Below are 72,089 nucleotides of genomic sequence, written 5' to 3' on the forward strand. Positions count from 1 at the left end.
GCTATTGGCCCATAGGAACCTTAATTGGACCATAATCCAAAATTTTTTGAAAATCTAGACCCTTAGACTAAGGTCCTTTATACCCATTTCCAATTAATTCCAATTGCACATTGGAAAGTTCTTTTTGAATTTCTGTTTCAGGGGAATTCATTTTAATAATATGAGAAATTTTTCTATCTAAAAATATTCAAAATCTGAATATCCTCTCTCTAGAATATTTTATCTCTCTATGTTAAAACGGTTAGAAATAAGATCTTTTATATTTCTGAAGAGGAATTCAATTACACGTGAAGATGCTGGTCGTCTTGAGAGGCTAGGGAGGAATCTTACATGATTCAGGAAGTAGATCATGAGATAGAATTGACCCCCGGAGCTCAGCCAGTAGCCCTGCGCACGTACAAAAGTCCAAGCAGTCATAGATGGTATTCAAAGATGGAATTTCTCCAGATTTCGCAAAAGTCCAAGTAGTCATAGATTGGCCTGAAGCAAAGACAGTGAAAGAAGTCAGAGGATTCTTTGGATTGACTGGTTGGTATAAAATTTTTATACCAAAGTATGCTCTCATAGCTTCCCCCCTGACTAATCTTCTCAAGAAGAATACCTGCCAGGTGCCAGGGTGCTTTTCATAAGCTGAACACCGCCTTGGTAACCAATCCCGTTCTAAAATTGCCAGATTTCTCTCTACCCTTTAAGGTAGTAAATGATGCCAGTGGTTTTGCCCTAGGAGGTGCACTCATGCAGGAAGGTCATGCAATGGCCTATGAATCCCGAAAACTCAGAACGTATGAGAGGAATTATGCTGTCCACGACCTGGAGCTACTTTCAGTAGTATATGCCGTGAAATTATGGAGACATTACCTACTGGGTCAAAGATTCACTTTGATGATGACAGATCATCAGAGCTTAAAATGGATCTTCACTCAGAAGGATCTCAACATGCACCAAAGAAGGTGGATGCAGACCCTACAGGAATTTTATTTTTAAACCGTCCAAGCAAAGAAAATGTGGTAGCAGATGCCCTCAGCAAAAAAGCCTCCTTGCTTGCAATTACAGTGGTGTTAAATCCATTGATTAATGAGGCAAGAGAGAAGATCATGCAGGATAGATTCTTTGGCCCTATGTTGCAGGAAAGAAAAACTCCACAAGAGTTGAACCGAGTTCAAGGGTACAGCCTGGATGATGGAATTATGTATTATAATCGCAGGTTATGCATTCCCACAATGATGAGGGAAGTAAGGGTCAAAATCTAAGAATGAAGCACATGACAGTCTTATTGCAGGACATCGAGGTTTCATCAAAACCTACATGTCTGTGAAGAAAAGCTTCTTTTGGCCTGGACTAAAAAAGGATGTACTTGATCATGTACGTCAATGTCTGACCTGTGAGAAAGTCAAAGCCGAGAGAGTAAAAATGGCTGGGAAGTTACATCCATTAGACATCCCCCAGATGAAGTGGGAATGTATCAGTATGGATTTTATTACTGGATTACCTTTAGTGCAATCAGGTTACAACTCCATCTTCGTGGTAGTTGATAGACTAACCAAAGTTGCCCATCTGATTCCAGTAAAAGAAACCTACACTGCAATGGATGTGGCCAGAGTGTTTCTCAAGGAAATCTTAAGATTGCATAGCCTACCCAGAAGAATAGTAAGTGATCGAGACCCCAAATTCACGTCAAGATTCTGGACTACATTTTTCAAACCAGTAGGAACTTTCTTGGATCGCAGCACCAGCTTACCACCCTGAGACCTACGGTCAAACAGAAAGGGTAAACCAAGTAATCGAAGATATACTTCGGTCATGATGTTGTTGCAGGGAACCCAAGAAGTGGCTAAGTTATCTGCACCTAATCGAGTTCGCCTACAATGCTTCTTATCACCGAAGTATTGGGATGAGCCCTTTCAAAGCTCTGTATGGACAAGATTGCTTAACTCCATTATCTTGGTCCGACCCATTGATTAGGATCGAGATGTCCAGATAGATGCTTGACGACATGGAGCAGAAGATGCAATCAATTCGCAAAGATATAAAAGCTACCCAGGATAGATAGAAACAGTATGCAGATAAGAAGAGGACAGACAGAAGATTCGAAGAAGCAGATATGGTCTTCATTCGAGTACGCCCCAAAAGAAGTTCTCTATCTCTTGGGAAGTACAAAAGTTATCCCCCGGATATTTCCCCAGATATTGTGGGCCATATTTGATTACAAAGAATGTAGGTGACTTAGCCTACGAACTTCTTCTGCCTCCTCATCTCAAAGTACATAATGTATTTCATGTCAGCCTACTTAAAAAGTATGTACCAAGTGCTTGATGATGAAATCTTAACTTCTTCAACCCAAGGGAAGATGGGACCACTTGGGAGAAAGAAGCCGAACTATTGCGGGATTACCCCCAGTTTGCGAGATGAGGACATCTCGCGTTTTTCTAGTGGGAGAGAATGTAAGATTCCTCCCCAGCCTCTCAAAAAGGTCAGTATCTTCCCTTGTAATCAAATCCCTCTTCAGAAATATAAAAGATCTTGTTTCTACCTGTTTTCACCTAGAGAGAGAAAATCTTCTAGAGAGAGGTGATTCAATTTTTAAATATTTTTGGATGGAAAAATATCTCATCTTATTAAAATGAATTCTCCTGAAATAGAAGTTCAAAAAGAATTTCAGAGGGTGCATTAGAAATAAATTATAATCTATTCAAAAGGCCTTATCCTAAGGGTCTAGATTTTCTGAAAATTTTAGATTAAGGTTCTGAGGGGCCAATCAGATTAATCCAAATGTAGGGAGGAGATAAATTGAAAAAATAAAGAAAATCCTCCCAAAAATGAGTAAATACTCACATAAGATGAAGAGTGGACTAAGGACCCAAGAAAATACTTAAAAAATGAATTTTTGACACCTCAGAGTGGGGATTCCCCCTCATGAAGTAGGCGCCTTTTTCCCCTCATGAAGTAGGCACCTTTTTCCCATCATTGCTTTTTAATTTTAAATCAATAAAATTAGATATTTCATCTCTCCTCTCTCCTAATTCAAAACAGGATCCAAAAAGTGAACTAAACTGACCCAAAAATGGTCAAAAATTGACCAAACTGATCTAAAAATTTCTAGAATCAGTTTGCTTGGTTAGAAGCTCACTTTTTCCTATAAATAGAAGCCTCCCCCTTTGTCTCCTAATTCAAAACAGGATCCAAAAAGTGAACTAAACTGACCCAAAAATGGTCAAAAATTGACCAAACTGATCGAAAAATTTCTAGAATCAGTTTGCTTGGTTAGAAGCTCACTTTTTCCTATAAATAGAAGCCTCCCCCTTTGTAGAAGCTTAATAGTGTTTTATGCACTGTTACTCTACTCCTCCCAGAGCCAAAAACAGTGAATTTATTGATAATTCATTAGTTTTTGACCATTTCCTCTTCAAAAGAATTGGTGGCCACTCTTGTTGCAAACAAGAGTAGATCCCTCAAACCATCAAGCCAAAGGAAAGCTCACAAAAATTCATGTAAGCTAGAAATCCTACTTTTTCTTTATTCCATTTAATGGTTTTCTAGTTTTTGTTTTTTTTAATGAAAAATGATGTTATGCCTTGTTGGAAAGGCTTTCCCCCTCTCTTCATTCTTGAATTCAGCCTTTCTTTATCCTAGATATGTAATCAAATTCTTAGAATTAAACTTTTCATAGTGTTTCTCTTTAAAAAGTGGAATTTGATTAGTTTAGAATGCTTTAAACCATTTGGGATAATTTCTAAGTAACTTGAGAATGGAAAAAAATTGAAAAATGGTCAGCCATACAAAGGAGGTTATGGCAAAATTTTCTTAAAAATTGTGAAATAAGTTTTATCTTTTATTATTCAAAAAGAGTAATCCCCGCCGTTTGTGTATTCTAAAAGTGTTACTTTCATCAAAATTGATTTTTATGCATAAATAGATGCATAAAAAAAATTTATTATAAAAGTGTTACTTTCATCAAAATTGATTTTTATGCATAAATAGATGCATAAAAGAATTTTTTTATTATAAAAGTGTTACTTTCATCAAAATTGATTTTTATGCATAAATAGATGCATAAAAGATTTTTTTATTATAAAAGTGTTACTTTCATCAAAATTGATTTTTATGCATAAATAGATGCATAAAAGAATTTTCTTTATTATAAAAGTGTTACTTTAATCAAAATTAATTTTTATGCATAAATAGATGCATAAAAGATTTTTTTTTAGTGTTATTTCATCAAAATTGATTTTTATGCATAAATAGAAGCATAAAAGAGTTTTTTTTATTATAAAAGTTTTACTTTCATCAAAATTAATTTTTATGCATAAATAGATGCATAAAAGATTTTTTTTTTAATTCTAAAAGTGTTACTTTCATCAAAATTGATTTTTATGCATAAATAGATGCAGAAAAAAGAAATTTTGATGAATTTCATCAAAATTGATTTTTATGCATAAAAGATTTTTTTTAAATAAAAGTGTTACTTTCATCAAAATTGATTTTTATGCATAAATAGATGCATACATAATTTTTATTTCAAAATAAGAGTTCTCTTTAATCCTATTTTTAGATCCCATGAATATTGGTAAATGAATAAGTAAATACTCTGTGTGAGAGAAAATTCTACCGTTTCATATTCTCTAGGATGGTAATGAGAAAACTCAGAAAAAATATCGAAGTCAGAATTTTAGATAAATGATTAATTTATTCCTCATAGGAATTCGTGATTAGTTTAGAAATCAGTTAAGTGAATATTCAATGAATGAAATTCAGAAAAATTAGTAATTGAAATATCACCCCTTTCGAGAAAGGTAGTTCCGGAAGAACCTTACCAGACTCGAACCCGGAATCAGACTTGACCAAGACCAACTCCTTCGTCAGTTTCAAGGAAAGACAATGTCACCAGTTCAGAAAAATACACTCAAATCACCCACCGAATCTAAAACTAAGTTGAGACCCTTTGATTTTGATCTGAGGATCAAGGTTACAGAATTCATGCAATTCTGTTTGGAATTCAGACCTGCGATCAGAAAGTCTTGGGATACGAATTTAAGATATACTCATTGTATTCAAAAGAAAATCAAAACTGAAAACTTGCATAGAAACCCTGTTTTCTTAAAGGACTGTCTTACGCCAGAATGCTGGAGGGAGCATTTGGTATATGTGTTTTTCTAAGGGAAGTTCAGTTGCAACAACTGGCGCAGGGAGTGTTCAAAGGACAGCTCACGCAGCAAAAACCTGCCCAAGTCTTGACCAGCCTTGGTATGGTGAAAACTCGCGTGCTTCCGGTATACGACGGGCGAGGGCCGACGAAGTGGTCCTTGAGTGAAGTGCCAGGACACCTAAAGAGGATCCTGGAGGGTTCTTTTGACTAGGCGATGCACGGGCTCGCGGTGCTTAGGACACCCATGCGTATGTCGTGGAAGATATTATATGATGGACCAATGTTTATTGTAATCTGTTACTGGATCTCATTGTTGCTGACCAGAGCTGGTCTCAATGAAGAGTCCAGAGTGATACTGTTTTTTTTGTGAGAAACAAAGATTGAATGGAAATTTTGAGTTATGACATCTGTAACCAATAATTGTTTGTCAATGGATTGTTTTATAAGTTAAAGTTTAAAAAGGAGTGTGTACGTATCTGTATTCTAAAGCAAAAATTAAGAAAGGCATTCAATTATGGGTGGGTGAGTACTTGTCTGGTTCTAGCAATTCCAGTGGTTGGGCGGTGGCTAACCCATGGGCCTTAGGCTGGAATCAGTAGAGTTTTAATAATAAAATTGATTAATAGGAATACGTTTAGAACTCGAGTAGTTAAATAAAAACCTGAAGACTTCTCTAATGAATAGATCAATGGCTGTGCCTGATTCAATTAGGAAAAAAGCGTTGATCCCTTCAAGTTAAGTCTGTAATAGTTTCCATTCTATCTGGTTTATTCAGATGAAGGTTAGTTCAGTATTTTGACTTCATTAAAAAAATTCCTTAAGAAAATAAAAAATGGTGGCATCGTCCCCGTTTTTCGAGCATGGGAAATTTTCCCGGTTTCGGTTTTCGGAATGACCACCCCAGCTTAGTCTCGTGCCCAGACATTTGAGGGCGAGGCCCGAGTGGGAAACCCTGCCCTGCGCATGAGGGAGCTACTTCCGCTGCCAGCTACTATCGAGAATCCGAGGTGCGGAGGGGGCAGTGAGATCCCACAATTACGGTCTTCATTATGTGCATTTAAGGCTGTGAGAAGACCCTCCGAAGAAGAAGTTGGTTCTCAGCTTTAAATGGTTGAAAACCTCTGTAGAGAATTTAGAGGGTTTGCAAACCACCCTCTACCCTCTTATTTCTTTATGACCTGCCTATTACAGGTGTAGCCCCCTGTACAGCTCCAAATGAGGAGGGTTATAGGGGTGGCCTATGAAAAAGGAACGTTAAATAAATGCAAGCATGTAACAATAAACGTTTTCCCTGCAATATTTGGTATAAAGACTAATCATAATGCAGTATAAGTTGTTCTAGTATATTTGATTTGATGCACATCTTCATGATAGGTTCAATCCCTCATTTACCATAAGATTTTATTATATATTTTCCCAAGAAGTATTTTGTACTTTAATTGAGAGGTATTTTGTAATGAGTGAATACTATCTGCAAAGATATTCAAGTTGGTGATAGTAGTTGATGTTTTCTTTGTGTTTAAGCTTAGATAACTCATTGTTAAGGCTTGGATAACTTATTGTTTAGGCTTACAATGGCAATTGTTGAAGCAACTGTGTCATGGTCTATGGGCATCGAGAAATTGACTCACAATCTTCAGCTTAGGGATGGCAAGCTCCTTTTGAGCTCGTACTATCTTCAATCATTGTTGCCCCCAAGTTCTGTTTTTGTTTCTTTGCATGCTATTTTGCATTTTGGTACAAACTTAACTGAAGTGGAGACTCCATATCAATGGGATGTAGATGGTAATAAAATGTTCTTCTTGGATTCATCACTTAGTTGCCATTACAGGATTGTTCATAGCCAAGCTTCTTGCTACATCAGTGACACTGATGAGAGTCTGGAGTTTGACAAACCAAGTTTTGTTAATCCAATGTTATCGACAATAGATGTTGAAGACACTCCACCCAAAACAAGAGAGGATTGTGAACTGGATAAGGATTATAAACAAGACATAATTGAAGTAGATTTAGAGGGAGAGGAGGAAATCAAGCAGATAATTCCTTGGATTATGGGGAATGATAAGGCACAGCCCTTGGAGAAGCTATTGTAGAACTCAAATGGACATGTGGCTGTTAATGAGATTCCTTATGAATACAATGGAAATATTGCATTCGTACTACCTCCACATTCAGGAAAGGGTTCAACTATGAATGGAATGCAACAAAATTTTGATGGTCATTTATGGACGAGGCTCAAGGTCACCAACATGGCAATAGACTGCATAGTTCTTCATAAAAGCCAATGCCTTGGTTCTTTGAAGTGTCAGAGACTTAATTGTTTATACTATTTGAACAATAAAAGGTATAATGACACATACTTTCATGGTTATTTAGATAATCTTGTTTCAAAGGGACATACTTTCATGGTTATTTAGATAATCTTGTTTCAAAGGGACATACTTTCATGGTTATTTAGATGATCTTGTTTTAAAGGGAATTCTTGCAGTGGAAGACAGGACAAGTATTACTTGCCATTACTGTAAGAAAGAGGTTTCCTGTGTTGAGACTTGTTCTTGCATGGTCTATTATGTCTTTCCAAGAGGACATGACATGACAAGAATAATGCTACATGTTGGGGAGCATTTGCACAATGTGCAACCTGGAACATCACTAGCAGCCATTGAGAAGGTTAGGAAGCTGGTCGGAACTGTCCTTAAAATAGACAAAAGCAGTGGTCCAAGACGTATCCACATGATAGTAACAAGAAAATTGATTATTAACTCTCTAACTCTTGAGAACATTAAAAAAATAGGTGACAATATGAGGTGATGAACTCTTTGGAGGATTTCACGCCCATTGTGCAGAACCAAAGGTGAAACTTTAAACTTCTTCTCCTTATGGTATAAGTTTGTGCAATGCTAACATATTCTATTTGTTTGTATGATTAGATTCAAAAGTATAACAGAGAGAAAATGAGAAATAGCATTGGTAGAGTGATGGGTATCATAAAAGTTTTCAACTTTAAAAAAAAAGTGCATCTTTCCATTTTTCCATGGAAGCTAGTTTCTAGGCCAAGGAGGACCAAACGAGAAATGTTTCATCTTCAAAATGTCGACTATAGACCTTGGTTCAGGAGTTGACCTTGTGAACCGTATATGGCATATGGGAGAAGGTGACTTGCATAATTCATGGGTGCATTTTAACCACACTCATAGAGTGGATGGATGGGCAACAATGTCATCCTCGGTATACAACCACGGGTACGTGTCGAGAATGGCAACAAGGTTTTTTTATTTGTACATCATAGAGTAACATATCACTTTTTTGCCAGACTGCAAGGATTAATGCTGATAGCAGTATGTGAAACCAAAGAAGATGATGCAAAAAGTCAGATCATATTTTCAGAAAATCAATTAATAATGTACTGACTCGCAATGGCTTTCCTCCGCCAGATTTTGCTGGATTCATGCAGACGAAGCAGGAGCCAATTGGATTGTAATAAGAATGGTGTACAATCGAGGCCCAGATAATGTTTTGGAAAGGAGGGAACGCTCTTGTCTATTTCATTGGGAGCAAAGCTTGCATAAGCACACAACAAAACTAGTACCACAACAATGAATAGACGAAAACATCTGGAGATGTGTGAGGAATGGCGCTTGAGTCGGACTTCGACATCTGCGAGGACAGAGAAAGCTGCCTGTATAAAAAAATGGTGGAGTGGACTTGTACCAAAGGAGAATATAAAGGCATTGCAAAGGTGGTTCAAATGGTGGGAAGACATGATCTCTCATTGGGGAAATCAACTACATGTAAGAATTAAGAGTTGACCTTGTAAACCGTATGCGGCGTACGGGAGAAGGTGATTTGTGTAATTCATGGGTGCATTTTAACCACACTCATAGAGTGGATGGATGGGCAACAATGTCATCCTCGATATACAACCATGGGTATGTGTCGAGAATGGCAACAAGGTTTTTTTATTTGTACATTAGAGAGTAACATATCACTTGTTTTCCAGATTGCAAGGATTAATGCTGATAGCAGTATGTGAAACCAAAGAAGATGATGCAGAAAGTCAGATCATATTTTGGGAATCACTGAATACTGTGCTGACTCGGAATGGCTTTCCTCTGACAGATTTTGCTGGATTCATGGTAGACAAAGCGGGAGCCAATTGGATTGCAATAAGAACGGCGTACAATGGAGGTCCAAACAATGCTTTGGAAGGGAGGGAACGCTCCTATTTGTTTCATTGGGAGCAAAGCTTGCATAAGAACACAAAAAAACTAGTACCAGCAAAGAATAGACGAAAACATACGGAGATGTGTCAGGAATGGCACTTGTGTTGGACTTCGACATCTACTAGCAGAGATAGCTGCCTGTATTAAAACAATGGTGGAGTGGACTTGTATCAAAGGAGAATATAAAGGCATTTCAAAGATGGTTCAAATGGTGGGAAGACAGGATCTCTCATTGGAGAAATCAACTACATGTAAGAATTATTAAATGTTATCTCATTGGGAACATTAAGTAGGTTGTTCTTTTGGGCTCTTATACTTGGAAATATATTAACATGCATTGCTTTTTTGCAGGAGTTTCTCAGTCCTCCTTGGGAAAGAGCCCAAATACCAAGCATAAACATTTTTGAAAGTATTCATGCAAGTTGGCTAGCTGGAGAGGGAGGCAAAAGAAAGATCTCTTTGTATGATGCATGCACCACTAATGTAATAAATGCATATATCCAATGCACAAAACAGCTAGGGTTCATGATGACAGGATGTTATAGAGGCACATGCCCTAACATGGAGACATTGCAACACAGAGTTGCGAGTGGTTGCACGCTAGGACCCACTTTTATTGCTCGGGTGATGCAGGATGCAATGTATGGTACTCCCTTGTATGAGGAGCAAGTTATGTATGGTGATAAGGAGACCGTTCAAAGAAAAAAGAAGTCTATTATAGCAACAAGCTCCCATAAACCAAGATATGTAATTGATTCAAGACAACAGAAACATCGAGGTCATCCATGGAAAATTGGATTTGAAACTAGACTTCTAACTACAGTTGCTCATGATGATGAATTAGACAAGTCTTCAAACAAAGCATTTCCAGAGGAAACAAACCATTCCCTTTGACATAAGCAGCTCAGTGCTAATCTCTGAAGAAAGCATCCATAGATCTTTATGGAAAATCAGAAGAATGCCTGTTCACACAAAGAGAAAATGCTTTGGTATGGTAGGAAGAAATGCACAAATATGGTGGTGAGCAGATCTCCAGGCACAATCGCACCATGCTTTTAGTCAGAGAGAATGCACCAAGGTAAAGAAATACCACAATGGATGTGGTTTTGTGCTCATGATGTCGAGCACACATGGGTTGACAAGTTAGTAAAACATGTGCCGCAGTTGCCACCTATAATGTTAGTTGATATAGGAACTGAAATCATATTAGAGAAATATGCAAGCCTTAAAGCAGCTGGTTTTGTGTTGAAGGAGATTGGATCGCCAATAACACCTTGCAATAGGCAGCAAGGAGAGGGTAATCCTAGGATAGAAAAATCGTGGCCATCAAGTAAATGAAGCAAGAAATGGAGACATGGAATATCAAGAGATGCTGAGAAGAAGATATCACTTGCTGAAGCAATGGATGTTGTACTTTTGACAGAAGAGAGGGGGGTTTTACCTGGTGCACACATTGTTTTCAGCATTTTAACAGAGAAATGTTATGAGGTCCAATATAAAGGCAGAACCAGTGTGCTCATGTCCGGAATTTCAACAAAGGGAACAAACTCACAAGCCTTACTTGGGTTGTAAGCACCTTTACTTTGTGTATCGTAGGGTGCTAGGATTAAACAAACAACACCACATGATGATTCATCAACCAACATTGTTGGCAAGAGATGTTTCATTCATTTTTAGTCCGCCACCAAGACTGATTAAGCCAGTCCCTTAGATATGAGCCTAATAAAAAATTTATTTTGTAAGTTTTGTAATTTTTTAGGCATGGATATATGTAATTTTTTGGACATGCAAATATGTAAGTTCCATGTTGAAATGAAACATTTTGTAGCTATGTTATCCCTTTTCTACCAAGGATTGAATTTAGAGACACCTCGGTTATTAGCCAACAGTTTTGTAAAAGACCAGTGTTCAATTTGGAGACAACCTGATTATGAGACAACAGTTTTTGCAAGCTTTATGAATCTCTCTCTCTCTCTCTCTCTCTCTCTCTCTCTCTCTCTCTAGATCTCTAGAGCTGTTTGTGCATCACAAGTGAAGTATTTATGGAGTGCATCACAAGTTCATTGCACTTAAGTATTTATGGATTGCATTGTTTTTGGATTGGGATGTATTTTTGGATTGCATTATTTATAGTGAGTCATCATCAAATAATAAGTTTTTTACACAAAATCCAAAAACAATTCTAAAGTTTTTTCATCTAGTCTAAAAAGCTCGAAAATAAAGACTCACTAAATAATGACACTCGTGGAAAAATTACAAGATCTTAAGATCAAAGTGTTGAAACATCAAGTAAAGCATACCTTCATTGTTGTGATGTATTTTACCAAACAACAGGACTCCTATGAGATGATCTTAGGATGATCTTCAAGTTATGATTAAGCTAAGACGGTCCATGACTGTGCAAGGAACCATGTTTACTTGCAGTTTGATGGCTCAATCCTTAGAATAAGTCTTGTGACTAGCCACGTACATCCTATGGGTAGTGTTGGAATTTTTGGACATTGATCTGATACCACAATCCATTATGTTCCATTGCAATACTACTTCACTTACAAAAAGGATACTAACACAAGTCTAGAGAAGGATTCAACCTACAAGCCACATGCCATAGAAAAGGGAGATGATTTGAATTGGATTCAAATGATGGCCACATTAGACACATTGGGTAAGCAAGGAAGAACATGGGTGACTCCTGATGGCAAGTAACTTTCTAAGGTTGTACCATTGTGAATGATGAGTGCCATGCACCCAAACACTGAGGAAATTAGGGAGTGTAATGAGCTTGAGTCCACATGGGAGGAAGACTCTGATTCTCAACCACCTCTAATGAAGAGTCTGAAACTCAGACCAAAATGAGACCACAATAAACATTGAAGATTGAAACTACCACAAAAATGACAATTGAAACCAAAACTAAAAGTGAAACAGAACCAAAAGAGGAAGCTTCTCAACGAGGTAAGAGATCACTGAGAAAATAGAAGAAATGAAAATATTATAAGGCAAACAAACACTTGAGTCTAAATGAAAGAACAACCACGGTTCAATGGCTACAATATGTTGGGGTAGTAGATGTTCACAAAAAGTCTATAGATAGTTGGGGAGAAGAGTTACAAAAAGTCATGTACTGTAGACCACACCCAACGGATATAGCCCAATTGAAAGTCTCTAATGAACCAAAATTTAGTCATTTGGCTCAAAGAAGAAAAAGAAACTATGAGCTAGCACAAAAAGAGCAGGAGGCTAGGGATGCAACATCGTTTCAAGAAGTGCGGTAAAGTTATATTAAAAAAGGAAGGGGTTTAAATCAAGCTTCACATTTAACTTCATTTAACTTTTAAATGAAGTTAAATGTGAAGGGTAGGAGACTGTAGGAGAAACCCAGATATTTTCCTTCTTGATATTAAGTGTATTTGGTCTTTTCAGATTATATATAATACTTATTATTGATGTTTTTAAATAAAAAAACTTTTTATCCAACAAGCTCAACTTTGGAGCACACACAACTTGGGAAAAAAGACATGGAATAACATTTATATACTAGGTTGGAGCTCTATCAAGTCCAGAATATATTGGATCAGCTCACTATCCCTCATATTTTGTAATACCAAGTCCCTTTTTTTGAACTGAATAAGCTTTTCAACCTGCAGCAAGTAACTCGTTTGTAAGATTAGCCAGATCTATCTCCATGTTCTCTGTTTGGAAGGTTTCCTCAATCTATTTAGTTTGTCTCCTTGAGAGCTACTCTCAATTGCACAAATGTTGTTCAACAAGGGTTGAAGAGAGTATTTGTGGAGGGTTTTGAAGAAAGCATTTGTGGTTAGCTGATTGTTGTACACACGACACTGACCCTAGACGTAGAACCAGGTGATGGATTAATAAGGCAAACTGCTTGCATTGATAGCAGCTCGCAAGTAGGGTTTGTGCATCCTGAAAATCGCCTCCATGCACACACCACTGGGTTGTGCCATGCACACACCACTGGGTTGTGCAAGGCCAAAATTTTATTTTTTTTTAATGAGCAATTTTTGGTTACTTGTGCAGCCTGATACTATTGACTGGTTATATAGTTTTCATCCTTCTTACTTTAATTAACAAGTCTAATCAATGCTTTTTGGGTAACTCACAAACTTCTTATTGGCCTAGCATTTAAGCTGCATCTCAGTCAAGATATTCAAAAACACACATTCCACAAACCCATTATAACTTCTGCATTAATAGACCATCTTCGCACATGCTTAATTGAGAGGTGCGATTTGTCAAACAAGCTCAAAACAGAGACAAGAAGACATTGATGCCAATTTTACTGCCCTGCTTTTCTGAACCATTGAAAAATCTGCATGCTAATGAAGAGCTCACGCTGAAATTTTTCAACCCTTGTGGCCATTGTTCCATCCAGGAGCTAAGCTCGAGCAGTGTTTCTCAGGAATGTACATGAAAACCACAGAAATATGTAAGAGATCAAAGCAGTGACAAGCTCTATGCTCCAAGACCGTGGGTATACTACTGCCGGTAAAAATGGCGCAACTATGGAGCCAAAAATCCACCCAATCACAAAGCTACCAATCCTGTAAGACAAGAATATTTGTTTGTAAATGGTGATGTTTCATGTACTTTAACTAGAATCAATTTCAGCTAAGGCAAAGCTATAGCTTGCTTACCCAAATATTTGTTTGTAAATGGTGATGTTTTCATGTACTTTAACTAGAATCAATTTCAGCTAAGGCAAAGCTATAGCTTGCTTACCCAAATAGCAAGGCTTTCCATTTGCTCTTAAGCCTCTCATTGAGAAAATATATGCATCCGGCTAGAGAAACAGCCACCTGGGATAATTTTCAGCCCACTTAGAGCATGATAATAGAAAGCGAGAGAGAGAGAGAGAGAGAGAGAGAGAGAGAGAGAGAGAACTACCTACAAACTTGAAAAAGAATGTGACTTCAACTTTCAACGAGTTTTACCTGAAATGCCGGTCCACCTTGTGCTGGGTTTAGTATACTCCATACTCCCAAAAGAGCAAAGAATATAGCCCTGGTTAAGATGACCCTAGTAGAAGGAACATCAAATATATTTGAAATGTTCCGCAACCATGGTGGTAACTCCGCATATTTTTTCTTTAAGGTGCTCTGAAAACTAGCTTTAGATCTCCTCCTTGCATTGAAGCTTTCCAGTATGATCTTGTCATAGGCAGCTTCAATGGAAGCTTTGCTCTTTTCATGTCCTGCATATTGGTCGATAAGGAAATTGTGGGCTTCCCGAATCTCCTCTTGAGAAGCCTCTCGACTAATGCCCAGCCGTTTATATGGATCTCGAATGTTGATTCTTGGGAAAACTGCTGGAGACCCTGTAAAAAGAAAATTATTAAACATAATAAATACCTGTTGATGCAATCATTAAGGCATCTTCCTTTCGATTTAACCCTTTCTCTCTTCAAAATATCGTGTCACAAGAATATCTGAAAGTGAAGACTCTGCATAAAGTGCAGAGTACTAAAGACAATCTAGAAGGCATTCATACTTGTACAGACTTGACGTACATAACCTCAAAAAAATGGTTATTCATGTCTGCTGCATGCATCAGGCCTCGTACGCATGGGTCATGACCACTGAGGCCATGTACAAGGTGGAAGAAGATATATTAACGTCTTGCAAAAGGCCCAATGGATCTATCAGGCTAAGGGTGTGTACAATGTGTCCATGGAATCTCATCATGGAAAAACAGACAACATAACAAAAAGGACTAACACTAATCCCTAGGTAAATGTGGATATGTATGGATCATCATCATCATCCTCACCATGGAGGATCACCATCCTCATCATCGTGGATACAAAGTGGGTGTAGAGGACACGGGTGTGAGTGTGGAGAGGGAGCTATCCATCGATGTGTGGTAGGGGTTCCATAAAGGATGTCCAGCATCGGCAAGGGGGTGAGGAGGGCCCCTATATCTGCAAGGCTGAGGTGTTTACTCTCTTATACTCAAATTATGAGTCCAATAGTAGTATCATTCCTGACTCCTGCGCATGGGTGTGGGACTGCATCAAATGTGTCCAAGGTATGCAACCGAACAATATCGTGAGACACTCTACAACAGTGTAGTTAATCCCGTTCACTAAGATCAAGGTTTGGAGCATCAAGGCTATTGTAACATGCCTGCGGAAGAGGAACTAATTTAAGACTAAGCAAAAATTGAGATTAATGCTAATCAACTATGCAAACACACAATAGAGAAGACAAGAGAGACCTGAACTAGTATAAATAGCCAAAACATGAATATATACGATAAGTTCCCAAATCTATACTGGTGCATATCTACCGTGCAATGCAAGTCATGCTGTCCTCTATAGCTAAGGAACGCTCAGATGGTGATGACCCAGATGCCTTCTCTCTGCAGACTCTGATGATGCCCTACAATGACCCTCGACTTGACCTTGTATAGTAGCTAAAGGGCTGGTCGGCTCCTAGGGTTGGTTGGTTGGCCAACTGGCCCAACTATGCATATCTAGATACAATGTACCCAAGAGTTGTCCACTCTAACTGATCCTTGGGTACCCCGCTATTCAGTATCCGGGCTACCCAAAACTGTGGTCCATCAGCCCAAATAAGACCTCTGATCCTATCAAGAAGGCAATTGCATTGGTAGAACATGTCCACAGGCATCCCTAAATGGGCAAGCACATGACATCCCCTACTACTAAACTCTTGAGTACTGGGGCAAATCATGCAACCTTTGCCCCACTGTTGATCCGGTCCATCTGGAGGCTCTGCCCCATATCCACCGGTTCTGTTTTCATTCGTACCTCTGTTGGAGCCTCTATCACCAAACATACTAGCTCTACCTCTCTACTAGAGATACTGCCTATACCACTGGGGATCTCATCCTTCCTGCACTTGCACAGACTCTCGAGGTATATCGTCTACACCTCAAAAACTGGTTCTGGCTCTGGTAACATCATCGCACGCAACTCCAACTCTGCTGGATCACCACTATCTACAAGATCATCTTCCAAAAGCTCCTCCAACCTTGGAAGCTCTTCTGTACGAGAGAGAGCACTTTCGATCTTAGGCTGTTCTTCAACCCCTTGGGACTCCACTTGGTACTTGCCGAGGCTTCCAAACTCACCTTATATTCGTTCAAGATGTTCTCAAGTATGCTAGGTACCTATCTCAACACACTATCACATTATTGCTTGTCTGTCCTATGCTTGAAGCCCTTAACACTAGTTTGGTACCAAAAAAGGACACTTCAGTGTCCTTTTTCGGACGATGCAAATAAAATGCTACTTGCGCTAGGAAAGACATATTCAAAATCCCTCTTGAGGAGTTTGAATATGTGACCTAGTATGTCTTTAAAAAATGTAACCTTGCAATTTGGATGCTGGCACGATAAGGAATTACACCCATAAATAGGGCTTGCATGAGACTGCAACTCAGGTTTGAGAAAACCGCCTTATAAGCTTAGAGAAAAAAATCACTAAGCCCCGTGAAAAATTCCAAGTAATTATTTCATATTTGTGTCAAAGATTTTGCCAAGTTTCACATGAAATAAAATTCAATTGAGAGTGTCTAAAATAGTAGGAAGTTGTGTGTGTTTGATACACCACTTTTTAGCATCCATTTGTATCCAAACCAATACATGGTTTTAATGTGTTCGCAAGTTTTTTAAGGTGATAGTAAGCTACAAATATTAATTGTTTCAAAATGTCAAAACTGCACACAATAAAAATTCTAGATTTAGATTCTTGAGTCATACGCATTACATTCCTTAGTAAACTTGCAACATTTTGTCTGTATAGAATAATTCCGCTAAGGTACATTGTACAACATAATTTGGGCACCTAAAACCTTTATTTCATGGTTGTTGAGAGAGAATTTAGAAATTTTAAAAAATATAGCACGATTGAAAAACTAAGATAACGCTCAAGTAGCAAGATTTACTTGAGCTTGGGACCCCAAAAAATATGTATTAACTTGGTTTTGAACTGTATAATCATTTCCGATTGTCAATTTGCACTAACATAACCCTAGCTTTATGGAAGTACCTTTGGAAAGCCAAAATTTTTCTCTTTTTTAGCATCTTGGTAATTATGAGATTTTTGTTATAGTTCACAAGTAGCTTAGGAACTACGACCTAAAGGAGATTGTGTTGTTTTAAAACCCCAAGTTCTACCAATTGACTTTTACAAACATGAAAAACATGATTTATTCAAGAAGTTATAGGCATTTTATGAGATTTTTGACAAAACAGCTTCAAATTTCAATGAAAATTTCAAGTTTTTGTCAAATTTCTAATATAGCTTGTGTTTTGACATCATGAAAAATCCCCTTTATTTTTTGACTTTTAACCGACCTATGGTTGAAACAAGGTGTAGAAATGTTGTTTCTAGGTTTCCCAAAAAATTCCAAAGTTTTGGTGAGAAACACGACACTAAAGTGACACTTTAGTGTCCAATTACAGAACTAGTGTTAATGCTCTATGTCGGTATGTGGCTCATGTCGTAAGAGGATCTGCAGCCTGCCTACCTAAGACCCAACTACATGCAGACTCTATTACATGCACAAACCCTAACATTAGACCTAGGCTTCCAAACTCACCTTATATTCGTTCAAGATGTTCTCAAGTATGCTAGGTACCTATCTCAACACACTATCACATTATTGCTTGTCTGTCCTATGCTTAAAGCCCTTAATGCTCTATGTCAGTATGTGGCTTATGTCGTAAGAGGATCTGCAGCCTGCCTACTTAAGACCCAACTACATGCAGACTCTATTACATGCACAAACCCTAACATTAGACCTATGACATGACCTGACCTGGCTGCAGAAAAACTTTACGCATTCTCTAATGCTGACTTGGTGACTTGCAAACCCTAAACACCCAAATCTACACCGACCTTTGCTGTGGAAAACCCTGACGCACATGCACAAAACTTGCTGCAGATGCAGAAACGCAAGCCCTAATTCGGTTGCAAATGCAAAAATGCAAACCCTAATTTGTAGCCTGTAGCATGCACTTCTAGAAACCCTAGTGCAAAAAATGCTAGCCAGGAAGAACCTAGATGCTCTGCTACCAATGTGACATGCATGCGGAAGCTCAAGATTTGATATCAATGTAAATGACATCGAAAGAGTGATCTGATTAATGCTACGCAAAAACTAAGATTCACGCTAAACAACTGTGCAAACATACGATAGAGAAGACAAGAGAAACCTAAGGTCCTAAACCAATGTATAAACTATTGTATATTGCCAAAACATGAATACAATTTACACAAAGGTCTATTATGCATATCCACCATGCAATGCAAGTCATGCTCTCCTCTGGCTGAGAAACAAACTGCAAATCTGGTGTTCCAGATGCCTTAGCACTACAGACTCTGAATGATACCCAACAAGGACCCTCGACTTGTCCTTATATCGTGGCCAAGGGGCTGGTCAGTGCTATCGTTGTCTAGTTTACCAAATGTGCATATCTAGATACACTGTATTCAAAAGCTATCCACACTCACTAATCCTTGGGTGCCATGCTGTCCAATACCTGGCCTCCCAAAATTGCAGTCCATTGGCCCAAACACGGCCTCTGATCTTGCTTAGCAAGAGCTTGTAGCACATGTCCACGGGCATGCACATGACAGCTATCCAAACGCATGCCTCTAAAGAGAACCCATCTCGTAATTCTGTAGTACCAACCTACTGCTAACATGAGTTAAGTGCAATCCTTGGAAGCCGCAGTCAGATGCAGGACAGAAAATCCTATGAAGATATATGTGACTATTAGGAAAATTCTATCCTCTACTGGTGATATTTAGCTAATATGATAAAAGGACCAAGTCATTGAGTTATAGTAAGGATTAATGTTTGCACAGGGTTAGTATAGGCATAGTTATGAGAAACGACCGAAACTGCACCCCTACATGCAGGAAACAATGTTTCCCCTTTGCTTGCAACCCGAAATGCGTTTCTGCCAGTGGGGAAATGTTTCCCCTACCAATTCTGTCACGTGCATGCACATGTACATGCTAATCCCAGGGGCTGATCCTTGAAGGGCAACACATAAAGATCAGATTAGAACCAAATATAGGAGCTGTGCAGCTTTATTGGCATGGAAAGGTGTGGTGGAAGGACCAGGAAGGCTGTCGGCCAGCATTGAAGGGGTTTGTTCCTGTCGGCTGCAGCAAGATGGATTTATGGGTCCAAGGACCTGGCCAACAGCAGGTCGGCCAGTCCACCCCTTTTCCCAAGGCCTATTTAAGGCAATTTTCTTAGCTCGTTAGACTCACTCACTCCTCTAGGGAGTAGGGTCAATAGACTAGGATAGACTAGGTGCTTACCACCTTTGGATGGCAGCCAAAACTGACAAAGACTTGTACACCTTTTTGTACTATATGAATATATTGAAACTCAGCTATCTCTCTCTTCTCTCCATCTCTCTTGCTTGCATTTTGCATCAGGTTGTTCCACGATGGTGTTTAGGGCTGAAAGAAGACTCCCAGAGCTTCCGCTTGTGACATTGGTATCAAAACATCAAGCTCAGCAAGGCTAAACACTGATTCAGTCCCAGATGAAGGTGCACAATCCAAGGAGAGTAACACAAGACATGGAAGAAGTTCCCACGAGGTGGGTTGGTGGTGTTTCACAATACCCAAGGGGAATAGCAGTCTTGTGGACTTGGGGCACACCAAGAAAGGCTTTCAAAGTTTCAGGCAACAGTTCCAAGGGAGGATGATCCTCCAAGGGGTGGAGTGACAGTGCTAGACTCAATACTCCAAAAAAGAAGACCAGAGAAAGTGTTCGGGAATAAGGCATGAGGGGATAGGGGACAGGATGGAGCAGATGCATAGATCTTCATCAAATTTGGAGTTGGATTAGGAGACTGGGCAGGGTTTTCGATGAAAAGGTTTCCAGGAAGGGAAGGATGATAGGTTTGGGACTCCAAGAAGAGACAATGGAATGATGACAATCATCCAAGAACAGAGGTTGGAATCCCGTCATCAATTTTAGCAGAGGGAGATGTCATGCGCATGCACATGCACATGCACATGCTAATCCCAAGGGCTTATCCTTGAAGGGAAACACATAAAGATCGGATTACAACCACTTTGCAGCTTTATTGGCATGGAAATGTGTGGTGGAAGGACCACGAACACTATCAGCCAGCATTGAAGGGGTTTGTTCCTATCGGCTGCAGCAAGATGGATTTATGGGTCCAAGGACCTGGCGGACAACAAGTTGGCCAGTCCACCCCTTTTCCCAAGGCCTATTTAGGGCAACTTGCTTAGCTCATTAGACTCACCCACTCCTCTACCGAATAGGGTCAATAGACTAGGGTGGACTAGGTGTTTACCACCTTTTGATGGCAGCCAAAGGCTGACCAAGACTTCTACACCTTTTTGTACTGTATGAATATACTGAAATTCAACTCTCTCTCTCTCTCTTTTGTCCATCTCTCTTGCTTGCGTTTTGCATCACGCTATTCCAAGATGGAGTTTAGGGCTGAAAGAAGACTCACAAAGCTTCCACATGTGACAAATTCTCCCATTTCCCTAGTATCACCTTGCATTTCCTTTCCAAAACCCAAATTTTAGGCCAATCTTAGCTTCTCTTTTGTTTCTTCTCCTCACCAATATCCTTTCTCCAAATCTCCGATCATAATTTTCTACATCTCCATGTGTTTCTTCTTCCCCCTCCCCTTAATTTGAATCTCCCATGCTGACATGGATTTTTCTCGTTTCATGCCCCATGAAATTGTCATTGCCATTTTCGTTCATTCACCATTTCCCGAGCGACCTTATTGACTCCCCTCATAGCAAAGGAGCTGGTAGAGGCCTTGACGGCTCTTCCTAGGGCACAAACAAGCTTCCAGTTTCCTTCTTTCTTCGCAAAACTGGGATCTGAAGGAAGGCGGCCTTCGAGAAGCCTTCAATGAGATTATTATTACTATAGGCGCCATGCTAGAGAGGCTCTCACAGGATCTGATTCACTTAATTCCTAAAGAGGCTGGTGAGATTGGAGATTCGGCAATGGAGACCCATCACCCTCCTTGGGACCGCCTACAAGATTTTGACCAAGGCCGTCAGCCGGAGACTTCAGCCTTTCCTCCCCAACTTGATCCATGACACTCAAACAAGTTTTGTTCAGGATCCGAGCATTCTGGACAACATCTTCACTTTCTGGGAAGCAACAGCTTCGGCCAAGATGCGGCAGCAGGACCTCATTGTTCTCCTTCTGGATTTTGATAAAGCTTATGATAGAGTTGACTAGGGCTTTCAAGAGGGTACGATGTAATAGATGGGGTTCCGATCCGCGATGTTTCAAGCCTCTACTCAGCCTCTCACAGTCAGGCTCTCATTCAAGAAGAGCCTAAGGTGACAGATTCCCCCTTTCTCGCTCGGTCCGATAGGGCTGTCCACTAGCACCATATCTCTTTCTATTTGTCGCCAAGGCCATGAGCAGTTTTCTCTCAACTCAAAGACGGGGCTCCGGGGATTGCATCTCCCGATATGTACTCAGGAGTTGTTGGACTCCAAGTTTGTAGATGGCACCAGCATACTTATCCCGAGATGGGGGGAATCTCCAAAGATTCGCAGAGGCAATAGAGATCTTTGGTCGCGCATCAGGAGCGCAGATCAACTGGCACAAGTCATGTGGTTTTTGGGTAGGCTATACACCCACCCTGACTCGACGTCCAATTGAGGCTTTCCAGTGGATCCCGAGGGGCACTCCAATCCGCTATCTTGGATGCCAGGTGGGCATCAATATCTCCCTGGAGCAGCAGCTTTCCCCTCTTCTTTTGAGCATTTGGAAGAAGCTTTTGTACTAGAGTTCAACGAGGCTTTCCTTAGCCGGCCGAGTGGTGGTGACGAAGTAGGTCCTTGCCACCATGTGGTATATCACCTCTTGCTGGGCCTTCTCCCGAGCCTGATTGGTCAAGTACAACAGTTGATCTGCAAATTTTTTGTGGGCCAGCAGTGATGGGGGGTCTAGCAGGGATCAGGGGTAGAGACAGACTCAACCTCGACATCGACTTTGCTATTCCACAGGAGTGACGCTCCCCCCCCCCTTTCTCTTGGTGCAGTGGCTGTGCGTTTTTACTAGCCAGGATATTCTCTTGGCAGTTCATGGCACGGATGAGAGTTTTGCTTTGCTCACTTTTTCAATTGGACCCCATGGTAGATTAGAGAGATCAAAGACCCCTTTGGAAAACTTCAGTGGATGCACCTTACACAGGGTGAGGGTGATTGGATTTCACGCATGAGTGGCACATTGACCCACCACTGACCAAGGTGGCCAAGGAGAGACTCTGGTGTTTATGGATTTGAGAGAGTCCGCCCTTCACGCGCCTCGATTGGGACCCGAGGAAGTGGACTTGGCATGATCCTGCTAACAAGGAGGAGACTTTGAGTACCCTGTTCTTCGCATACACCGCACGGCTAGGCTACGAGATCCAAATGCCCAAGGTTGAGGACACCCCAGCAATAGCAGTGCACTAATAGTCACAGGGCCTCTTACAACGGTTTCTATCAGATCGATGGATCTGGGACAGTTTTCGGCCTGGAAACATCACCCTCTTTCTTTGGCTACTAGCAAAGTGGAGTTTGGCAGTTGGCACGTGGTTGGCAATTGGCGGTACACCAACAGCTTGTCTGAGGTGCGGCCACCCTCACGAGTCTCAACGACATTTTCTTTGGGACTGCCTGAAGACTCGACAGGTTTGGCAACGAATTCTCCGCATTTTCACGACAGACAGGACCTCGCACGTATCATTTCATGGGGCATTGTCACTTGGGCCATAGAGGCTGAGGTTGTCATGGCTTATGAGGAGGAAGGTGGGGAGCTAGCCCTTCAGGTCTCTCACCTTCGCATTTTAGCAGTACCAGTCCCACCCCTTCTACTGATTATTGGACTTCGGGTTCGTGCCAGAGAGCAGCATTGCACATTATTCATACCCTCCGCGGTCAATGGGGGAAGCCGCAAGGTGGCTCTAATCGCATGTGGAAGTGGCGGGAAGCCTTCCTAAGGCTTTGGAGGCCTGGCCCTTTTCTCACAGACAGAGGTAAATAGAGCAGTCAGTCAGAGGAGAAGTGCATCTTTCTCCACCCTTTTGATTCTTTGATCCCCGCCCCATACATGGAGGCGAGTTTGTATCTAGCCCTTCGTGGTTGTATTTAGACCCTTCGAGGTTGGTTTTTTGTTAACTAATAGAAGGTTCTTTTTCTCAGAAAAAAAATTGAGTATGGGTGCATGCCTCTAAAGGGATGAGTACTGCCAGGCTCTTTTTCCTAGAGGAAAAAAAAACTATTGAGTATGGGTGTATGCCTTTGAAGGGATGAGTATTGCTAGGAGGCCAAAGGCCCGCTCACGGTTAGTATAGACACAAGATGCCATCCTCCACACCGCCTTCCCAAACAACTTTGCCAGTCTCACGGTCCCTTAGAGCAACTGAATGCTCCTCAAATTCCACCCGAAAGCCAGTCTTGCATACCTCATGCACTGACAGAAGATGAAATCCCAGAGCAGGGACATAAAGAACACGGGAAGCATGCTTGCCCCCCTTGCCGTCGGGAATAATCTCCATCCGGCCCTCACTATGTATCGGAATAGTGGAGTTATCGCCAATAAAGATACGACCTGACTGCCGTTTCAGATCCAAAAAGAAGTCACATGATGGAGTCGTGTGCCTGGAAGCACCACTGTCGAGAATCCATTCCCGGGTATCCTTCGCGGTGAAGCCAACTGCCTCCTTGCTCGAAGATGATGAATCATCGGAGTCCACCATCTCTAAGTGCACAAATACCGGAGTCTTTGCAGCTGAGGCTGAGGAATCAGCACTTTTCCCTGTCCGCTTAGGGCACTTCCTCCAGTAGTGGCCTTTCTCGCCACAATCATTACAAGATCTTTCGGCCTTGAGCTTCTCTCGTTCTGGATCAGGCTTCTTCTCAGAAGACTTCTCCGGTGAAGCCTTCCCTTTGCCCTTGTTGCTATTTCGGCCTTTCGACCGTTGGCCAGTTAAGGCCTCCGAACCTCCGCCGTGAGGAGGGTTCGTGAAACATTCCTCCTGGTCCAAGACCATTGGCACAAGCTCCTCCCAAGTAATGGTGCTGAGCCTGCCACTCGTGATCAACGAGGAATAGAAAGCAGAATCCTGACCAGGCAAGTGGGAAAGCAAAGTGATGGCCATATCTTCAGATGATATCTCTTTCCCAGCTCGTAGGACTTCCTGCTGAAGGGCCTGCAGCTTGTTGATGTGTTCCCGCATCGTCGAAGACTTTGCAGGGTTCATAACCCGCATCTGCACTTCCAAGGAGATCCGTTTCATGGGGGATACCCTGTTATACAAAGAAGCCAAGTGCTCCTATATGCCTCTCGCCAACGTCATGTGCTTCACATGATTGACCACTTGTGGTGTGCAGTTGAGGAAAATAAATGACCGGACCCTGGCGTTGACACGATCCCACATGTGTGCCTGTGCCTCGCGGTCCTTCCTCGTCGACAGTAACTCCCCTTCCTCTGCTTCCAGCCGTGGAACTCCAATGATGATAAAATCAGCAAGGTCATACGACTCCAGCACCGACTCCATCATGACCTTCCACATGCCGTAATTGGACCCGTCCAACTGACGATCCACTGGGAACGTGGGGAGAGTCGGAATCTTCACGTGCTTCTCAGCCATCTCTAGTAAATCTACCATCGCGGAGAGTAACCTGAAAAAGGGTGGGTGGGTGGGGGGAAAAAATCTGAAAACCTGCAAGTGGCTGTCCAGCCCCTTAGCCCGCCTTCCTCTTGCACCTTCTCTTCCCGTTCAGCCCAAAACAGTCCACCAATCAGCAGCCTAACGCTCCCCCTCTTGCTCAGAAAAACGCCCAAGATCTGTCTAGAGCCTAGGGCTCTGATACCATGTCAGAATATGCAGCGGAAATGATAACCAAACTTGGGTAGACAAGAGCAAGTAGACTGCAGAAAATAAACAGCACAAGAAACAAAGAGAGATAGGTGTGTAAACTCTTCTCTATACACAAGATCCCGAGAAAACTGAATGAATGAGTGGTGGGGGCAAGGGGCCTATATATACATCCCTGGGAGAGCAGTCGGCCAGCATAAAAGGTGCCCACGACTGCTGAAAATGGTCCCACGACTGCATAAATGCAGTCGGCCAGCAGATAAGTAAGTGCCCACGACTGAGCAAGTGCAGTCGGCCAGCAGTCCAGTAGCCCACGACTGAGAAACATGCAATCGGCCAGCACTGGAGTGCTCCTGGTACCCTTTGGCAACCCTCCCCACCACTAGGAAAAATGGAAAAAAATAGGGAAAAATACGAGTGTGGAAAAATGATAAGACACCTTATACAGGGCGGGCACACCCACAACAGAGGCCCTGGTGTATAAATATAAACAGGAGATGACCTCTAACATGTACATGCTCGTGATGGTGGATGACTCCTCCAAATATATTTGGGTCTTCTTTCTAAAGTCCAAGGATAAGGCTTTTCAGCACTTTTGTGATTGGAGGGTTGAGGTGGAAAAAGAGACCGGTTCTTTGGTCAAGGCTCTCAAGACCGAGGGGGTGAGTTTATACCCTAGGGGTTTCAGCAATATTGCAAGAATCATGGCATTCGGAGACAGCTTACTACAACATATACTCCATCACAGAATGGAGTTGCAGAGAGGAAGAATAGGACCATTATGGAGATAGCTCGTATTATGCTTGAGCATTCTTCATTACCTCGACATTTCAAGGCTGACGCAGCTTCTACAGCTGTCTACATTCAGAACAGGTCTTCTACTGCTGCTCTTCCAGATAAAACTCCATATGAGGCTTTCCATGGTGAGAAGCCCCCTGTTGTTCATTTCTGGGTATTTGGTTGTTCGGCGAATGTACATGTGCCTAAGGAGCATAGCTCTAAGTTGGACTCGAAGTCTCAGTGCATGACTTTTCTTGGATACAGTACTGTGTCCAAGGCATATCGTCTATAAGATCAACAAGTTGGCAAAGTTGTTGTGAGCCGTGATGTGTTCGGCGAGACTCCTACATCTTCAGAGGGGGATGGTGAGCTTCTTCTTCCTCCGCCGCCGCCTCCTCCTCCTACTACTTCTATTACACCTCCAGCTGTGGATTCTCAGTCAGATGATGATGACTCTGCTCCTCCTCCAGCGAGTTCGAGCAGATCTGTGCCTGGATGGTATTTTCAGACAGTTCATGATTTCGGGTTATGTGAGCCTCTTGCTGCTCCGCCTGGTTCTCTCAGGTGATCTTCCAGTGTTTCAAGGAAACAAATTCATGAGGTCAAAATGTTCGTTAACTATGCTCTTATATCCTCTATTATTTAGGGTCATGAGGTCAAAATGTTCGTTAACTATGCTCTTATATCCTCTATTATTTAGGGTCCTTCTAATCCCACTTATGTGGACGAGGCTCTTTCACATGAGCCTTGGCGTCGTGCTATGCAAGCAGACCTAGATGCTATTGAACGGAATGGCACTTGGACTTTGGTGCCTAGGCCACTCCAACGTAAGGTGATTGGTGTGTGTTGGATCTTCAAATCAAAGTTTCGAGTTGATGACAGCTTGGATAAGCACAAGGCGAGGTTGGTTGCCAAGGATTATGCTCAGCACCCTGGGGTCCACTTCGATGAGACCTTCGCTTCGACGGCCCGGATGACTACCATTCGCACCGTTCTTGCTCTTGCAGGACATCATAGATGGCTTGTATTCTAGATGGACGTCAAGTCGGCTTTCTTGAATGGAGTTTTTACACAAGAGGTGTATGTTGATCAGCCGCCGAGATTTGTGATTCCAGGCAAACAGGATCAGGTGTACCGACTGAAGAAAGTTTTATATGATCTGAAGCAAGCTCCGTGGGCTTGGTACCAGTGGATTGATGAGTTCTTTTAGAAGCTTGGTCTACGTTCTGTGAGGATCTGTTCAATCATGGATGCTTTGGAGAGAGTTTGAGATGACAGATCTTGGCCTTTTGCATTATTTTCTTCGCTTTGAGATTTGGCAGACCCCTAAGTGTATTTTCTTCTCAACAGAAGTACACCTGGGAGATACTTGACAAGTTTCAGATGATTGGATGTAGATCAGTATCTTCTCCTATGGATACTAGTGAGAAGCTCTCTCTTCTTGATGCTTCTCCAGGGATTGATCAAGGACAGTATCGGGTTCTTGTCGGTTGTTTGGTTTGGTTGTCCTACTCCCGATTGGATGTTTGTTTTACAGTCAGCTTATTGAGTTCTTTCACATCCAAACCCAGTTAGCAGCATTGGCAGTGTGCTCTCCGAGTTCTTCGGTACTTGCGTGGTACTTTGGACTTTGGCATCTTCTATGGCCAAGGGTGCACTCTTCTTGGATGGTCTGATTCAGATTGGGCTGGAGATCCAGATACTCAACGTTCGACCACCGGTTGTGTTTTTTCACTTGGGTCTACAGCCATTTCATGGAGCAGTAAAAGACAGCCTACTATGGCGCTTTTCTCTATAGAGAAGGAGTATCGTGCAGTTTGTTACGCTGCATGTGAGGCGATTTGGTTGCGGAGATTATTGCGGGAGCTTGGCTTTCCTCCTACTTGATCTACTCTTCTTTGGTGTGACAATCAGAGTTGCATCGCCATCGCCAAGAACCCTGTGTTTCATGCTCGTACGAAACACATTGAAATACAATATCACTATGTTCGTGAACGGGTTCTTCCCGGAGATTTGCGTTTGGAGTATTGTCCTTCAGCGGAGAATGCAATAGATTTGTTCACCAAGCCAGTTTCTCAGGCTTACTTGGCTCCTCATCTTCGTCTTCTCGGAGTTTGGTCAACGTCTGGTGCTGAGAGGGGGTGTTAGCACATTCATCCCCAGTTTTTGCTCATCTCTGGAGTCCTCTTTTGGTCCCTTTTCAAGGCCCTTGGTTGTGGGCTAGCCACCCTATTTTTTTGCCATTTTTCCCAAGTCAGGTGCTTTATGCCCAGTCAGCTACATGGTGTCCAGTCAACTAGCATTAGGTGTCCAGTCGGCCAACCCTACTTACCTATAAATAGGTGGGCTTGCTGAAGGAGATAGCACAGGCAAAAGCATAAACAATAAACATATGAGAGAGTGCAAAGGAGATTGAAAGAGTTGGACAAGATCACCTTTTATAACAAGAGTAAAGCTTTACAATGGCAATGGCCAGCAACTGAGTGTTGAACTATGTGCAAAGGAAGTGAATGAATGAGTGAATAATGGGGAACTCCTTATATAGTGCAAGAGGGACCTAGCCGACTGCCTCTAGGGCTGGCCAACTGACCCTGGACAAATAAATAGAAGTAAAATGTATAAAATACCAGATAAATGGTATAGCCCCAAAATACTGAAATGCACAAATTCTAACACCCCCTTTGCAGCTCATAGTGTGCAAGAGTCGAAAGAAGATAAGTCAATGAAGATGCAACCATGGACCCTCCAACATCGCGAATACTAAAATCACCTCGGAGAGACCACCCGCCAACCTGTTTCCTCGAAACAAGATGCCACCACGAACAACAATGAACTTTGCTTGGCCACAAAATTCCCACACAAGTGTGCAGTGAACTCCAAGAATAGATGATGAGCTGCTCGACACACCGCACCCATAATCCCCAATAGTGGACGGAAGACATCAAGTCCCAAAAGCCTCGAACAATGACCTTGGAACAGATCCAGTTCATAATCTCTGTTGTACCACAGATAACCATGTCCTGCCATATGTCTAAGGCTTGGAACTCCGAATCATGGTCCCCATGCACCAGTAAGTGGAGCTACAATCAGCCCCCTCTCTCACCCACAAGCCTCTTCCGGATGGAAGCACATGGGGAGAAATTGCATGTGTACTAGAGAAGTACACCATCTAGGTTCTCCTAAGCTGGAAGTGCCCTAGGAGCCCTAGAGGTGGTACTAGAATCTGTATCACTATCTTGTGTCGTGTCTTTGCCTTTTCTCTGAGATGAAGCCTTGCCCTTGGTCTTGTCCTTCTTCTTGGACAAATGGCCTCTTTTTCCACAAGTAAAGCAACGACTCCGATCTTTCTTTTGAACTAAGGAAAGTGCCTGGTCAGAACTGTTCACTGACACCTTCAATTTTCCCTGTGAAACGAGAACAGACTCCCCCTCCAAAAATAGGGAGCTAAGATCATCAAAATCCAACTTAGTGGATGTGACATGGCGTCGCAAAGATCCAGAAATCACATCATAGTTCAGAGGAAGCTTGGTGAGAATAAGAGCAGCCAGCTGAGAAGAGAACAAAGCAACACCCATGGCCAGTAACTGGTCATGGATAACCTTGGCCTTCATGAGAAAAGACTGCATGGAACTGTCTTCAGGAAATAACAAGCCTTAGAGCTACCCCTGCAAGGTAACTGCCCTCATAGATGAATCTTGTGCAAAGAGATCCTCCAATTTTGACCATACCTGATGAGCACTGGTGAGAGTTTGCACTACCGGTGAGACCTCCTCTATGATGGTCCGCACAAGCACAGAATGCGCCTTCGAGTCCCAATTCTCCAAGTCTTGTAATTCCACAGCAAATTCATCCTTCTGATCCTGAGTCCACCTCCTAGAGTTTTGAGGACGCTCGGGCTTCCTTTCAGTGCCCTAAACAATGTCCCACAAACCCTTGTGGATGAACCAGATCCACATCTGAAGCTTCCAATGAGCATAGTTGGTCCTTTCAACTTGTCATCCTTGTTTGTACAAAGAGGAGCCATATCCACAGCAACAAAGAACAAATCTCAGCTCTCAAATACTTCTCTCAAGTGCTTTCCAATGAAGCGAGGCACCAGGAACAATCAGCCCCCTCTCAAACCTAAGAGAGAAAGAGCCTGGACAGCATCAAAACAGTCCAAGATCAACGAAGAACCTCCTACTGGAAGGGCTGGGACTCGTGGAGGAAGAAGAGAATGTAGGGCCACTTGTTTGGCAGCACCAAATGTAAAGAACTCACCAAAAACAAATGCCGGTGCAGAAAACACAGCCACAACTCCACCTTTTGCCTCTATAGAAGAAAACGCAGCCAAGTAAATTGGCTGGCTTGCCTCTGTAGGAGAAAACACAGCCACCAAAACTGGCCGGCAGCAAACAGCAAGCTGGCTGGACCTGAAAACGCAGCACAGTTGGGAAACGCAGCCACTTGTTGTCACAGATCTGCAGCTAGGAGAGAGATGGAGAAAAATGCACAGCCAAAGGTAGGAAAGGTGGGCAGATTTGCAGAGTTTGGAGCAGCCTGGACCTAAGCGAATGATACCATAAAGGAAATAGCATAGGCGGAAGCATAAACAGTAAATATATGAGAGAGTGCAAAGGATATTGAGAGAGTTGGACAAGATCACCTTTTATAACAGCAGTAAAGCTTTACAATGGCAATGGCCAGCAACTGAGTGTTGAACTATGTGCAAGGGAAGTGGATGAATGAGTGAATAATGGGGAACTCCTTATATAGTGCAAGAGGGACCTGGCTGACTGCATCTAGGGCTGGCCGACTGGCCCTAGACAAATAAATAGGAGTAAAATGTATAAAATACCAGATAAATGGTAAAGCCCCAAAATACTGAGATGCACAAATTCTAACACCCCCTCTGCAGCTCATAGTGTGCAAGAGTCAAGAGAAGATAAGTCGATGAAGATGCAACCATGGACCCTTCGGCATTGCGAATACTGAAATCACCTCAGAGAGACCACCCACCAACCTGTTTCCTCGAAACAAGATGCCATCACGAACAAGAAGGAACTTTGCTTGGCCACAAAATTCCCACACAAATGTGCAGTGAACTCCAAGAATAGATGATGAGTTGCTAGACACACCACACCCATAATCCCCAACAGTGGACGGAACACATCACGTCCCAAAAGCCTCAAACAATGACCTTGGAATAGATCCAGTTCATAATCTCTGCTGTACCAAAGACAACCATGTCTTGCCACATCTCTAATGCTTGGAACTCCGAATCATGGTCCCCATGCACCAGTAAGTGGAGCTGCAATCAGCCCCCTCTCCCGCCCACAAGCCTCTTATGGATGGAAGCACATGGGGAGAAATTGAATGTGTACTAGAGAAGTACACCATCTGGGTTCTCCTAAGCTGGAAGTGCCCTGGGAGCCCTAGAAGTGGTACTAGAATCTGTATCACTATCTTGTGTCGTGTCTTTGCCTTTCCTCTGAGATGAAGCCTTGCCCTTGGTCTTGTCCTTCTTCTTGGACAAACAATCTTTGGACAGATGGCCTCTTTTTCCACAAGTAAAGCAGCGACTCCGATCTTTCTTTTGAACTAAGGAAAGTGCCTGGTCAGAACTGTTGACTGACACCTTCAATTTGCCTTGAGAGACGAGAACAGACTCCCCCTCCAAAAATAGGGAGCTAAGATCATCAAAATCCAACTTAGTGGATGTGACATGGCGTCGCAAAGATCGAGAAATCACATCATAGTTCAGAGGAAGCTTGGTGAGGATAAGAGCAGCCAGCTGAGAAGAGAACAAAGCAACACCCATGGCCAGTAACTGGTCATGGATAACCTTGGACTTCATGAGAAAAAACTGCATGGAACTGTCTTCAGGAAATAACAAGCCTTAGAGCTGCCCCTGCAAGGTAACTGCCCTCATAGATGAATCTCGTACAAAGAGATCCTCCAATTTTGACCATACCTGATGAGCACTGGTGAGAGTTTGCACTACCGCACGACATCAGAGGATTTACTACTGCTTTGTGGATTTCCGCAAAGCTTTTGATATTGTACCTTGAGCCCACCTCCTACACCGACTCCAAGAGATAGGAGTCCCATCTGACATGGTTTGGAGCATCATCGCCTTCTATGAGTTCGTCACCGGACAAGTGAGAGCCCCAGGAGGTACATCACAAGAGATTTCCAACACTATTGGGGTGAAATAGGGCTGCCCTCTATCACCCACTCTTTTCAGCCTCTACATTGATGAGATCTCGAGCTTCATTCATGGATTAGGCGGGGTTGGTCCCACACTGCCAGGCATATTGATCCCCATACTACTTTATGTAGATGACATCATCCTCCTCTCAAACTCAGCCGAGGGGCTTCATAGATAGTTGGATGCCTTACAAGCCTTTTGCACTCAGCAGGACCTCTCTGTTAACCTTGGTAAAACCAAGGTAATGGTCTTCAATACCTCTCACCCCTTCACATCCAGATTGAGCTTCACATATAGAGGGGATCCTGTGGAGATTGTCTCATCCTATGCCTACCTTGGTGTCACTTTCAGTGGCCCACGCTTCACCATGCTTCCCGCAACACATGCCAGAGTGACACGGGGATATGCAGCCTTGAGCTTACTTGAGCGGTAGTGCTTCTAGGCACATTTCCAGGAGCCCAAGACGAAGGGCTGGCTTTTTGACACCCTCATCACACCAGCCTTGATAAATGGAGCAGCCTTCTGGGGGTAGATTTATCCGATGAGGATTGGCAATGAGTTGAGAGGCCCCAAGTCATGATGTTCTCCCGTATGATCCGTAGCAAACCATCAATCCCACACCAAATTATCCAGGTAGAGTTTGCTGCAGCCCCGATGGTAGTGGATGCACTCTTCTAGACAGTCACATACCTCATCGCATCAATCACATGGATCCCCACAGGTACCCGAGGCTTGCCCTCGAGTCCTCAAGACAGCTAGCACTTGAGGGTACCAACCGGGTTATCCGGTTAGATCTTTTTAGCCTCTACACCCATTGCACATGGATCACACCTCTGAAGCTCCCCACAAAGATGCACTTCTACAGAGATCACTTCCTCACACTCACTGAAGATGGATTCATCCAGCAACTGGGCTACTTGAGTGTTCACATGTCCCATGCCATGCGGATTGCGATTGGCCAGATACGGGTTTCATCCCACCGCCTCAGAGTGGAGACATTTAGAGCTGAGAGCATCTTCAAAGCCGGGAAGCTCATACGGAGACCCAAAGAGGAGAGGATCTGCCGATTGTGCCACACAGAGGTTGAGATGGAGGAGCATTACATATGACGCTACCTAGTATATTATGAGATCCACGGGAGGTTTCACCATCTATTTCGTGACGAATTTGGTCCATTCTCCAAGATCACCGACTTCTAGGACCAACGTTGCCTAGGCCTCTTCTTGCTTGAGCTCCACAGACACAGAGACACCTTCTTGAGAGAGCTTCAGCCCCAGCCACCCCACCCCCTCCCTCGCCAGCCAACCATCATCAATTTCTTCCGGACCCAGGAGGTGCAGGACACTGATATACTAGATCTTGTGGACCCTCCACGAGCTGCTCTGGACCTACCTCGCCCGAGAGGAGTTACCTCGGACCAAGCCTCCGCATTCCAACATGCCCGACGCCCCCGGGCCATTGGCCACGATCACCTCATCAGCTCCAGATCCAGGACATCGTGACATAGCTCAAGGAGACCTCTCGGCCATACTCATTAGCCCCATGCTTGATATTTTGGAGAGTGGTATACAATCTACTCGGAGCTGATGCTGCTCTCATGTTTCTATGTTCTTAGTATTCCATGATGAGTTTCCATGGACAGTTTTGTATCACCCCAGTGAGATAGCTATGTTTATGTTTTCTTTCTGTTTTATTTTCGATTCCATGATGAGATACGCCATGGACATTATTGTATCACTTTGGTCTCATAGGCCCGAAGAGAGCTACGATCCAGGAGACGCCCCCGTCCAGCTGGCCCCAGGTCTCCACCAGACAGATTGATGAGATCTTGAGGAGATATAACAGAGAGGATAGACCGCAAATTGATCTAGCACAGATTGGGAGATATCTTGCCCCTAACCCGATGTATGACATCCTACATCCAGTCATTGGCACCGGTTGGAGCTAGTTGCTTTATTGGATGTATTTACCACCTGTCCCTCCCACCCACCCCACAGTAGTTAACCAGAGCCTTGTATGTGATTTATCTCCACATTATAGAGTACTTTGTACTTTTTTTTTTCTTTTGTATCCATTTGATGCCCATTGAGACATGATGATGATGTACACAGGTTTTGTCTCATAGGCCGTTTTTTGGCCTTTAGAAGACGTTAATAAAATCTCTCTCTCTTTGCTTCCACTTGTGCTCTCTCTCGCTCACATTTTTTGGGGGGGTGTTAGGGAGGGGAGAGGGAAAGGGGGACATGAGGACGCCAGCCATTGGACCCAGAACCAGTCTCAAGTGTCATAAGGGGATGAATGTTGAATTGCATGCCATGTGTACCATTCAATGCAAACGCTAATATTAAGTTAATCACTTCAGCAAGTGTGCCATTCAATGCAAACACTAATATTAAGTTAATCACTTCAGCAAGAGTCTCATTTTATTTAGCTGGGTTGACAATCGGCATCCAAATTTGGAAGCATCTTTGTGCCAAACATGAATGAAACTGATTTTAAACAACTTTGATACCTAGCACTTCACCTAACAAGCATCCTCGACGTTTGTACAAACGTCAGCTTCAAGTGAGCTAGAAAACATTGTAACCCTGACGGCCACTAGCTGACATGTCCTTGGACTACGACTCAGCGGTGCACGAAGACCTATAGAGATGTTAGCATTATTCATCTCCTGGTAGTGTGAGTATCAGGGGTGCCCAGATTTATCCCGGGCAGCACCATATTTTTCCCTCTGGTCAGGGCCCTTGGTTGTAGGGTTGGCCACCCATTTTTCACATGTTTATTTTTGTCCAGTCATGAGTCTTTTCTGGAGCAAGTCGGCCAGCTTATTTCGGGCCTATATAAGGCTTGCCTCCTTCTCACTTGTAGACACCTTATCAGGGGTTTCCAGGCCTGGGTCCTCCCTCAAGGGAATTGCTCATCATGCCCTCACTTACGGGGACCACCCCTTGCACACGGCTGTTTGTATCATTGCTTCTTCATCATTATGCAGATTCGTTTTCTCTCTCTCTCTCTACCTATGTCTCACGCTTTCCGCTGCGCACTTTTGACATGGTATTAGAGCACCGGGTTGAGGCTCTTCTACAGAAGGCGTTCTGGCGTTTTTTCTGTGAGAGAAGGATTTCTGCATTTTTTTTGCAGAGGAGGAGGGAGCGTTTTGGTCTTTGTCTGGGGAGGCTGGAGGAGGTACAGGGCAGCCCCTACTGGCTGCGTTTTCTGCAAGTCTGGGGCGGCCAGAGAAACTCTTCTGGCTGCATTTTCTGCCCTTGTGAGCAGGTGAAGGGCAGCCAGCATGACTGCATTTTTTCTCTGAAGGTGGGCAGCCTGGCTGCGTTTTTCTCCTGAGGAGATGTTGGGCAGCATGGCTGCGTTTTCTTCCAGAGGAGGAGGTGCTGAGCAGCCTGGCTGCGGTTTTTTCTCCAGAGGAGATGCTGGGCAGCATGGCAGCGTTTTCCCCAGAGGAGGTGCTGAAGGTGCTGTGTTTTTTTCTCTTCCCTCTCTTCTTCTTGGTACACGTGCTGCCGGCTGGTTACAGCAGCGTTTTTTTGCATTATCTCATCTGCGTTTTTGGAGGTAGTGGAGGCAGGTGTTCTTTTCCAAGAATGGTGCCTTCCCACATGGCCTCGAGCCCTTGCTCGGCCAATCTTTGCTTTGTCTGACTTTTCAGACTCATGGGTGCACACTTGGATTCACATCCTTGAGGTGTGTGTGGAAGACAGTTAGTCCTTTCTCGTCAGCAGAGGGGGTCTATGAGTTTGTGCGAATTCAACATAGTTTTGCTGGTGTACAAGTGTTTCCTTTAGGTTCTCAGGGTGTTCACTTTGAAAGGGGGATGTGGTTACTTGGCAAGGTGAGCCACTCTTATTCCCCAAGCAGATGGTGTCACGATTGTGACTAACTCTCTTAATCTCTCCTTAATTACTCCTTAATCCCTTATTAACTGAAAGGACACCTGTGAAGGGTCACACCCTTACACATGGGTCACTATCAAGGACATGACTATTCATTAAAAGACACCCCCCTAAGTCCAAAGAACATAACCATTGATTCAAGAGCCACACCCCTTCCCAAGGATGTGCCTCTTCATTTGTACCCTTTCAGCCTCTATTTAAGAAAGGCCCCTGTCTCAATGCAAACAACTCAGTCTTTTCCTCCAATATTTGTCTTATGTTCATTAATTAAGTCTTAATCATGTTAATAAAGCTATAAAAGCTTTACAGTGGTATCAGAGCAAACTTTTTCCGCCCTGTGTTATGCCCTAACCCTATCCCTAAAATCAGCCCGCCCAAACCCTAAAATTGGGTGTAGCAAGTGTTGAATGGAAGAGCAGGAGAGAATGCCCCATCAAATTCAGCCCTCAACTCCCAATTTTTACTGATTAAGTTTGGGCCAGCCATATGCAAGACACTCTTGAATAAAGGCAAGACAAAAAAAAAACAGCCTTCAATCAGGAGGCTTACCTCTTCAGCCGGTACCCCTTCATGGCCAGGCAGCCCTTCCATGAAGGGTTCCATCCCTTCGTGGATCTCTCCCTAAACGGCTGCAAGTGAAGAACGCACCCCTTCGTGGAAGTTTCCTTAGAAGGTTGCCGTTGAGAAGCGCCGTTTAATTACCCAAAGAGTTATGACCCTTAGGCTTTAATGCCACGTCTACACACATTAAAAAATAATAATAATAATAACAAAACTCACCTTACGGGCCCCTACGAAACGGCGCCACCCATTCAGCCGTTTTCACCCTACGATTGCTGCCGCCCTGTACCGGTCTCCTGCGCGCCCGCTTGCTGCCACCTCCCTTCCTCGAATACAGCCTTCTTCATTGTTGGCCTCTTGTGGTCTACGCTTGTGTTTGGACCAGCCACGTGTAGTTGGTGCTTTTCGTGGATTGACGGCCACTATCCTTGGTGCTTCTTCTCCAGCAACAATATTTATTATGGCAACCTCCTTCAGGTGTGATTTTTTCCATTTTCTTGGGCATAAAAATCTCACATAATGTGGAGTATTAACATATCAGAAACCCACCATTTCATTCTTTTGCGGGCTCTCCACTCATCCGGGGCCAATATCACTTTTTACGGGTTCAAGAGCACCACCGAGATCACGTGGACACACATTACCCTCTTCTCCGACGGCTTATGGCAGAGGAAACCTATGATTTCAATTATTTACAGGATAAACCCTCTCAATCCATAGTACCCTCTCCTACCCGTGTTTCTCCACCGGTCTCAGCCCCTGTTCCAGTGAGTGTGCCCCCCTTTTTACAGCCCACTCATTACCGTATTCAGATAGCCACACCGACTTCTCACCTCCGAGAATTCAACTATGGGTGATCTATGTTCGTACTTCTGCACAAGATCTAGATCATTACTGTTTTATACTCAGGCGTCATCCTTATCTGAGCACTATCCTCCTGGAGTGTAGCATCATTTTTCATGAATATTGCACCTATTATGAGGACGTTTATCCATCTTCATTCACAGTGCACCCCTCTACACTAGAGTATACACCCTTGACACCAGTAGCTTCCCCTACCCCTGTACCTTCTTCTCCAGTAGCAGCCTCTCGTGCAAGCCCAGTCCCAGAGGATCGCCATTACTATATTGGATGGTCTATAGCCGCTTCACCAATACGTAGCCTCTCCTCCCGGGATTTCCAGATGCCGCACCCTCCGCCCGATGGTTCTTACTAGAGCCCAGCAGCGTCATCACCAAAAAAAACCCCCCATAGCCTCGTCACCCTGAAGCCTCTACATCAACATCTTCTCTCATGGCAGAACCTGTTGACATACCAGTTCCTCCAGAATGGCAGCCAGCTTTGCAACAACTTCAGCAACAGTTCCAATAGCAACTCCAGGAGTCTATGGCATCCTTGGCTTCACATATCCAACAGCTCCACACGGATCGCCACTCCTACACGAGTTCCATACCAATAGCAAATGTTTCAGCAACAATACCAGCGGACTCAGACGTCATTCCTTCCGAGGTAGAAGGCGACGACCTTAAAACTCTTTATCATCTTTTACAAGCCAGTAAATCAAAGAAATTGGAAATTAAACCCCCTGAATCTTATGGTGGTCAGCGCAATAAGCGCATCTTAGACCAATGGCTCTACAAACTGCGGTTATACTTTGAAACATGACCCTTTCTAATTCCAAAAAGGTGATTTCTGCGGTATCCCTCCTCAAAGACACTACTTTATTGTGGTGGCAACGATGACAGTATGCCGAAAAATCTGTTACATGGGAAAAATTCGAGCGGGTCCTCCGTAAGCAGTTCATACCTGCCAATGCGGATTTCCAAGCCTGTACTCGCTTACGCCATTTGGACCAAACTACCTCCCGGCCTAATCCCCAATGGAATAATTCTCAACACCCTCGCCGATCAGAAGGATCATCCTCTTTTCAGTCCCGACGTTCTCAGTCCTTCCAACCACGCAATTCGGATCGTGGACGGGACCAAGGACGTGACCAATCTCGCAATCCTCGTCCTTCCACTGTTCCTTCTGGACGGGATCAACAGAAGACAAGATTGTGCACAATTTGCAATGGACCTCATCGTTGATTTGAGTGCCCCAAAAGACCAATCCATCGACAGAATTCTAATGCCGAACCCTCCACTTCGGAGGAGAAACCCCTAGTTGCTGACAAAGGAAAGCGTGCAGTTAATCACCATGCTATTGCACATGCTTCAGTGATCACCGCTACTGCCACAGCTCAAGCTGCCTCTTCACCATTGCCCCAACAGTCTACTCAGGTTTTGGTTCTTCAAGGTTCTATTTCCAGTCACCCTATTCAGGTGCTCATTGATAGTGGGTGTTCTCATAACTTTGTGGAAACCACCTTGACTCAGAAATTGAAGATTCGGACTTCTCAAAGTGCTGTTATTCATGAAGTCGAGCTTGCCGATGGTTCCACATCCTTGTGTAACACCGTTGCCAAACACCTCTCCTTTCGAATTCAGCACTATCATGACAAATTGGATTTCCAAGTCATGAATTTGGCACATTATGATATGATTCTTGGTCAAGAATGGTTGTATCAATATGATCCCCTGATCAGTTTTTGGAACCATTCCATACAATTTGCTTAAAATGATATGCTTGTGGCACTCGAAGGCATCAGAGACCAACCTTCTACACCAACCCTTTCAGCTCTTCAAGCAAAACGGTGGGTCCGCAAGAGTGGTTGCTCCTCAACACTTTCAATGGTCTATTCAGCCAACGATCCTCCCGAGGATATAGATACGAAGGTGATGTACCTCAAGCAACCTTTCTTTGCTCCATACTTGGATCTTTTTCCTCACGAGCTTCCTGCGGTTCTCCCACCTCGGCGACCAGTCGACCATGCTATTGATCTCCTTCCTGGCAGTGCTCCACCTACTCGTGCTCCATATCAAGTTTCTTTTACGGAATCTCAAGAGATACAACGACAACTTACTAAACTTTTGGAGAAAGGACAAAACTTTTGGAGAAAGGACACTGCCCTTAATAAGTTGACTATCAAGAATAAGTATCCTCTTCCGCGCATTGATGAATTGTTTGATCAATTGCCCCATGCAAAGGTCTTCTCCTAAATTGATCTTAAGTCTGGATATCATCAGATTCGCATTCGCGAAGGTGATGAATATAAGACAGCTTTTCACACAAAATATGGTCATTACGAGTACCTGGTCATGCCATTCGGGTTAACCAATGCCCCTACAACATTTATGAGTCCGATGAATGGCCTTTTTCATCCTTTTCTGGACAAGTTCGTCATTATCTATCTTAACGACATCCTGGTGTTCAGTCGTAATATGGAAGAACACAAGGCACATCTTAAGATCGTTTTCCAGGTGCTACATGACAATGCTCTTTATATTAATCCAGGCAAAAGTGAATTCTTCAAGACATCCTTTGAGTACCTTGGATATGTTTCAGCAGACGGTATTTCTGTGGATCCGAAGAAAATACAAGTTACTGTCAATTGGCCAACTCCCACAAACATCCATGATGTTCGTTCTTTCTTGGGACTTGCCAACTTCTATCACACAAAGGTTTATCGATTTTCCGAAATAGCTGCTCCTCTCACAGAACTTCTAAAGTCCGCTCCTGCATTCAAGTGGACTGAAGCCGCAACACAAGCTTTTGAAAATTTAAAGACAGCTTTGACAACAACTCTTGTCATGGCTATTCCTGCTTCTCAGCCATCACAAGCAAGTCTTGCCATCTCAAGAGTTCACAAGGTCTTGTGAAGGGAGGGTGGGTGGGAAAAAAAATAAAGAAGAGGCTGCAAATAATATGCAAGGTGGCTGTCCAATGGTGATGGCCGCCTTCTACCCGATCTCCAAGTCTCGAACAGTCCAAGCAATCTCCAATCAGCACCACAAATCAGCAAACCCTCAAGCTCCCACTATCTCCAAGCTTCAAGCCACCTAGGGCTCTAATACCATGTCAGAATACACAATGGAAATAAGAGACAATTGCTGTAGAGAACAAAACGCAGAAGAGAGAGAAGAGAGAAGCTATATAACTCTGCTCTATATACAAGATCTGGTACAATGTTGAGTGTGGCGGCAAGGGTGGTATTTATACCATCCCCAAGTGCTGGTCGGCCAGGTCAAAACAACCGACAGGATCTACAACATGTCCACAACTGTGAAAAAGGACAGTCGGCCAACAAATACATGGTTGGTCAGCAAAGGATGGCAGTCGGGCAATCCTGAGAGTCTGCCAACAACAAAGAGAGTCGGCCAGCACATGATAGCCCCCCCCGACCCAAAAATAGAGAAACACTTAAATGGGTGGGCACACCCACAACAATGGCCCTGGTGTGTAATGTACAGACAGGAGATGATTGCTAACAGATTTTTCACTCCTTTGGAAGCAGGCAAGGATGTACTAAATGAGCTTCACTCCTAGTTCGGTAGTCATCATTCTACATTACAGTCATCCAGTGCGATAACCAGAGTTGTATGGTATTTCTCGGAACCCGGTCTTCCATGCCCGGACCAAGCACATAGAGATACAATATCACTTTGTTTGTGAGAAGATTTTGGCTGGTGACATCTTGCTTGTTTATTGTTCGACGGAGGACAATGCGGCGGACCTCTTCACGAAGTCTCTACCTCAGGCTATGCTTCGGCAGTACTCCAACTCACTGGGGTTGGTTACACATCCAGGAGCGGGTGTTAGCAATCGTCTCCTGTCCGTACATTATGAAAGAGTGCACAGAGCGGAAACAAATAAGCACTAGAGTGTGCTGAGTAGAGAGTGCAAGAGAGAGAGATGGAGCAACTATGCTGAATTTACTGAAGTGATACAGTCCCAAGCAAGAGACAGAAGTAGTCTCATAAGTGAGGGAACAAAAGATAGACTAGGCAAGATACAAAAGTGAGAGGCCAGCCCACCTATTTATAGGTGGGAAGACGTGGCCGACTAGACATGCTACAACTGGCCGACTGGGCATGATAAAGCTGGCCGATTGAAAAAATGCATCCAAGCTGGGAAAAATCCCAAAAAAATATGTAAATAAGGGGTGGCCAACCCACAATCAAGGGCCATGCATAAAGGACCAAAAGGGACACCAAACATGGGCAGAAACTGGGGATGAATGTGCTAACACCCCCTCTCAGCACCAGATGATGAACATACACTGAGAAGCCGAAGTAGTCGTCCTCTGTCAAAGACAAAAGAATGCAGCAATAACAGATACCAGGAAAGCTCCACAAGCAATCTCCCAGCAACTCAGCTACAAAAGCAACAGAACAAGCTGCTAGGGACACTGCTCCTCTAGAAGAAAACAACCATGCACGCTGCGTCGTGCTGCTCCAAATATCGGTGCCACACCCAAATGTAAACACAGTGCCACGGAAATCCCTAGAAGCCTGTAGCTCCAAGAAGATAATACCCTCAAAAGAAATAGGGTCCATCTGCTCCAACTCTGTACCAAGAGTAGCCAAATGTTGTACAATAGCATCCTCCTCAAAGGTTGGCATCGCCAGATGTAAGAACTCAACTGCCCCCTCTGAAAACTCATGTCGGGACTCCACAAGCCCAACCAAATCCAAATCCCAATCCTTCAATCCCTAGAAGTACCACTATGCCCCAGGCATGATCACGGACACACCTGACCACAATCCAGAATCCTCACACACAGTAAGGAAAACAGGAACACTCACACAGTAGTGGTAACTATAGTAGTAGTAGCCTCCTCAATAGCATCATACAACGTAGAAGCAGGCTCCTCCATAGAAGACAAAGGGACCAGCAACACATCCTGGTCATTGGGCGTCGAAGAAAGAGTTGGAGACAAAGCAATAGAAGACAAATCCCCCTTAAAAGCTGTGAGCAAAGATAGCCCACTGTCTTCCTCAAAAACATTACCAGAGATATCATCCTAGCAAGGAGAAATATGCACAGAAACTGAAGGCAAGGCAACAGGAGAAACAAACTCCTCAGATGCAATGAGCAAAACTAGCCCACTATCCTTTGCTGCAGGAACATCTCCAAAAGAAGTATCCACAAGATCACTGGCTGCATAGCACCCAGAAGCAGAAACCATCTGCCAATCACTCGCATCACCATACGAGTCACAAAGTAACTACCACACATAGAAAGTAGAAGCATCATCAGGAGCATAGATGAATTGTCGAAGAACTCAATCCTGACGGTTCAAGAGGAGAAAACCGTAGATCTGTCCATCAGTCTTCCTCCACCGACACACATCCTCCGCAGAGGCAAGGGTCGGCAAGCACCTATTCTTGTACGAGAGAAACTCCATCAAACCATACTCCCTGAGAATAGAAGTAACCTGCAACTTCCATGACTGAAAGTTACCACCATCCAACTTGTGTGCCTCATCTAGGAAATAACAAGAAAGTGGTACTGGAGCCAAACCTGAAGCTCTCATCATTGATCCAACCAATAGGACCAAACCTCATAAGATAAAAAACTATCCAAATCAGAAAACGCTGATGCAGGTCCCTTCCTCCCACCAAAACGCAGCCCTAAGAGACTGGACAGCACCCGAAAAACCTCCTGTAGCAAAAAACGCAGAAGCTTCTGTCGACTGTACCTCCAACCTTGAGGCCACCAAAAGAGGGAAGCAAAAAATGCAGATTTGATATAGAGAGAAAAAGCAGCCACACGAGGCCTGGGAATATGTTGTAAGAGGGTGCAAGAGGGAAAGGCATCAACTAGGACTGTAGCTTGGGCTCTCCTCAAGAAAAAAAATGCACAATCTCAGAAGAAGAAGTGTCCACCATAGGTACCAAGGTTGCCACCAAAGCCAGAATCACCACAAGACCCCCTCTACAATAGGTGATGTTCACTGGAGAGGAAAACGCAGCCAAACAAGGGGCTGCAGACCTGAAAATACAGGCCACACTCTAGTAGAGAAAAACGCTGATGAAAAGTACCTTCAGGCTGAAAGCGATGAAGCCAAACTGAAGGGAGAGCACTCAGCAGAAGCTGTCCAGAAAACACAGCAACCAGAGGGCTGCAAATCTGAGAAAAAACACAGAGGTAAAGGGGCTGTAGATAGGGCTGAATCTGGGGCAGCAGAGGGAATCGCTAAACCGGGAGTTCTGATACCATGAATGAGTGCACAAAGCGGAAGCAAATAAGCACTAAGTGTGCTAAGCAGAGAGTGCAAGAGAGAGAGAGATATGGAGCAACTATGCTGAATATATTGAAGTGATACAGTCCCAAGCAAGAGACAGAAGTAGTCTCATAGGTGAGGGAGCAAAAGATAGACTAGGCAAGATACAAAAGTGAGAGGCCAGCCCACCTATTTATAGGTGGGAAGAGCTGGCCGACTGGACATGCTACAACTAGCCAACTGGGCATGGTAAAGCTAGCCGACTGGGAAAATGCATCCAGGCTGGGAAAAACCCCAGAAAAATATGTAAATAAGGGGTGGCCAGCCCACAATCAAGGGCCATTAACACGTGTACAACTGCCTGGACTTACCGAAGCCTACTCGGATGGCCACCGGTTGACATATCCCTGGACTGAGGCTTACACAGGCAGGGTGCTCATCACTGACCCAAAACTTGCACATAAAGTATGTCTGATGGTAGAAGGAGTTACTCCTCCATAGAGTGGTTGTTAAACAAGCTCACTTGGCAGAAGGAGTTACTCCTCCATAGAGTGGTTGTTAAACAAGCTCACTTGGCAACATGTGTGCAGGCGTACATAAACATGCATGTCCATTTATTATGTACACATATATACAGATATAGATATAGATATAGATGACGAGTGCATGGAAGAATACACGCTATTGGAAACACCTCCATGGTCCCGTTGATACACAAAGTTCACTTTCCTCTAGACCTGAAAAATCAACACGCCTTGCAATATATGGCAAATTCCCCATCCTTATTATTTGCATTCTGTATGCGGTAGACTCTAAACAGGCCCATGGCGCATGTGGCAGATTCTCCATGCTACATCCCTTACTCTTTGCATTCTCTATGAGGTAGATTCTAAACAAGCCCATGGCACATGTGAACAGATATAAAGAGGGGATGCAAAGTCCTGCACTTTGTGTCTACTGCATCATATAGCCATGACCCTAAACTCCAGAGTTCAAAAACATACCCGACAAGTCTTCATCGAAAGAACCACCCAATGCGCACACGACTCTACCGTATATGTGAGTAGCTCCGGCTGCCTTGCCGGTCCAAGACAAGTGCTTGCTGCAACTCAAAAACCTGTGTGTATACCAGAGTCACTTCGAGCTCCGCTGCACTCCAAAAAACCCAACAACTTTTCTGAGAGTGCATACCTGGACTGCGAGACTGACTGATGAGATCCTGGACTGCCTTGGCAACTCACCAGAGGATGGGTCTGAGACAGTGAAATCCGAAGGCTAGCCATGCTCTAGCCTGCATTACCCGAATGTGGTGAGGCCGCTTGTTGTAGGGGCCGTGAGAATGTGAAACGACACTGGCTTTGTTGACTCGATGTACGCATACACTTATACAAATTTTATGAACGTCTTCAAGAGACCAGGAGACCAAAACGTATCTCCATGAAAATATTGATCCATGGGAAAACTTGAAAACTCAAAAAAGATACTGGGGGATGTTGTAGAGGTCTCTAAATGGGATCGAGATAGAGGGGGGATTGCTCTAAAAGTCTTTGCTCTCAGAAGAAGTTTATAAGCGCCCTCTGCCTTGGTACCCTAGCTCTATTGGCTTGTGGTGTAGTAGGGACTCTCTGTGTCCACCACGAAGCTCCAAGAGGAAGAGTCCTAGACATCTCTGATCATGGTGGTCCATGACCCTAAAAAGTGGACCAAATCCATCATGGAAGACACAATGGAATCTCCCCGTAATCTCGTAGTATACCGGGCACCTACATATGTAATGCTCCTCTATCTTAGCCTCTATGTGACATAGCTCACATATCTAATCTGCTAGTGTAATCATCACTGGTCCACATCTAGATGTCTCTATACACAACAGCTGATGGGAGGATGTATGAATCTAGCCAATCGCACACCTCATTCCAAAAGATAGGCATGTATGCATGTATCTTCGCCATGTGATGAAGCCATCCTATGTCAAGTGAAGCATGTGTTCACAGTAGAAGCTCATCTTTATCCCTAGTGGTTGTGTGGGTGACCTCCAAGTCTTTTGAGAAGAGTATCAAGCCTGATGATATCCTGTCGAATCACACACACACCCACACAGAACTATTACAAATGTTCTTATTTTCTTCCTATTGGTGCCCTAAGCCAAAAGCTTCCTTTGTAGAACCCATGCCCGACATGAGAGAGAGCTTATCTTCTATTTCACAAAACCTCTTAACATCCCCATGTTAATAAAGGGTAGCTTCCAAAGGCCACTATATCAAGAAGTATGCTCGAAGAGGGAAGCCACATCAAAACTTCCTTTCCTTTCACCCTTTACCTTTATATCTTAGAGCTCTTAAATGGTCTTTTACATTGCTAGCCCTATCTCGTAGTTTACATTGCCAAGCCTATTTTATAGTTGAATCATCTTTCCACAAAAACTTTCCTTTAACAACTTTCCTTCAATTTTTTAGAATAACAACTTGAAGTATGTGTTGTATCACTACTCAAGTTTCATTAAAATTAAAGGAATATATTTATGTCATTGTAATAAATAATTTTTTTGACTATGGGGATGATTGTCCTTAAAAAATTATCATAGAAGAAAATGTAATAGCCCCTTCCTTGTGTCCCCATGGCATTTCATACCCTGATTCTCATAATGCATATAAAGTAAAAGGTTTTCATTAGTGAGCCAAAACTCACCTATATACAATGGCTTCAAAATTCAAAATTAAGTAGATGTATAATCAATTTTTGATAAGAACAACTAAGTGGCAGCTAGTGTGGCTCACTGTTAACCAATCTGTTGGATTTAGTAGTGACCCAAAACTCACCTATATACAATGGCTTTTGTGCACCCATCAAAAATCAAAATTAAGCAAATGTATAATCAATTTCTGGTAAGCACAAAAACAACAACTAAGTGGCAGCTAGTGTGTCTCACTATTAACCAATCTATTAGTTAACGTGGTTTCTTCCCCCCTCCCCCGACCTATTGTAAGGCGCTTTACCATCTTACCTATGGGAACGGACACTTAACTTTTGTAAGATAGCATTGGAATATATAAAGTGACCTTAACATGCACTTAATGTCAATGGATTATGTGTACATAGTTGCTTAAGATTAGTAATAGAGGTTGAACTATTTTTAAGTCTGGCTGGCCTAGTATGAAAACTAGTCATTTGTCTATAAGTCATTTTTCATAATAACTAAGACACAATCATTCCCTTGCAATAGTTTCCTTGTGAACTCTCGTTCTTCTCTCTTTGCATGCTATTGTGTTCTTACTTTGTTGATGTGATTGTGGGTTTTCCTCTTACATTAGCTTTTTCTATTCCCACCTTTTGTGAGAGAGAACCATTGAAGGACCATCTCTTCTTGCCTCCATCTAGGCATTAGTAGAATGAAGGGATGTAATGCATGAAAATATGAGTAATCACCATGTAAACATGATGCCTAAGTGTGTTTAGTCTCTCACACCAAGAGAATGGAAATAGCCTTCCACAAGCCAAGAAGCCATGAGCTCCAAGAAACATGAGTTTCCATTTCTAAAAATGATCATCAAAAGTTACATCCATGGGCCAAGCCCCCTCTTTTATACCTGGACTTGTCCCCATTATTAATCCTATTTAATAAAGTTCCTACTTTATTACAAACCATCCCTTCCCAAAGATTTTGTCCTCAAAATCTATAATGTGTACAATCTCCAAATATGAGACTCTAATGTAATCAATGGGAAGTGGTTGAGAGTCCTCAAGTACATCCAAAGCACATATGCAATGAAAATCCGGATGTACACAAGTCCGCCAAGCTCCAAGTCCAAAAAGTATGAGTGAGACTGTTATGACAGCCCTTCTAGTCGATGAAGTACCTTGAAAATTCTTCATGTAAACTCCATAAAATGGGCTGGAAATGATATGTACACTCAGCCATATATGTCCCACATCATGGTCTTCCATTTTGATGCCGAATGAAGCTTGTTGGAGTAGAAAAATAGGCCCAATAGTAGACCTTTCCAAAGCTGTCCAGAAATTACAGCATGTATAATCCTCCTCATATTACCCAATTTGCTCAAGTAAATCATACCACTTGGCCAAGAAAATCATCCACAAGTAAGCCATGTTGTTGGGCATAGTCCATTGATTGCCAAGTAGCCATATTCATGGGTAATTGTATCCATTTGGCAAGGTAGTTTCAGCACTCTAAGCCCCACCAACCTTTGTGTGCTTGGGTCCTTGCAACCCGTCAATACATCTTGTGAGATAGAGCATATGCAAACTGAAATTTCTGCATTGGTAGGCATGTCTCCATCCACAAGATTTTCCTTAACTCACCCTCCCGGGTCAAAAGGAAACTCACCATCCTCATGCACTTCATCATTGCAATCCTCCCATTCCTCAATGTCATGAGAGTCATACTTGTTCTCTTCTTTGTCCATGAGGATCATAGTGATCACCATCTTCTTTGATTTGCAAGCATGCCCGGGTGACCACCTCTCTTTGCACTTAAAGCATAGCCCTTTGCTTCTCAACTCCTCAATGTTTTGATCATCCATTCTTTGAATCTCCTTGAAGTGTTGAAAGGGCTTCTTCGTAGGATCACTACCCTTTTTGGCATCAATATGCACTCCATCCTTTGGCTGTCCACTCCCACATGATGTAGGAAACCTTGGAGTAGAGGATGGTAATGTGGAGGTAGGATCCTTCCCAAGGTTACAAGTAGTAGTGGTTGGTTTGGGTGTGTCTATGGCGAAGGTCATGGGCTGAGACCTCTTGTACTTTGGCTCATAAAGTTCGGCTAACCTCATAGCTTCTTTGAGAGAGCTAGGCCTTTGAGCCGACACATCCGCCTTGATGAAATGTTCAAGCCCATGCACAAACTTTCTCATCTTCATGTCTTCACTCAAACCTTCCACATACATTGAAAGCTTCAAAAACCTCTTGATATAATCTCTCACCATCATCCCCTTTTGAGAAAGCTCATACCATTCTTCATGGTATCGATCAAGCACTAAGGATGAAAGGAAGGCCAAGTTCATCTCCCGCTTCAATCCTTCCCAAGTTGATGGCGTGTTCCCTTGTTTGACCATATACCTCCACCATTGATGAGCATAGTCTTCAAGATGTAGGGAAGCAAATTGTACCATATCACGCTCACTTTTTGGGTAAAGTTGGAAATAGATGTCAAGCTTGGTAGCCCACTCCTCCAACTCTTGCGGAGATGATCCATCACCTTTGAACTTTGATAGTGAGACTTTGTCTTTGACATCCTTAGAAGCTGTGTAGGATGGGTTGTCATGTTGGGTAGAGGGTTTGAACCTTTGCATCTTCATATACGATTCCATGAATTGCGCAAAGTCTTTGTAGTCCCTCTTGATGTCATTTGGTAACTCCATCCACTTCTCATGAGCATCCCTTTGTCTTTGGGCAAAGGACAATTGGTTCCAATCGAGTACCACCTCTTCATCAATCATGTGCATATTGGAATTAGATGGACCCGAGTGAAAAGAAGAATGAAACATGTCCTTGACAAGGGGCCTCCGTGCATCCGCCATGAATCCAAAAGTAGCATTCTTGGTGGCATGCTCATGCATTACTTTGGGAGAAACCTCTTGTGCCATAGGTAGCTTGCCTTCCCTACGGCCTTCAAAAGCTGTCCCATATTGCTTGCCTGCATGTGAAACACCATGACCACTATCAAATGAAGGTTGGCTCATTGGCCGAGCCACCCTCTCTTCCAAGACTTCCATCCTTGTGGCCATAGTATCAAGTCTATCATTGACCTCCACCCTTGTAGCCATCGTGTCCATCTTCGCATTCATTTGCATCAGCATTTGCATGATCGAATCGATGGGGATGGTATGTGACGCTTGTGGGGTGGGCTTGTGGGCACTTCCAACATTCACTTCTTCATGCACTTCCCTTGAAGTATGCCCACAAGTATCTTCCGGAGCATCTAAGATTCCTTGCTCCATAATTGCTTCTTCTCCCTCTACCTCGTCGGGAGTCAAGGTGTTATGCTTTGGTCGCCCTCTTGTCCTCGTTCCCATGGAAAGTATCGGTTTCAAAGATTTGGCTCTAACTTGAGGTAGGGATGTCCGATTGAAGTGGTCTAGAGCTTGTTGGAGAGCTAATGAGGTGTACTAGACCACTATACAAAGACCCTTAAGAAGTGAGAAGTGCTACTATTCTCTATTTTAGGGTTTACAGGGTTATAGGCTGAAATAGTATTTTGAGCATAACTTGAGCTAGAAATATCCGAATGCAAAACTTCTTAGCTCAAATCGAAGCCCTCGATGAGTACTACGAGCCTATGTGATTAGATCTTGAAGACCTTAAAACCCCTATGACTGAATTAGGGTTTACTGTTTCTGCAAAAACCCTAATTTCTACCCCAAAGAGATATCGAAACGGAAAGGTTAAGGGCTCGTTGGGTAGCTCTAAGGAAGCACTAAGAGCTCATATGATCACCTTTAATTCAGTCCAAAAGGTTTGGGACTGAATTAGGGTTTTGTAAATCTGCAATTTTCTTGCCCAAGTGACCCTTTTGTGCCCCCAATGATCCTTGCTTGTTCCCGCACCTTTGTTAGCACCTTTTGCACTTCCTTTGCATCCCAAGGTCTGCAATTAATGTTTCACCAACCTCAATTGCCATGCATAGTCAAGATTTTGGAAGAATTTTGCCATAGTCTCCTTTGTAAATGGAGCCAAATCTCAACTGAAAATGCAATTTCTGAAATCAAAATACAATGCTCTTTGCATCCCACAATGCCATGAAAGCTCTTATGCAATCTTTGTCCATCAAGGCATTAGCAACATCCACACAATATGATGGAATAGGGGCCCCATTGCCCAAATGCATCCATAAAGTCGATGTGAGGATTGTTGAGGACGCGCGTTGAAGCTTGCCGATCTCCCGGCCAAGCCCTTCTCACCCCTTCACCAAGTTTTCCTCCAAGGTGAAGGTTGAGGCCATGTCTTCACCACCATGTACCTAATCCTCCACCGTATCGCTTTCCCAAAGCAATCACGACACGGTAGATTCAAAACATGCTCCCCTTGGCCTCTCCAACCAACGCCAAGGTACCCTCACACATTGCTAGATTCACTAGGAAATGAAAGTGAATGCAATGGTGAGTGTATGTGTTTGGAATTTACAAATGGGATGAAGGTAAAATCACTTACATGTGTGTGGCATGACTCATGCCATTTACAATATTCTCATGAATCAATACGCATGAACTCATGCTCATTCTCCTCACTCCAAGTGTTCACCATCCATCAAACAAATTCCAACATCAACAACATCCAACAACACATTGACACTTGTGAAATATGAGTTCAATCCCCCAAAATTGATCCAAGAGCTATGCTTTCTTATGCCAAAATGCAAGTCATAGCATTGAATGGCTATGTAGATGATTCAAGGCATCTATGTGGCATAAAGATAAGCATGAATGGCTCCCAAAAGCATTGAGTAAACTTGATACTCCATCAATGGCATGCCAATTGAATCAAAGTGAAGAGAATCTCCAAAAATATGATCCCTTGTTTGGCCAAGGCTCATGTGGAAGCAATCCATTGCACAAATGCAAGCAATAATGCATAGACAAGCATCATTGGCATGTGAATGGTCAAGCCAAATGGTTAATGTCTGAAATTTAGGGTTTCTGAATGTAACCAACCCCAATCAACTCCCAAAGCTCCACCAAATGCTTCAAACTTGCAAGAGATTGATGGAATCACTCACCGATGACATCCCATGAGCTTCAATGGTGGAAAATGTTGAAGAATGCTTCATGTTGGAGAAAAACGTAGCCCTTCTTGCTCTGAAATTTGCAGCCAAATAGCATCTCCCATGTGCTTGAATAAGGCTTGAAAATATGCTCCAAGCAAGGGCTAAGAACCCTATTGAAAGACTTCCAACTCTTGAGGTAGTAGAGCTAGGCTTCACCTAGCTCTCCCTCCCTCTATTTTCAGCGCAGATTTGAGGCGGCAGCCTGCAGCAGCCCGCCGTGTGCTTCTTTGCCTCCTCCATGAGATGATTAGGATGCCAAACATGCCTATGAAATGTGTAGAAGCTTAGCAATGCAAGATATGGTTCAATGGAAGGTAGGTTAAGCTCAACTTTCAGCCATGGAGAAATGAACAAAAGCTCCCAAATCTTGAGAAAAAAAATTAGCAAGAAGAGGCTCAAATGAAAGATCTCAGAAAGCTCTATAAAAACCCTAAGGTTTGGCATCAAAACGGGTAAAGGAAGAGCATCCCATGGCTATGGAAAGCTTGAGGAAGAAGAAGATGATTACTAATCATGATTAACAGAAAAGTTAATTGCAATTAGTCACTTGCCCTAAGTTTTGGCCCGACTGCCCCAAATTTTTGGTCCAGAGGCCCAAAATTTGGTCCAAAAATGGCAAAATTGGCCAAAATCACTCAAAATTCAAGCAATTTCCATGAAATCTTCACCATATCCATGAGATTAAGCATGAGTAGAGAAGATTTAGCAAGAATCACTCAAGGATTAGAAGAAAAATAAGGAAGAAAATGAAAAAAAATGAAAAAAAACTCAAATTCTCAAGCAAATTTTTCCCAACAACCCATGCATGCCCATGATCAAAATCAAGAGCTCTGATACCAATTGGAATGAAGGGATGTAATGCATGAAAATATGAGTAATCACCATGTAAACATGATGCCTAAGTGTGTTTAGTCTCTCACACCAAGAGAATGGAAATAGCCTTCCACAAGCCAAGAAGCCATGAGCTCCAAGAAACATGAGTTTCCATTTCTAAAAATGATCATCAAAAGTTACATCCATGGGCCAAGCCCCCTCTTTTATACCTGGACTTGTCCCCATTATTAATCCTATTTAATAAAGTTCCTACTTTATTACAATTAGCTTCTTATGTTCCCACCTTTTGTGAGAACCATCGAAGGACCATCTCTTACATTAGCTTCTTTTGTTCCCACCTTTTGTGAGAACCATCGAAGGACCATCTCTTCTTGCCTCTAGAGCTCTCCCTTTACCTCTTTGGCAAGTAACAGACATAATGGACGAGCTACCATACCCATAATGGGAAGTTGCATTTGTCTCTCAACGGCAAGACCCAATAATACATGCTTCGACAATGCCAAGGTGGTCTCTTGACTTGAACCTATTTTGTGCCATTGAGTGGAGGACTAGCTTAGCTCCATTTCGTCCATTCTAAGCTATTCCCAAGGATTACCGGATATTACCCGAAAACCATCTTTAAAAAAGCAAAAAATAGTTGGCTAGTCGAATTACATCCATTAATTAGGATCATGAACATTAATCACACCCCATCAAGTCCAAAAAATCACAAAAACTACAAAAACTCAGGCCAAACCAGCACTAACGTAGGGGATATGAGCCCACAGTTTGGTGGAAAAAGACATGAGCTTGAATATGTGAACTGTGAGCCAGGACATCATTCGATATTTGCAGAGCGTAGAAGCTCACACCACATCGATACATTTACACAATTGTAAACCAAGGAATGTCAAGAATAAAGAAAGAATTGCTCAAAATAATCAAGATGAATTACCCATTGCGGAACCTATTGCATTTCTTTTAGTTTAGTTTCACTTGAGTAGTCAAACATGACCATATTTCTTTTAAACTTATATCATTTTCATGTAATCTCTAAAAGCATCTTATTTACATTGGCAAATGTCTTGTAAGTCTATGCAATGTAGATTGATTAAAAATTTAAAATAGGTATGCCATAAATTCTAAATACCTGTTGCAAACTCCAAAAAATGGCACTAAAATATTGTTTCATGCTTGAAAGTGTAGATATAAAAGTATAAAATTTTGGTTTGAATATCGCATAAGAAATTTTGAAAGAGGGTCTTGGTTAGAGAGCTATGGTGGGGCTGGGGGGTCTGGGAGTTGGAGGACCTCGAAGACATGAAGCGCTTGCGTAATGAAGATGAAGGGGAGAGGGAGAGAAAGAAGACTTGCCTGACTGGATTGCAGCAAGGCTCAAAGCCTAGACACATAAGTCACGGTCAAGTGAGCATAAGGTATGCATGAGGGTCCCCCTGGAGCTGATAAGGAGTCAGGTAGCCCTCTTCTCTATGTGTAGTGTGATTGTTTTCTGCTCTAGCAAGTCCCCCATCTAAAGCTAATATTGGCAAGTGGTTGCAAAAAGACATATTTCATAAACGAGGTAGTCTCTTAGGTGCTTTATTTAGGCAAGGAATTTTTCAATGTATTGTTCACTAAAGGGCAAGCCGTCTTTGAGCTATTTGTGAAAGTGCCTCTGTTCATGGGGAATAGGCTTGTACATGCTATTCCTTTTTGACCCCCTTTTTTATGTGAATAAAATTCTACAAGAAGCCTGTCCTATCTGGGTAGAAATAGTGGGCCTGCCTCCATGGCTTAGACCCATGTTGGGTGAGATTGCATGTGCACTTGGACCAGTTATGTACCTTCCAAAAGATGAGGCGGGAGGCGGCTAGGAAAATAGTGTGTGTATTACATGGAACACCATGGTGGAAACCCCTAAAACCCTGGACTTAAGGTATAAATATTAGACTATGTTGTATGGGGGTTATAGTGGAGTGATGACTATTATTTTAAAAAAAACCCTAATATAGTTCCTAATCATCCTAATGTTAGGAGTTTGGTGGTTGAGATCCAAGTTAATGGGGAGAGGATGTGGGTGGTGAATATCTATGGGGCTCACAACCATAAGATTAGAAGTGGAATGTGGGAATGGATTGCTAACTGAATATTTAGGGCCATTGTATCCTTTTGGGTGACTTTAATATGGTTGAAAAACAACTAGATAGGTGTGGGGAGAGTACTATTTTGATGGGTCAAGAGAAGAGGAGATGGAAAGAACTGAGAGGAAAGATGGGATTGACTGATGGTGGGTGGAACATGGGTGATTGGGGGTCTGACCATGGACACACTTACTTTAGCCTGCAATATTTTGGTTTATCATCTAGGATTGATAGAGTCTTTCTTAATCAACAAGCAATTTGAGTCCCTCACACTTTGAAGATGGTAATTAATTCTAGCACTGCTTTCTCTGACCATATGCCCTTGAAATGGGAATGGCACACTGATTGGGAGGAGGCTAAGCTGAACGTGAACTGGAACTTGAAATTGGATCTCGTTGGTTGACTAGCTGGTCTTCAACGGAGAGTCCGGATGAATTCCCTACAAGGAAACTGAGAGTACACAATTTGCTACTCAAGGATGAGCTTTATATATGTTATACTAAGGAGGCCATTGGGAGACTTAAAGAGAGAGAGACTTCTGAAGGATCTTGGAGATCTTATGCTGCTAATGAGATGCAAAGTATTATTAGGGGGTTTGGGAAACTGAGAGCTGAAGAGAGAATACTGGAAAGGAGGAGATGGAGTGAACTGATGTAATCTATGTAGAAGAAGAGACAAGTAGGGAAACTCACATAAGAAGAAACTAATCTGTATCTCATGTGCCAGATAGGCCTGAAATGTGATGATGAAAAATGTGCTAGGATAGAGGAAAGTAGGCTAAAATGGAAAACCTTTAATAACAAATAAAACGTGATAAACATATCTTCAGATTGGCTGGGGAGAAAAAAATAGGGAAGTGATGTGGAAAGGATTATAGATGAAAATGGGCAAGGGTTGGGGGGAATTGATCACCAAAAATGGGCAAGGGTTGGGGGGAATTGATCTGATCACCAAAAAATGGGTAGAATTCTTAGGCTCTACCCTTAGCCTGAAAGAAGATTGTTCATGCAAAAGGTTTCAAGCTAAGAATAAGCTGTTAGGATTGGTTAATTATAGAGTGGACACTGATAAGGCCAAGTGGCTTAAGAGAGAGGTGGATGCAGCAGATGAATCCTGGGTGGCGCTTCTAAAGCTAGGGAGAGAGACATCTCCTCGGTGGGATGGCTTATCTGATTGCCTTTTGGCCATCCTTAAAGGACCTAGCATGGAAAGTGTGCAGAGAGGCTTTTAACTTTGATAACTTGGATAAGAGGGGCTAGTGAAACTTATTCCCAAACAAGCAGCATGCAATAGGTTCAATCACTGGAGACCCATCACTTTGTTGACTGTTATATATAAAATCCTACCTAAAGTCATTGCCCTAAGGACCACCCTTGTTCTTCAAGAAATAATATCTGAGAGATAATATGGCTTCATAAAAGGCAGGTCAATATATGACAATATCTATGCAGCCATGCTAGGGAGGGATGTGGCCTTGAAAACCCATTAGAAGTGCATAATGTTGCAACTTGATCTAGAGAAGGCCTATGATAGGGTCCATTGGTCATTTGTGACCAAAGTGATGGAGAGGTTGGGTTTTGGAATTAGGATGGCTACTTGTATTTACACCCTTACCTTGGGAGGACATTCTAAACTATTGTTGGGGATGGAAGAGTGGTGGGGGAATTTGAAGTTGATAGGTTTGTGAGGCAGGGTTGCCCTCTTGCTCCCTTATTGTTTTCTATTGCATCCCATCCTCTGATAGTGGCCTTGAAAGATGCCTATTTAGAAGGTAGGGTGAGTGGACTGAAATTGAAAATGGTGAGTAGTTGGTGATACAATGCTTTGCTAATGACTCATTACTTTTCTTGAAAGCAGATAATGACAATTTGAGACAAGCCTTGTCTATTATTTAGGAATTTTCATAAGCTTCTGGATCCAGGTGTAATATATATAAGTCTAAGATCATAAGCTTGTCTGAGGATAATGATTTTGACTTGGAGAAGTGGCAAATAAGAGGTTATTAAGAGGGGAAAGATTGCTAGACACCTAGGGGTTCCCTTTGGGGTAGAGGTTACAAATAAACTGACTGGGATTTAGAGAGGTTTAGCTTGAAGCTAAAGAAATGGGAGGGAATTAGAATTCCATTTCTTTGCAATACTGTGCTAACTGCCTACATCATGTTCCTGTGTCCTGTGTTAGATTTTGGGAAATGTCATTGGAAGCAGATTGTGGGCTCCATAAGGGATTTTTTGTGGAGGAATAGGAAAGCTAATTAAAAAACTTCACCAACCATGACTTGCATGTGGGACAAACTATGTTTACCCAAGAGTGAAGGAGGTATTGGTATTTTGCACCTACCCTCTTAGGCCACAGTAAGGATTGCTTTGCTCCTCCCTAAGTGTCTCCAGCAAGAGGAGATATGGACTAGTATGGTAAGGGAGCTTGTCACGTAGCCTGTAATGGCATGTGTGAGTCACCCATATAGCAGTGGGCAGAGCTCATCCGGACATGGAGTCACATGCTGGAGCGCATGTGGCGAGGGTGTCTAGGGTTCAGGGGTGAGGTGCCTGGGTCGAAGGACCGTGGGCAGCCGGGCAAGTGTGGGCAGGCAGGCCACTATATAAGCCAGCAATGTGGGCACTTATCCACATTCCTCTATGGTTGGGTGGTGACTATAGCTCCTTTCCCTCTTTGGCTATGGTGGTGGCTATGGTGATGTAACATTGGCATCAGAGCTGAGAATCGTTCCTCTCTTGTGCGGTCTCTCTCTCGCTTCTCTTGGCATGAACGAGCTTTGAAAGAGATAAGCTTTATCTTATTTTTAATTTTTTAAATTGTTTTATTTTTATCTCTAGTTTTTTCTCTACGTGTTTCTCTGCCTATGTATGGAGAGGATAAGGTGGAGAAAATAGAGGTGCTATGTGAGAGTAGTGAAAGTAGAAGCCTTGGGCAGGAGGGGAGTGTTATGGGCTACCACACCTTCAAGAGGGAACTCAATGTATTCACCTAAAGGAAGAGCAATAGAACACAACTGTCGTAGAGCACTTACCAATGCTTCGAACTTGAGTCCCTTAAGGCCTCCAAGCTCACTTGTTAAGCTCCAAACCTCCCCACACTGTCATCGTAGAGTCGTTGACATTGTCGCATAAGGCAATCACTCTCTCTCACTCTCCCACACAAGCATGAATCATCAAGCATAGAAGAGGCACAAATGCTAGAATGCTCTCTCACTCAATCTCTCTCAAGACACAAGGAAAAGTTCTCAATAGCACAAAGGGGGATTGTGTCTTTTCATTATGAGAAAATGCCATATATACATTTGGCCCTTATTCACACTTGGGCGCCCAAAACTTACTTAACTAGGCCTTGGATGGCCAATATCTCAGAATGTACAACTTTTATAGTGCCGTTTCATGACACTTATTAATGTCCTCAAACGGAGGAGCATACTTGTTAATCCAAAATGGGATTAACATCCCCCCTTCCTGATGTAGGTTCTGTCCTCAGAACCTGTTATATCAAGGTCTAAAGACCTGGTCACCGAACTCATGTCGGTAGAAATTTTGACGTGACTGCAGCTTTCAGAGCGTGCGTTTGAATGCTGAGTGTGAGTGCCAGAATCCTGTGTTCACCATGTCTTCGAACGTGACATGCATGTAAGCCAGAAGAAACCGTAGACAATGGTAATACAGCATTATACCCTAGTCAGATGGGCCTTGTGTCGAACTGCAGTTGCTCAGCTTCATAGCCATTATATGACTCTTTGGGTTGATTAATCAGGACCATGAGAAATTTCAAAAATTGAACACTTGCCACGATTGCTGGGTCCGGGAACGGCGCCATGCTTGTATCCAAGTTAGCATTTGTTTCCTTTGCTCCCATATGTCTGTAAATGTTGCTGGCATGAAGACTGGGAAATTGTAACAGACATGGGAGTCACACTGCTTGGCATCCTAAAACTCCAGTGGAGTCCATCTTCTCTTTTAGAGATATGTATAATGGGTCAACTCGCGCTGAGTTGGTGGTGCGCACATATAGACTTGGTTGTATTCTGGAATTATTAAGTATTCTTTCCGCTAGTCCGGCTGTATTCCAAAATCCTCTAGTTTGGGTTGTGCCTCATCTGTGACAATTGTGGCATAGCCGCCTTTGGTGTTGTGTATGGGGTGAGCCTTCTCCACCTGCGAAAGCAATAACTGATCATGAAAGTGACAATTCTGATCTCTAGCAAGTCAGCCAATTAGGAATTGGCCGATTTCGTGTGCCACGCCACATTAGCCCACAATGTACCCTCTCCGACCAAGGGGAGTAGTTCTAGGCAAGGTGCTAGTAGAGGGTATGGCACATAAGGTTGTTTTGTTGGTGTGACTTCGGAGTAGGCTTCTGGTAGAATGATTTGAGTTGATTCAAAGGGTGTTACTTGCATTAGTACTTTGAACATCAACAGAGTATTGCCAACACGAATGAAGCCCTTATATTCTGCACCAGACAATGACTCCAAAATTATATCATCAGTGAAAGCTTCAATATTGTCTTGGGGAATATGATAGCATACCTCCTGAGGTTGCCGTTGTGGATACGGGTGAGGTGCCGGTATCTCCTCGGGGGCGAGAGGGTTAGTGGGAAAATCTATTTGTTGCTGAGGAGTGAAAGTAGAGAATATGCAGTCGGCTTGAGATTTGTTAGTAGGTGGGACATTAGGATAGGGGTTAAGTAGTTTACTAGCGACATTAGAATATACGAGGTAAGTGTTGATGGAAGATGAAGATGAAGATGATGCCTCTTCCTAACCATGATGGAAGATGAAGATGAAGATGATGCCTCTTCCTAACCATGACCTGTGCTGGGGGGTGGGTAGCTTGGTTTGTGAGATTTCATAAACTCTTGAAGGTCAGGGATATCCTCAGATCTATGGTAGGATATTCAATATGAGTGGCATCAAAAGTGTAGAGTACATTGGTTAACAAGGATTCTAAGTGTTTGTAGATATTAGAGTATAGTTTTAGAATTCCGAAAGGGTGGTATAATGTAGACTCACATAAGTTTAGATGCTGGTGAGTATTGTAGACTTCGAGCCACCCATGGCAGGAGGAGCTGGTGTAGTTCTAGGAGAAACCCAATGGGGTGGTAATATTGGAGGTGGGTATGGCATTGGTGGTGGTCTATATATACCTCTTAGTATATAGGGTTCTAATAAATGGACACTAGATTAGATACATCGATTGAGAAGCATTTGGTATGGGCGGTAGGGATAGAGTGTCTAGACCTATAGAGATGGGTCATGAAGCCTCTTGATCTTAATACTGATCATAAATCAATGAATGTGAGTGATAAGTCATCTAATCTCTCTTGTGGTGGGGGTTGCATCTCATGTGGAGATACTTAGTTCTGGAAATATAGTCCCACAGTGTTTCTCTCTCCTCTTGTTTGAGGCAACATATTTGTGAAATGGGGCTCCTGCTCTTGTTTGAGGTTATTTTGTGCAATGGGGCTCCTCCTCTTATTTGAGGTTATAGATTTATGTGATGGGGATCCATATGGCTCCATTGGGCAAGAACCCCACAATGAATATGTGTATTAAGACCTCGGTAGGCTAGCCTTTTCATGTGGGTTTAGAGACCTAAACCACTGGTGTGTTTTGCCTTCAAGGAAAAACTCACAAGAGGGTGTCCTCACCATCCTAGCCAGGATGATTCTTTCCGGCCACCACCAACTAACAAATTGGGCCAAATCTTTCACTTCCTACTATGAGCTCCAAAGCACTTACAAGAACCTAGATGACAAGGTACATTGCACATGTATTCTTACCAAGATCCTAGGTTGTCAAAGAGCTTCCACCCTTGTACCTTGCCCACCACCAACAACCCATTTTGAATCCTTCATCCAACTGAGCTCCACCAAAGCCCTTGCAAGAATCTGACTGGCAAGGTATATTACATACATATGCTCACCAAGATCCTATATTGTTAAAGAGCATCCACCCTCTATGCCTTGCCCATTCCATTTCCCATACTTTGGACCCATTTTGGTACAAAACCCTCATGTCCAGGGGTACTTCCCACAAGCTACATGAAAAAAGAGTCGAAGAAAACATAATGAAAAGTGTCGAAGAAAGCAACATGTTAGAGTTTTCATGGAAAGAAGCTTCTAAATGAGCCCACCTTTTGCCCAATCCCTGTGCACACTAGCAAAACAGTTTGCCGGAATATATACAGGGGCTCTTCATGTAATAGACACATAGGCATTGCACCTAGATTAAGCCTCATCACCGACAACCTTCCAGCAGGTACATTTTTAGATGGGGGGACTATGGTGAGCACAAGCCTGGCCCATGGTACAACCCATTAACTAGAACTTCCTCAAACTAGTAGGAACCTTTTGTGGCCTTATCTTCAACCACACAACCCATAGATACACACTGACTCCATCCCATGTGGTGCTGACAATGCCAAATCCCTTGAGCCACAGAGGCCACCCAACTCCGCAGCCATGCATAAAGTCCACTGCCATGCGTCAACAAAAAAGGGATGTCAAAATGTCAAAGAAAGAAGAGAAGAGAGTCAAAGAAAGCAGTTGACTTGGAGAAGTCTTCATAGAGAGAAGTGCACACACACACAGGCATACCTGCCACCCATCATTGCCCATGCACGTCACCTCTATATTCCACTACCGGAAAGTCGACCCATTGCTTGGAGAACCCTCGACCTTGGAAGTACATGTGCTTCCAATTCACCCACCAATACAACCTCACCTTGGATAATGTTTTTGCCCATGAAGAAGCCTCATCTCTGAGCACCACATTGTGAGATCAGAACATACTCTCATATTGTGTGATGAACATTTGAACAACTGCCATCTCCCAATGCTAATCATTCCATGGTGATTGTGACACTTATTTTGCCTAGCATAGGGTACGGACTGCTTTTACCAACTACTAATGTTGATGAACGGCCCACACTTCCACAACTAATAGAGGCCTAGCATGAAGAACCTCTACATCACATATCACTTTTCATGTTGCCTACCATTAGGGCCACCCAAATCTTCCCTCTACTTTGCCTTGAATCATGCAGATCGGTGGTCCCAAGCCATACCACTTTACCTTGACTACCAACTTTGGTATAACTTGGAGCATCAACTACACCCTCCTACCCAGCACAACTTCTTCACCACCGACTAACGTGAGGATATGGTCACACTATTAGGAAGGGGATTATGTTAAGCACTCCATAGGTTAACATGGTTTTACCCACCGGACCTACCGTAAGGTGCTTTGCCATATTACCCACTCAAATGGACACATATCTTTTGTAAGAAGGTGCTTGAATATATAAAGCGGCATCACCCTCCAACTTCAGAACCTTGAAATCAACCTTTATACATGGCTTTTCTAGACAATGTGATCGCTAGAGTGCAGCAAAAGAACTCTATTCAATTGAGCGTCAACCAAATGAATCCATTAGAGACTTTATTCTTTGGATAAACTCTTAGACTCGCGATGATGTGAGTCATGGGAAAAATTAAACGATTTTCAATTGAAGAGATGTTTCATGATGGGCTTAAAAAAAACAGGTTACACAACTTGATTATTGTATCCGATCCGGAAACATTCAATCAATGTTGTAACGAAGCAATACGTTTAGATGACAACATGATCAAAGATGATCATGCTACGAGGTGTTCCTCATCTAAACCAAGTGTAGCAATGGCAAAAGAAAGATTGATCTCGGAATTATCATTTCTTGAATTCTATGTAGCCTTGCTTAAAAGCTTTAAATCGACATCTCTAGGAGAGGATGAGATCCTTCAAAACCAAACATCTTTAATGCCTCTACAAGTGAGAAATGAAATGCCTTCTGTTGAGTGCAATCACTATACGACCATCCCAATCCCCATTGTGAATACAAGGCACCTGTTTTTCTATACTGCATATATAGTAAAATCTTTGATCATGATACCAAAAAGTGTCCCACTTCATCCATAATTGACTCAAAACCTCCATTTTTCGTGCACCAAACAGAAACCATCCAAAGGGTAGAAAAAACTGCTCAAGAAGTAGTTAACTAAACACTTCAGTGTTTCTATTGTCGTGGACCTCACAAGGTGGCAGACTGCACAGTTTGGAATACTTCCATGCCCATAGTAACTGACACTTTGCAGCCCATGTGTGAGATCACATGTTTCAAGTTTGCCAAAGACGAGTTGCTTCAATGCAACTTGTCTCACAAAATACAACTCTTAAAATCTTAAGTATACAAAATGGGAAATTATATACGGTATCCTTGAATGTGCTTACACGCTTACAAGCCAAGGCACGAGAGACAGTAAAAAAGAACACAAAAAATAATACCTCAACATGGGTAGACGAACATGCTTTAAAGTAGAAACCAAAATAGAAAACAAAATCTTCTAAACCTCAGTTGAATTAAAAGATAGGGAAAAGGAGCCTGTGGTAGAGGACATAAATCCAAAAGGGGATAATTACCCAAAAAGAGCCAAAAGCTATACATGATGCAGAAACATCCAGCCTCATAATGTCAATCCTAAAAAAACAACCAAAATACAAAGCCTAGAGGAGTATCGCTTTCCCTTTCAAAAGGAAGACATACTCTCTACAGAAGATTCATTTGAGACAGATTGCATGAATTATGCGCTGCTTGAGAAAGCACTCATAATTCCCTTAAAAAATTAAAGTAGTCTCTCAAGACCTCATTTAGAGGAATGCTCTTCTCTCATGTGGTGAAGCCAGCTCAACATCAGCACTTGCACCTTTAAGGGCTCAACATGAGTTATACCAAGATATAAAGAGCTCCATAGAACAGGACTGTGAGGATTTGCAAGTGTCCAAATAGGCCTCATTTAGAATTGTCAGAGGACTAAGTGTGCCAGTGTACACATTGGGTACTCTTGAAAATGCTAGGAGCCAAAAAGAGGATGAAAGTGAATGGGAATATGAAACACAAAGATGGGATCTGAATAAACAAAAATTGAACCTCTAGAAGATTCTATCATTATGGTTGGATTTTCCTACAGGCAATGATGTTAAGCATAAGTGCGCATTGATTAGCCCCTGTGCTAGTCATAACATTATGACAATAGACACTTGGGTGTCATTTGGGACAGCCTAAATTTATCCCTATAGACAATGGTCTTGTAAAGAGGTGCCAATGGACAAAGCATTGAAGTTCCAGGTTACTTTAGCTATGATACTCAAACAATCGGTGGAGATTTAGAATTTATATTCCATGTTACCCTAGATTTCCTTGAGTATGATGTCATCCTTGGTGGCACTTGCATGTGTGACTCGTTGTATTCAATAGATGAATCCATGGAAACAATCACCTTGAACACTCTTGCAGGGCAATGTACAACTGCTAGTATGGGGAGGAAGAGACTTTGGAGAACTTGGAACTTTCAACATATCTTACTGGAAAGATCCCTAGGATTCTGGTTGGATTAGAAATTTCAAATAAAATCACCACAGCTCAAGCACAACTTTATCCAAAACGAGAACACAATCTCATGACCCTCGAGTTATGGGATTTGTTAGGTCAACCAACACTCATGGCTCATCTTGACAGAATTCCCTATACATAAGACTTGAACATGCCATGTTTGGGATACTTTGAACATACAATGTATATTGAAACTAACCCCCTTACAAGTTTTTTGTGGTTGAGTATGTGTTGGAAGTAGATTTGATCTTGGCACATAAATGGACTATTGCTGCCCAATCACCACTGTGCTTTGCTAGCAATAGAGTCATCATGGTTGTCAACGACAAAAAGTTGACAATACCATACTGCAAGGAAGAGGATCCAACTTTAATGGATTTCTATGATGCTGAACGCAAAAGGTTACAAGCCTCTTCCACAGAAGCCCCTCTACACAAAGACCTACTATTTGTGTTAACAACCGACTCCGATATAAAGCATCTACTCCTTCAACCCCATCCTCCCAAATAAAGTTAGATGCCAATACCTTGCAATCAACAGCTATTTCCTGAAGAAGTTTCCACATCGCAACCATCTATCTCTAACAAGGAACTCAAAGGAAAAGCCCCGGAGCCTATGCCTCTTCATCGATAAACACCACCAAAGGAGACAACCGCATGCTCGAAAGCCTCATCATCGACACCCACTCCACAAGAGACTCTAGCCTCATTATCATAACCAATGCCCATGAGTCTCAAGCCTGTAGCCTCAGCGCTAACCAAAGTCAAGGAGGATCCCAAACCTTCCACATCAACCCAAAAGAAAACTCCAGCAAGAAAACCACAATCAAGGTATCGTAATAGTATCAAGATGTGAGTGGAAAAGCAACTACTTGTAGCTCAAGGCTACTATGAAGGTGCCAATCAAATTTGGGTGCCTCGACAGTCAAAGCCTCTTCCTCAATGCAGCACTTAGAGGCCATAGAAAAAGACAAATACCCCACAACACCGTCCACAAAAGCATATGTGAGTTCCTCAAAGAACTCCACCAAGTCAACAAGTGTGGGTACCAAAAACATTACTACAAGCACAAGGGTACTACCAAAGTAATACCAAAGCTTGGATTCCCAAGAGCATCACAAAGTCTCGTAAGCTTGCACAAATAAGGAAGCCTCAGCACAAGCACATGAGCCACCAGTTTATAAAGCTGTATGTAGTAGCTATCTCGGTTGCCTCTCATGGGGACTTGTCTACCATGCATGATTTGTATTAGACGGATGCATGATTTGTATTAGACGGATGCTGATTTTGCCACTATTTGGGCTGATTTGATGGCTTGTCATGCACATGCCTCATATGTGATCAAAGAGGGTTATCTCATGAAAGATAATTGCCTATGTGTGGTGTTTGACATGAGGCAAAAGGTTTTGGATGAGTGCCATGCTCCTCCATATGCTGGTCATAGAGGCATAATGCCTACTACACACATGATTGAGCGGTATTTCTTTTGGCCAGGTATGCGGAAGGACATAGAGGCACATGTACATGCATGCATCACTTGTAAAAAGGTGAAATTTGATAGGCAAAAGGCACTAGGTTTGCTTCACCCATTGCCTATTTCCTCACAGCCATGTGAAAGTATTACAATGGATTTCATTATGGACCACGGACCCAACAGGGTAATGATGCAATTTGGACAATTGTGAACAGGTTTAGCAAGCAAGATCATTTCTTGCCGGTTAAAAAGACCATCAAAGCTGAGCATATGGCTAAAATATATCTTGCACAAGTGTTCAAACATCATGGAATGCCGAAGTCCATTGTGCGGGATCCCAGGACTACAAGTCTCTTTTGGCGGGCCTTATTTGATAATATGGGCACCAAATTGGAATTCTCATCATCTTATCACCCTCAAACGGATGGGCAAAGTGAGGCTGCAAATTCAGCCGTGTTGGATCTCTTGAAACGTTATGTGGCAGATTAGAAGTCTTCTTTGGAGAAGTACTTACCGCTTGTGGAATTTGCATACAGCAACACGGTGAATGCATCTACGGGAAAGGCCTCATTTGAGATTGTTTATGGTAAGGTGGTTTTGCCACCCATCCTTCGCATAAAGGATGAGATATTTGCACCTGATGAGTATGTAAGAGACTTGGATATTGCGTTTGCTCAGGTGTGGACAACCATTGCAAGGTCACAAGACAAGCATAAAAAAGCTACCAACAAGCATATAAGGCAATTGGATGTTAAAGAGAATGGTTGGATATTGCTGAAACTTGAGAAAGCAAGACTTGCAAAGAGGGCTGGCAAAGAGGGTGAATATCCTAAGCTTGCAACCAAGTACTATGGGCCTTTTCAAGTGATCGCCGAGAAGATCAATGAAGTGGCTTTCAGATTGGCATTACCTAGTTATTGGCACATACACAATGCTTTTCATGTGAGTCTCCTTCGCAAGTATGTATCACCTAATCATTGGCCCAGTGAGACCAAGCAATGTCCAGGCATCAAAAACAAGTCATCGATGCATGTGCAACTCACATACATATGTTGGTGCACAAACATAGTGGATGAAATCTCCCAACTTACATCTTGTACATCCAACTAGCCCATTCACAGGCACCGTCCACACAGGACCAAAAAGTAGTCACCAGGGTAACCACCCTTCCATGAGTCCAGAGTCACTCTCACAAGGGTTACCACCCTTCCATGAGTTCATAAATCATGCCAGGAACTCACACCAGGATACCAATCCTTCCATGGAGCCCTTCCACATGTATTCAATCCTTTCATGACATCATTTCATATGTTTGCCAGAGAAGTGGTGACATTCCCCCCGGCTTCTAATCCGTTGCTTGCAACACTGAAAAGCTTCCAAGTAGGCCGCAAGAAGATCTGGATAGTCTTTAAAATATGCCTCGTCTATCCACTTTGCATGGATAGTTCCTGAACTTCACAAGGTACTTACGGACAAGCCTGCCTCTAGCAGCTTTCCACTCCTTGTGAAAAACAATCTGCTCAGGTTGCAATACCTCTTCCAGCTCATCAACCTCAGGTTGATCTTCTATAACTGGCTCCGTAGGCTCAGGACCATCATATCTCTTCAAGAGATTGATATGGAAAGCATTATGAATCCGCCAATGATCTGGCAACACCAGCGTGTAATCTACCTCATTGATCTTTTCCAAGATCTGACATGGTCCATAATACTTGCAAGATAGCTTTGGATAGTTACCATCTTTCCTAGTCTGCTTGCGAAGGCTAGCCTTTTGGAATTTCAATAAAACCCAATCTCCAACCTTCAAAAGATAATGCTTCCATATCGTGAGAGCGTGAATAGCTGCCAATAACTCTTTCTCGTAAACCTACAAGTAGAGCTCGGCATGTTGCAACCGACGGCTCTCATATGCCACTGCATGGCCTTCTTGGTTCAACACTGCACCAATACAACTCCCACATGCATCACATTCCACTAAGAAAGGTTTATGCAAATCTGGAATGATCAACACCGGTCCGTCCAGTCATGATTGCTTCCTTTAACTAAAGAAAGGCATTCCTTTGCTTGTCACCCTAGTGAAAAGTAGCTTTCTTCTTTTTGTTAAATCATGCAAAGGCGAAGCAATCTCGGCAAAGAGCTTAATAAACCGGCGATAATATGAGCATAATCCCAGAAAGCTCTTGATCTCATGTACATTCTTCAATTCTAGCCAATCTTTTAGAGCCTGCAACTTGGCGGGATCCATACGTACCCCATCCTTGGATATAATATGACCAAGGTAATGAATTTTAGCCAAGAAAAATTCACTCTTCTTGCCAGTAATGTAGAGCTTATGGCGACGAAGCTCTTTGTGCGCTTTTGCCGCACAGGTCGTAGCTGGGGACTTGCCAGACACCGTATACGAGCCACGAATGGCTACAAGCATACAACCAGGGAAGGAAGCTCAAACAGAATGCCAAAGGGTGTGTCACTCACCGCTCAACCGCCGCCTTGAAGGATTCCCGCGTCGCAGTCGTGAAGGAGGAGCCGCCGCCGCCGCTCTACCGCCTCGCCGCCACCGCCGCCGTGCCGCTACACAGTGCGCTCGATCGCTCGATCGCTCTCTCACTCTCTCTCTCTCTCTCTCTCTCACACACACGCAGGAGAAGGAAACCAAGGAGATAAGGCAAGAGCACTCTTGTATTCACAACACATGAGAATGAGGAGTTTAGGGTTACATTTGACTCTTATAGGTGACTTGGCCGTTCACACTTGGGCGCCCATACATGGCCGGCCAACCCTAACCCTTATCCTACTGATATCCAAGGTGCGCCTCTCATCGGCGATCACCCAATCCCTTTATCCTTAATATATGGTGCCGACAAGCCCGGCCCATGACTCAAAATATTTAAATTAATAACGTAAAATATAGTACGTCCGCCATGGGTTAACATGCCCCCCTTCCTGATGTAGATTCCGTCCTCGGAAGCTATGGTATGGTAAGCTCGAGAGGGTTGTTGTGGTAGACCGTCTGCAAAATAGGGAAGTAGAGTGAAAGTATGCTAGAATTCAAAAGATATAAAGTGTAGAAATTCAAGCATGTTAGACCACAATGGATGTTGCGATGAGAACTTAGTTTAAGGGTCACATGAATGAGCTAGTGTAGTAAATTAACAGGAGTTTAAAATTAGTGAAAGTAAATCGAGTTAGCAAGGTGTCAAAGGTTAAGCAAGGTTTATAACTGGCCTAAGTCAAGGAAAAGAACCAAGCTTAATAAATAAACAGATGACCACACGGTGTCTACTCTAAGAACAAGTTTATACCCCAAGCCTAGGGACACAAGAAACATTAGAGTTACAGGAGCCTTTTGCCTTTATTTCTTCACGCACGTGACAATTTTTATACACAATGGCGACCTTCCTAAGGCAAAACTAACATCGATCCTGGTACCATGTTTAACACAAGGCATTATCCAGGAATCTATTAGCTCACTTTAGGCAAGGCTACCCCCTACCAACCAAGGCATCGGTCTGGAGTAGAATACTCCTCGCCTACCAAGTATCAATAAGGCGATAGGCCAACATTAAAGCACATCATAGACTTGTATTGCCATTTATTGTAGGCTTTTTTTTTTTAAAAAAGTTTCTTTTGATCTTCGCTCCTGAACTAAAATGTGTTCTTACATCCTTTCGACAAGGGGTAAAAGCTATGTCCTAGAGGTCAACACACACACAGCCAGGTGTTCAAACATTAAGATGGTTTGACCCTAGACCTAAGACAATTGTATTCCAAGGTTAACTAAAGACGTCATGCTGCCTAAGAATATTTCCAATAAAGTTAAGCTCATTAATGATTTACACTAGCATGCAAGCAACTTCAAAAACTAAGTAGTACATTGACAATTTCCATGTGGTCATGCCTTATAGTTTATGAAATTAATTGAACAGAGAAAACGAAAGAGAGTGGGTATGGAAGAATTACACCTGTAATTGGAGATCTCCTTGATTTGACGAGACAGCTTGCAATTTGATGTAGATATATTTTGATGAACGTTGCGGCAGTCTCAGGACTTGAAAGCGAACCCACCTCAAACTTTTTAACCTGTACAATCAACTAACAAGCACTATACCTCGAGAGGCACATCAGTGTGGAAAATCAAAGACTCGTTTAAAGAATCCAAACTAGAAAAAACTTGAAAACACTAACCTACCTACCAGTTACCACACTATTACTGAGGATACGGTAAGAGGATGTTGTAGAGTCCTGGCTCTAGCCCTAAGGCTAAGCCTCTATCCGCATCATCCAAACAAATAAAGTCAACCTCAGTAGTGCCATGAGTTTCATCCGTCCATTCATCATTGTCAGATATTTCCTTTTCATTTTCCCATCCACATAGACTCATCAAGAATGTAACCATGCGAGGGTAATCATCTTGTGGAAAAGGAAAGCATTGGGCTATCGGGGATATGTCCTCTACGGAGTAGGGGTCAGTCATGGTCAATAGGCGAATTAGCCATTCTAATTCCTCAATATTTTCCTCTCTGGCTAATACATCTATATGATCCCATTCAGTTTCAATTACAGGATAGCACATGTGAAATATCTGAGAAAGGTATAGGTGATACCTCTCACCAAGGGTGGGAGTGGATGAAGGGTATGATGATCGTGCATCTGCCATATCTGTAAACACAGATATAACATCAGTAGGTTTATGATAGGTCAAACTAGTTCCGGATATTTCTCCTCTTTTTGTGCTCTTGCTCTTTTTACTATTTTTTGTTTTTTCTTTTCTTTGCTTTTCTATGTATGAAGCTATATATATACATCCCCTTGAATTTGGCAATTGCATGGTCAGGGGAGAAGGTTAAGAAGGAAGCATTAGAATGTCGAGCGTGAGTACATGCTCCCCCTTTCCTTGGTGGGTAGATCATATTATTTGCAATGATGTTGCAGCCTCTTGGAACCAATTTGTCCAGCGGGTCATAGGTTGTGATGTGGGCAGATAGCTTTTTATGACCCTTGTGGCCACATCCAATTGCAAAGATGGTAGTGTACGCTCCCATTGACGAATGGAGGAAATGGTTTCCGACGATACTATTACAAGGGGAGACGTAGACTCATCGGTTTTTTGTTGGGTGTTGGCAAGAGTAGGTGTAGAGCATGTAGAAACTTCTATATCAGCGTGTGCTTGGCATGAGGAGCTAGAAGCTTCATGTGGCTCCCCCCTTCCTGAGCTAGGTGGTAATGATCGATATCGTTTGGGAATCCAAACTAACTCTGGAAGTGGTGCGGAGCACTCTGTTACCTTTCCCTTACCACGGTCTTGAGTTGTCATTGGGGAGGCAACACTTGGTTTATTAGGTTTTACAGGTGATGTAGAGGGATTCAACTTATGTTTAAGGACCCAAATCTGGTCATTCCCCTCGTAGTACCCTTGGGCTACTAATAATTTTTTAGGGATCCATCGTGATGTTACATTGCCCTTTCTTTGGTGGGTAGCTGCTTTCCTTTTACAAGGCTTCTTGGTGGCTGAACGAGATTGAGCAGGGGAAGTAGCTATTAACGAAGCTTTTGGGACCCATTTGTATGTACTCTTTGGCATAGTAAGCAAAGCTTTAGGGACCACTTTGCCTGTTTCCACTCTTGGCGTTGAAGCGTTAGAGGGGTGGCCAACAATCGAAGATGGTTTTGCCACTGGACTTTGTGATTTTTCATTATCTAATATTTGAATGGATGACTTAGGTGCGGGATTTTGAGCGGTCAGACCTAGTGTTGGTTCTTGCGTTGTGACTTGTCTGGTTGCCCAATCGATATTGCACTTGGTGGCCATCATCCATTTGCGCCCTAAGATTACAGTCCCTTCCATGGTACCAGCAGGCATAACCAAAAAGCTTTGAATTATGGTTCCCTTGTCATAAGCAACCGGAGTGTGCAGAATTCCTGAGACAGGGGTTTTCTTGTTGATTCCTTGAACTTGGATAGAACTCTTGGTTAAAGGTGGTTTTCCCAGTTGACACCACACGCCATATGATAGCAAATTGTGTTGAGCTCCTGTATCCAATAATGCATTATACAGCACCTCCCCGTAAGGACTCTGTAACTCAATTGGGTATCTTAGAGGTGGGTTAGATTCCAGTGCATCCTCCTCTGCTTCCTCGAAAAATACTTGCGTAATTCCCAAGTTGGCTTCTCGTTGTCGCCTAGCACGCTGTTGACGTTCTTTGGCTTCAACTCTCGCTTGTATCTTTTTAAGCTCAGCTTGTTCTTTGGCTGCCTTCTTTTGATGGATTGCATGTAACTCCTCTTGGCTCAGGGGGTCATAGTATCTTTTGAATTTACTCCCATTAAGGAATCCAATGGTTTCAACTCCGTCGCGAGTCTCCACTCTGATGGTACCCTGCGGGGTGATTTCACATACTCTATATGGTCCCTTACCAGCATATTTGAGCTTCTTCTTTTCATTTCGCACTCCATACATCAGGACTTTATCCCCCACCTTGATGTCCTTGTCCTTTAGATGGCGATCAAACCATTTTTTCCTTCTATCCTTCTCCACAAGGGCATTGTATACAGCCAATTGTCTTTCTTCGTTTAGCCGCTCAAGGATATACAGACGCTCTGCTAAAGGATTACCATCCCATCCCTCTTGAGTAGCAACA

The 72,089-nt window shown here is 42.9% G+C and overlaps 1 protein-coding gene across 1 annotated transcript; it reads right to left on the bottom strand.

Moving 5' to 3' along the window:
* Positions 1-13,550: 13,550 nt before the first annotated feature.
* LOC147612878 (protein CHAPERONE-LIKE PROTEIN OF POR1, chloroplastic-like) lies at positions 13,551-45,226 on the bottom strand. The gene is made up of 5 exons (XM_086782145.1): positions 44,996-45,226; positions 44,809-44,921; positions 14,322-14,704; positions 14,110-14,186; positions 13,551-13,931 (listed from the first exon to the last, which is right to left on the bottom strand). Exons 1-5 carry the CDS (start codon positions 45,085-45,087, stop codon positions 13,766-13,768), a joined length of 831 nt encoding a protein of 276 aa, XP_086638271.1. The 5' UTR covers positions 45,088-45,226; the 3' UTR covers positions 13,551-13,765.
* Positions 45,227-72,089: the final 26,863 nt, after the last annotated feature.

The sequence above is a fragment of the Cibotium barometz genome, chromosome 44 (genome assembly GCF_041138505.1).
Source record: "Cibotium barometz isolate CiBa-2024 chromosome 44, ASM4113850v1, whole genome shotgun sequence".
NCBI lineage: Eukaryota > Viridiplantae > Streptophyta > Polypodiopsida > Cyatheales > Cibotiaceae > Cibotium > Cibotium barometz.

Bases quoted from the DNA above. Each gene is read 5' to 3' on its own strand.
- LOC147612878 (XM_086782145.1), bottom strand. From the start codon at position 45,087: ATGGCTAGCCTTCGGATTTCACTGTCTCAGACCCATCCTCTGGTGAGT. The intron at 44,922-44,995 runs GTATGCACTCTC...GTATACACACAG, and splicing joins CAGTCAGTCTCGCAGTCCAG to GTTTTTGAGTTGCAGCAAGC. The intron at 14,705-44,808 runs GTATGTTTTTGA...TTCTTTTTACAG, and splicing joins TTTCGATGAAGACTTGTCGG to GGTCTCCAGCAGTTTTCCCA.